The 72,089-nt window shown below is 37.7% G+C and overlaps 2 pseudogenes; one reads left to right on the top strand and one right to left on the bottom strand.

Moving 5' to 3' along the window:
• Positions 1–234: 234 nt before the first annotated feature.
• LOC102438477 lies at positions 235–805 on the bottom strand (annotated as a pseudogene).
• A 25,417-nt stretch (positions 806–26,222) lies between these two features.
• Positions 26,223–70,226, top strand: LOC102438168 (annotated as a pseudogene).
• Positions 70,227–72,089: the final 1,863 nt, after the last annotated feature.

Raw genomic sequence — 72,089 nt, 5'->3', positions numbered from 1 at the left:
TCAGTGAATGAAGAAAATGAATTCCCACCCCCACCCCCGTGATGAAATAGGTGTTGTTTTCCTTCCCACTTACTTTTTTATTTTATTTAAGAACCAATCACTTTATTTGAAGAAATAGTAAAACTTGAACATGAAAACTGAAGTGCCCGTTTTGCAAGGGCAATATGGCAATAGGCATGCTGGGCAGGGCGGCCAGGGGAAGTCACCCCATGGCTCTCAAAAGGCAGTCCAGGCTCAGTTCTCCTCGCTGGCACCCAGGGTGAGCTTGTCAAAGAGGTCCTCTGCCAGGCTGGATGTCGGGGCTCCCAGCTTGCGCAGCTGGGTGACACTGGCTCCCAATCTGTAGATGAACTTCACCTCCTGGCGCAGGTTGTGGTGCTCCAGGAAATCTCACTGGTGGGCGTCGTTCTTGCCGGTGGCCAGCTGGTGCAGATGGAGCAGACTCTGGTTCACCATCCTCTCCACGTGCAAGGCGCTTTTCATGGCTTTCAGGCCGCTCTCCCACTGGTTGCGGTCAGGCCTCCTGATATCTCGCAGGCGGCTCCGCCCCCCTCGCCGGTTCTGCAGCCTCATCCTGCTCCCACTCCTCCCTCGACTGCCACAGGAAGAAGGTAGCCAAGTGCTGCAGGGCCTCGTCCTGGCGGTCGAAATAGAAGGCAATGGACATGGACACGTAGGAGGCGTAGAGTTCCAAGTTGATCTGGTTGTTGATGGAGGCCTCGCAGTTGGCATGGTAATTCTGGCGCACTTGGGAGATGGGGCCCAGCACTGCCACTGGAGGCGCAGGAAGCATGGGTGGAGGCATAGTTAACAGGTTTTTCAGGGGTGCCCCCCCCAAACCCCCCCTCCCCCGGCCAAGTAGATCAACAGAGCCTCATGGCAAGGGCTGCGGGACGGGCTGCGGGGCGGGCGAAAGCGATGGCTTCTCAGGGACCAACCAGTCATTCCCACTGTGGTGGATGAGGGCAGCGGAAAGCTGAGTCAGCAGCCGTGGGTGGCGGTGGGGACCTCGAAATGTCCCTAAGGGACCCCCCCCAGGGTGGCCGGAGACAGGGGTTCTCAGGTGTGAGGCTGCAGGCAGCTGACAGCTGGCTCTGAGGTGGGACCGTCCCCCCTCACTTTTTTTTCCCCTTGATTTTTTAATATTTTTTTATTTTATTGTTTAAGGTATTACAAATAGTAGTACATATGTCTCCTTTTTTTTTCTCCATTGGTCTTCCCCTTGGCCTCCCTTACCCCCATCCCCCACCCCCCCATCCCCCGGCACTTGCCCTCACCCCAGAGAATCCAGCACGTGATAAAAAAAAATAACCACACGCAAAAAATTAGGGGTTGTGCTTCCCCCTACTTTTTGCGTGTGGTTATTTTGGATCACGTGCTGGATTTTCTATATGAAATACTAGAGAAGTCATTGAAGTCGCTGAGTGGTTTGATCTTTTCTTTAGTGAGCATTTGTTTTTGAGAGGCAATTAAGGTGGGGATAGTTCATCTCATCACACTCAGTGATTGAGTTTTTCTGGAAACCGGATCCCAGGTTTTGTGTTTTCTATTTTAGGTTCAGATGGCCATTAGGGCATAGCCACCTGGGGGTGCCTAACGAACCCCCGGTTTGTTTTTCAGAGTCTCTCTCCCTTGGTGCACAGTTAGGTACAACTTGTGGCCCTGCGTTGGTTGAGACGCCTGGAATCCTGTTCAGTTGCTTAGCTACAGCTTCCTGTTTGGTATCTTGGATCCGGAGTCTCATTTTTGGAATCAGCAAAACACTTCAAGAGCAACGAAGTAGCAAATTCAGGTGTATTTCACCGCTTAGGCTTCTCTTCTGAGATTCCACCTCTTTAAATGCTTGCTTCCTTGGGTCGTGATGCCTTCAAATAGTATCTTTACTATCTTCCAGCTTTCTTAATGTTTCTCAGCAGGATAGTTGGGCTAAATAGACTGCTGATATGCCATGAGTGGAAGTATTCGTCTCTGCAATCACTAGTTATTGAAATACTTTTGGATCTGTATTTTTTTATTTTATTGAGAATTAATACACTTTCTATGCCCATAAGACAAACTGTTTTTGTGAAGACACATGATCTTCCCAGGATTGGATTTTTTCTTATCATTCCACATAATGTATTTCAATTTAAATATTTCATTGATTCAATAAATTGTTCTTCAATTTCCAGTGTGTGTCAGGTATAAGCCATGTGATGGTGATATTAATGAGGTACAATCCAGTGGGAAACAAACAGTAAATAATGAGTATATTATAAAAGATAAATTTAGGAAGAATTCGTTATACAGCCATGGTAATGAGATTACTACCTATATGCCATGTTTAATTGCTGCTCTAGGGATTGGCATATAAATCTTTATCTTATTCTGGTCTATTTAGAGTTATGATAGTACCACTCAATTTGAATGTATCCTCCCAACACTTTATTTCCTTAAATTCATTTCCTTTCCTTTGTTATATTTCTAATATGACAAATATATTTTTGTCATGTATTTTATATATACAATAATATTTACCATTTTGCTTCATAGAGATGTATTTCCAAATAGAAAAAAATGTCATATTTATCCACATATTTTCTCTCTGCAATATACCTCGCTTTTTTCATATAGCTTTTCCTTTCCATGAGATGTCTTTTCCCTTCAGCTTAAAGACTTTGCTTTAGTATTACCTGCATTATAGTTTGTCTAGCAACACGTGATCTTAGATTTGATTGTGTTTTATTTCATTCTCAGTTTGGATGGATAATTTTGATGAACATAGAATTCTGAGTTGACAGCTATATTTTTTGCTTTCAGCATTGGAAAGAGGCTGCCCCATTTTCTCCGTGTCTCCATGGATAAATACTCCTGAGAATACAGGCGTTTATATCATCATTCCCAGGTAGGCAATTCATCTTTATTTCTCGGGCATTTTTAATGTTGTTGTTTTTTAATTTGTTGGCTCTTAGCAGTTTAAGTATGATGTACCCCCATGAATGTCTGTTTTAATCTAATCTGCTTTGGTTCTATTGATCTTGTGTCTTTAATTTGACATATTTCTAAAATTTGGGGAATTCTTTATTTCAGTTTTCACATTTTCATATTTAGTATATAGAAATACGATTGTTTTTTGTGTTTGATCATGTATCCTACAACCCTACTGAAATCATTTATTACTTTTAGAAGGATTTTTAGTAGATTGCTTCTAATTTTTGACAGACAATAGTATCTTCTGCAAATTGGGATAATTTTAATTCTTCTTTACAATATGCGTGTATAATATTTATTTTTTGACACATTGGCAAGACTTTCTAGTATAAATTTAATAGGAGTGGTGGGATCAGACTAGCTTGTCTTGTTCCTGACATTAGAGTGAAAACATTCAATCTTTCGCCATTAAATATGATGTTAAGAGGTGGAAGAGGGTATAGGGGGGATAAATGGTGAAGGATGGAGACTTGACTTGGAGTGGTAAACACATAATGCAGTGTACAGATGATGTGTTGTAGAATTGTGCACCTGAAATCTATATAATTTTGTTAACCAATGTCACCCTAATAAATTCAAGAAAAAGATGCTCTTTACCAAATTGTGGTAAATAGACTCTGTGGATGTGATTTTTTTTTTAATCATGAATGATTGTTGGGTTTTTTCCAAATGTCTTTTCCATATCAGTTGCTATAATCATATTTTTTCCTCTTTATTCTGGTTATATTGTGGTTTGTACTGATTGATTTTTTAAAAAATATATTTTATTGATTTTTTACAGAGAGGAAAGGAGAGGGATAGAGAGCTAGAAACATCGATGAGAGAGAAACATCAATCAGCTGCCTCCTGCACACTCCCTATTGGGGATGTGCCGCAACCAAGGTACATGCCCTTGACCGGAATCGAACCTGGGACCCTTGAGTCTGCAGGCCGACGCTCTATCCACTGAGCTAAACCGGCTAGAGCTACTGATTGATTTTTAAATATTGAACCAGCTTTACATACCTGGAATGAGTCCCATTTTGTCATGCTGTATAATTAATTTTAGGCATCACTGCAAAAAATTTGCTATTCAGGATTTTTGCATCTATGTTCATGTGAAAGATTGCTCTGTAGCTTTCTTTTTTAAAAATATATTTTTATTTACTTCAGTGAGCAAGGAGAGAGAGAGAGAGAGAGAGAGAGAGAGGGAGATCAATGATGGGAGAGAATCATTGATCTGCTGCAGTGGGGGTGAGTCTGCAACCCAGGCATGTACCCTGACCATAACTTCCTGGTTCATAGGTCAATGCTCAACTACTGAGCCATGCAAGTTGGGCTGTAGTTTTCTCTTATTGAACTGTCTTTGGTTTTGATATCAGGATACTACTGGTCTTATAACATGAGTTGAGAAACATTCCTTTCTTTTCTATTTTGTGAAAAATTTGTAAAATTGGTGTTAATTTTTTGGTAGATTACCAATGAAACCATCTGGACCTGGATATTTTTTAAATTTTTTAAAAATTGATTTCAGAGAGAGGAAAGGAGAGGGAGTAAGAGATAGAAACATCATTGATGAGTGACAGTCATTGATCAGCTGCCTCCTTCACTCCCCCTAATGGTGGTCGATCCCGCAACTCCGGCTTGTGACTTTCTGGTTCATGGATTGATGCTCAACCACTGGGCCACAACAGCTGGGCTGGACCTGGATTTTTTTTAACATCTTTTAAAATTACGAATTCAATTTCTTCAATAGTTTTAAAACTATTCAGATGATCTCTTTCAACTTGATTGTTTTGGTGTTTGTGGTTTTCGAGGAAGTGATCCATTTCTTCGAAATTGTCAAATCTGTGTAAAGGTTGCTGTATCATTCCTTTATAGTGATAGCCTCTCTTTCTTTTTTTTAAAAGATATTTTTATTGATTTCAGAGAGGAAGGGAAAGGGAGAGAGATATATAGAAACATCAATGATGGGAGAGAATCATTGGTTGGCCGCCTCCTGCATGCCCCCTACTTGGGGTCGAACCCTCAACCCGGGCATGTGCTCTTGACCAAAATCAAACCCGGGACCCTTCAGTCCGCAGGCTGACACTCTATCCACTGAGCCAAACCTTCATTTCTGATATTAGTAGTTTGCATCGTCTATTTTTTTTTGTCTTTGTCAGTGTTGCTATATGGGTTTACCCATTATTATTGATTTTTTTCAAAGACACAACTTTTTCTTTTTTAAATGTTTTCTTTCTTTATTTTCAATTTCATTGTTTCCTGCTTTTCTTTTATCATTCCCCTCTCACTTTAGAATGATTTTGCTCTTCTATTTTCTTGTTTTTAGCAGTGCAACTTACATATTGACTTGAGACATTTCTCTTTTTCAATGTAAGCACTCCTTACTAAAAATTTCCCTCTCAGCACTGTGTAGCTCTGTCTCACATATTCTGATGTGTTGTATTTTCATTTCATTTATTTCCATGTAATTTTCAAAATTTACATTCAGGCTTCCTCTTTGACCACAGAGTATTTAAACATATATTTATTAATTACTGAGTGTTTAGAGATTTTTCTATTGTTTTCATGTTACTGATTGATAGGTAGATTTCATTATGGTCAAATAACATATTTTGTATGACTTCCAGCTATTTTTCTTTTACTGATTTCTTGTTTAATTTCTCTGTGGTCTGAGAATAGAAACTTGTGATTTTTATTCTTTTAAATGTGTTAATGTGTGTTTTGTAGCTCAGAATGTTCTCTGTAAGTTTGAGAAGATGTGTATTTTGATGTTGTTGGAAATAGTTTATAAGTGTCAGTTATATTCAGTTGATCAATGATGCTGTTGGGTTCAACTATGTCCTTACTGATTTTCTGCCTCCTGGATCTGTCCATATTTGATAGAGGTGTGTTAAAGTCTCCAACTATAATAGTGGATTCATCTATTTCTCTTGCAGTTATATCAGCCTTATCCTCACATATTTTGATACTGTGTTAGGTGTATACACATTAAGGATCAATATGTGTTATTGGATGATTGACCCTTTTATCATATAATGCCCCTGTTTATCCCTGATAAATTTTCTTGATCTGAAGTTTCCTGTCTGTGAAATTAATATAGCTAATGCCACTTTCTTTTAATTGGTGTTAGCATGATATAACTTTCTTCATTCCTTTACTTTTAATCCATATGTTTCTGTATATTTTAAGTAGGTTTCTTGTAGACAACATATGCCAGGGGCTTATAAAAGACACTGTCTTTTAATTGGTAAAATTGGAGTGTTGATGTTAAAAGTGATGATTGATATATTTGGATTAATAGCTGCCATATTTATACTGTTTTCTATTTGCTGCCCTTGAAATTTATTTCTATTTTTAACCTCTAGATATTTTCTGCCTTTATTTTATTTTTTATTTACTTCTAGTTTTATTAAGGTATAATTGACAAATAAAAATTATATATATTTAAGGTGTACATGACTTTTTGATATATGCATAATTGTCAAATGATTACCAAAATATTTTTTTTTCTTTTCAGTGAGATACTTAAGATTCACACTGTTTTAAAATGTATTTACAATATTATTGAAATGATTTTTTAAAAATATTTATTTATTAAATTTATTGGGGTGATGTTGGTCAACATGAACATATGTTTCAGGTGTGGATTTCTATGTTACAAGATCTGTATATTGCACCATGTGCCTACTACCCAAAGTAAAATTTTCTCTTATCACCAAACCCTTCTCCCCGCCCCCCCAACCCCTTCCCTTTGACAGTCACCACACTGCTATTTGTGTTCAAGAGTTTCAGTTTTATACCCCACTAATGAGTGAACTCATATAGTTCTTAGCTTTTTCTGATGGACTTATTTCATTTAGCATAATATTCTCAAGATCCATGCATGTTGCTGCAAATGGCAGTATTTCATCCTTCCTTATGGCTGAGTGGTATTCCATTGTGTATATGTACCACATCTTTATCCAGTCCTCCATCGCAGGACACCTTGGTTATTTCCATGTCTTGGCCATCTTGAATGATGCTGCAGTGAACATAGGGGTGCATATACCTTTGTGAATACATGTTTTAATGTTGTTGTTTTTTTTTGTTTTGTTTTGTTTTTGGTGTATACCAAGGAGAGGGATTGCTGGGTCATATGGTAGCTCTATTCTTAATTTTTTCAGGAATCACCAGACCATTTTCCATAGTAGTTATACCAGTCTACATTCCAACCAGTAGTGAATGAGGATCCCCTATTCTCCACAACCTCTTCAACACTTATTACTTTTCTTATTGATAATGGCCACTCTAACAGGTGTGAGGTGGTTTTTATTTTCATTTCCCTAATTGCCAGTGAGGTTGAACATCTTTTCATATATCTATTGGCTGTTCGCATGTCTTCTTGGGAGACATGTATTTTCAGGTCTCTGCCCACTTTTTGATTGGGTTGTTTGCTTGGTGTTGAGTTTTATGAGTTCTTTATATATTTTGGAAATTAAAACTTTGTCAGAGCCACTGTTTGCAAATATCTCGCATCTGGTTGGCTGCTTCTTTGTTTTGTTGTCAGTTTCTTTTGCTGTGCAGAAGCTTTTTGGTTTGATATAGTCCCATTCATTTATTTTTGCCTTTACTTCCCTTGTCTTTGGGGTCAAGTTCATAAAATGTTCTCTACAAACAAGGTACATAAGTTTGGTACCTATGTTTTCTTCTGTGTAACTTATTGTTTCAGGTCTTATATTTAGGGCTTTGATCCATTTTGAATTAATGTTTGTACATGGGGACACACTGTAATCCAGTTTCATTCTTTTGCATGTGGCTTTCCGGTTTTCCCAGCACCATTTATTGAAGAGACTATCTTTCATCCATTGTGTGTTTCTGGTTCCTTTCTCAAAAATTATCTGCCCATGTACATGTGCATCTGGGCTCTCTGTTCTGTTCCACTGATCTGTGTTTCTGTTTCTCTGCCGAAACCATGCTGTTTTGATTATCGTAGCTCTGTGGTATAATTTGAAGTCAGGTAGTGTGATACCTCCAGATTCTTTCCTTTGTTCTCAGGGTTGCTTTGGTTATTCGGGGTCTTTTGTGGTTCCATACAAATCTGATAATTTCTTGTTTTATTACTTTAAAAACCGACATTGGGATTTTGAAGGGTATCACATTAAATCTGTATATTGCTTTGGGTAATAAATCCATTTTAACTATGTTGATTTTTCCAATCTACGAATGCAGGATCAGTTTCACATGTGGGTTGCACAAGGATCTGCCCAGGACTGACCCAACAGGGGAAGGTTGGGGGACATGCATGGTATTTGTTGGTGTCTGGCTATTTGCTAAAAGTGTTTCTGTCACTCTGGCTTTCCCGTGTGTTCTGGCTGAAAAATTGGCTTTTCTTTGAGCTTCTCAGGGTATGTGTCTGTTTGGTGTTCCAAATTAGAGATTAATCCACCACCCACTAAGAATACATAGAATACTTAAAAAAGAGAGAGAGAGAAACGAAAAGAAAAAAAATAGAGAACCCAATGTCACATAATTTCTCAAGACCTGAGATTCCCTAGCCAGTCTGTCCACTTCATGCTACCTTTCAGAGTACTCTTATGATTGTCTGTTACATCTGTTATAATTTGTCCAGGGTTTTTAGTTTTACTTATCAGGGAGGAACAGGGTGAAATGAGTCTATACCATCCTAACTGTAACCAGGAGCCCAATATATACCCTTTGAGTCATGTTTTTCAATTAGCATAATATTTTTAAGTTTCATTCATATTGTTGTATGTATCCAAGATCTTGCTGTTATGAAAAAAATTATTTTAGAGCTTTACCTTCAGGTTCAAAAATTAATTATTTAAACCTTCATGGGATAAGATCACTCTCTTATTATTATATTTTTGTTCCTTACTCTTTGCTGATACTTTGGGAGTAGATCTTTTTTTATATTGACTTAAAATATAAAAATATTTGCCTTTTTAATACATTTCATCCAACATTTCTATGTGCTTGTAATTGCTAGTGTTGGAAGTACATGGGGGTCAAAGATGGTAAGCTGCATCAATTCCTTTTATAATAAAAATATACATAAATTAGCAATTTAAAAAATTAAATGTTTTTTTTATTGATTTCAGAGATAGGAAGGAGAGGAAGAGAGATATAAACATCAATGAGAGAGAACCATTGATCAGCTGCCTCCTGTATGCCCTCTAGTGTGGATCGAGCCTGCAGCATGGCCATGTGTCCCAGTCAGGAATGGAACCAGCAACTTTCTGGTGCATGGGATGATGCTCAACCAACTGAGCCACACTGGCTGAGCAACAACTATTTTTTTATAAAGAAATGTATAATATGGGAAGTGTGTCACTTACTTTATTTCATTTAATCTATACCATAATGATGTGAGGTAAATTAGGGTAGATTTTTTTGTTGCTAATTTTATGGGAAGTAGACATCAAATATATCTAGGTAATTTTGATTAGACATTTTATTAGAATGTAAAAAAAGGCAGAACATAACCTAGGTCTTATGCTCCTTTCTTCATATTCTTTTTGCTTCAATTTACTGCTAAATAAAATACAGCTTTGTCAAATTAAGCTTTGAACACCATGCATAAAAGTAGACGTAAAATTTTAATATAAAAAGAACAAAAGAAGTTTAATTTAGCTGGAATACAATAGCTAGTTGAAATCTCTATTAAAATACTGTTGAAGATGTATATTATTACATTTTACTTTATAATTTCACTAATTAAAATTTCTCTAACTGCACTATACAATCAGCTCTGTATTAAAGCTATTTTTACAAGGATGCAAATTCCTCTTAGAGTAGCTTTAGCCTTGATTTTTCATGGCCTTTTGCTATATAAATGTCCTTGTAACGAGAATCAGTAAAATAGGGCAGTTAGTGCCTTGTTTTCAAGTAGAAATATGAGAGACCCAGAGAGAATGATCACCCAACAATTATCAAGTGGGTTTGGAAAATGTAGTTTCCAGAGTTCCAACTCCTGCAGTACACACTATAGTATGGAATGTCAATGAAACAACTAAAAGACAACAGACGTGATCTGTCACAGTTAGAAGGATGAAGACAATTTGTGAATGCTAAACTTGGTTCAGTAGCTTAGATAAAATATAATGGTAAAAATAGTTTTGTATACGAACATACATTGTTATAAACTAATAGTTGAGCCATTTAAATTCATTAGTTAATTTATTTTTCTTTAGGTTTATTTATTTGCTTATATCTTCTTTCTAAATTTATCAGGGCAACCTTGGTTAATAACATTATATAAATTCCAGGTGTACAACTTTATAATACTGAGCTATTTTGCAGAAAGATGATTCTTATTAATATACTCACATCCAGATGCTTGCATTTGGATATTCCAATGACATTAGTGGGGTTGGCGTATACTCAACACCCACATTTAGAAGAACTCAGTTTTTCAAGCCAAATAGTTTTGCTATTTTCCAATTGTTTATTTATAAAGATGATATAATACATGTGTATTTTCAAAAGCAACATCTTCGGTGTGGTTTGGATACATGTGAGTCTGTATATTTTTTACATGCCTATATTTTGCATGTTAAATTAAACAATATATTTAAAGTGCTTAGTACAGTGCTTTTGCTTCTAGATTATTCTTATGATAGTACCTTCCAATCTTATAAGACTAGTAATTCATCTACTTGGTTCAGTTTAGTTCTTCCTATCTTAGGTTTTGGACAAGAAATCCTCAAGTAATTATGTTTTCAGAATGATATCCTATGATTCCATGATCACTGATCAACAAAATGCTTCTTAATACAGGCCATCTCCAAGAGGTGGGTTTGAGGGTGTGGGAAAAGTACACGCGTTAGAGTTCTAGGGAACTATCTGATACATAACTCTCAGAGGGAGAAAGAAAAGGAAGGAGGAGGAGGAAGAGAAAGACATGGTAAGATGTAGCCTATAATCACATTACAGACCAGCCGTGGGCAAACTACGGCCCGCGGGCCGGATCCGGCCCGTTTGAAATGAATAAAACTAAAAAAAAAAAAAAAAAAGACCGTACCCTTTTATGTAATGATGTTTACTTTGAATTTATATTAGTTCACACAAACACTCCATCCATGCTTTTGTTCCGGCCCTCCGGTCCAGTTTAAGAACCCATTGTGGCCCTCGAGTCAAAAAGTTTGCCCACCCCTGATACAGACAGTAGTTGTCTCTAAGCAGCAACAATGCCTAAAGCCCTAGGATACATACTGCCCAAATCCTATATTCTAGAAGTTTTCATTACTTTCCTACCATCTTCTTATGCACCAGTGGCTATTGCATGTCATAACCTATTTCTAAAAAGTTATGTAAGCAATTCTCAATTTTATATTAACATCCTGAACAGGTGGTTTTTAAAAATAGTTTCTCATTGGCAACCAACATTTTATGGTATATATAAAATTTACAAAAGTATGATATGATCACACAAGTTTAAAATTTTTCTCATCACACACCCGCACCCATGTGAAGTCATGCTCCTGCCAAATACACAAAACCAGAATATGAAGAGAGGACAAAATTGAATTTAAAAAGTGCTCTATTAGAAAGTATTAGTTTTCCCCAGGTTTGCTCCCCCTCATTTTCCATATAGTACCAAATCAACACTTCGTACAACCATTAAAATAATTTTGCTAAATAAAAATGATCATTTTGTGAAACTATTTTGTGCTATATTTTGTATATTCTGATACAATAGTTGTTATAAATATGCATTATGAATAAATAAGTACTCTAAACATTTTAATTGCCTAAAATATAGTTTACTGTTTTTACCTATATGCTCTGATTTTTTTTTCTTCCTTGCTGCTGTTATTCATGATCACGCTGCTATGTACCTTTCCCTCCCCATTGAAAATGTGTAAATCCAGGTAAAAATAATTTCATTTATTAAGCTTTTCCTAATCACTTCTACAAGAATATGGCACTGTTTTTATAGTAATTTTTATTGCTACTGATTTTCTGATTGGCTGTCTCCCACTAGGCTGTGATTTGCTTGCTGGTAGGAACAATTTCTCTTCTATATCAGACCCTAACATAGTGCTACACATAGAGTAAATGTTCGATGAATGTTTTCTCAGTTGACTCAAATTAAAATTTCAATATTAATGCAATTCAAAAGTGCTAACATGCATATGCAGACATTATACATGATTAGAAAAAACAAAGTCCTCTATTTCATCTTCCCCAGTTCTTTATATGCAGCTTATGTCTGAATGGGAATATTTTTCTAGCCTTCTAAAGCCCAAATGAGTTTTTAATTATACATGATAGCAGACTATATTATGTGAACAGATTTTCATTTCACGGATACTGTTCTTCCTTATTTTAATGGGATATTTTTGAGAAAATTTTTTCCCTTTACTTATGACTAAAATGTTATTTTAAAGTCATATTAGCTCTACCTCAAACTTGGGTGTGTGAAAGAGGTTTATGAGTTGACTTTGAGGTGGTGCAAATTAGATGTATAATTTTAGAATACTCAAACTAATGATTTCAAAGTACTCTAAACCTGACACTAATATATCATTATTCTAAGTTTTAAATTTTACATGAAATTAGATTTTGTGAAATGAATGAAGGTAAGATAATTTGATGTTCTACTAATAGCCGTACAATAATGTTTCTCTTCCTTATAGCAGTCATTATGTTTAGAATGTAACTTTCATTTGAGTTGTACTTTCATATAGAGTTTTAAATGAAGTATACAAAGCATTGAGAAATTTGTTTGCGAATATTATATTAGATATTCTATGAACACCAGCTTTGATGCCCACAACTATTCTATAAAATAGACACCATTTTTCAGATGAGGAAACTGATGTCAGAAAGAATAAATAACTGGATAACTTTATCATAGAATGTCTTGACTCTAAGTCATCTTAACATTTCCACTTCCTTTACAGATTTTTCATTTTATTTTTTAATTTTTATTTTTATTTTTTATTTTATTTTATTTAGATTTTTCATTTTAAAGATAGTTTAAATGGCCTTTGCTTTCCCAATAAATAAGTTAATTTAATAAATAAGGATGCTTAACATTCCATTTGTTATGATTAATAGCACTATAGCAGTTATTAAAAGTCAGAACCTACTAAAGTACAAACTGAAGCAAGAAAACATAGTATATTAGATGCTTCTCTACAAGGCTGGAAAGAGTATAGCTGAAAATATCACCATGATCTCGTGAGCTAAATTCTGAAAACAATGGAACTAGTTTTTAAAATATTTTTATTGAATTTATTGGGGTTACATTGGTAAATAAAATTATATAGGTTTTAAGAGTACAATTCTATAATGTATCATCTGTATATTGAAGTGGTTCTTAACCGTCTGGCCCTTTAAATATAGTTCCTCATGTTGTGACCCAACCATAAAATTATTTTCGTTGCTTCTTCATAACTGTAATGTTGCTACTGTTATGAATCATAATGTAAATATCTGATATGCAGGATGGTCTTAGGCGACCCCTGTGAAAGGGTCGTTCGACTGCCAAAGGGGTCGCGACCCACAGGTTGAGAACCACTGGTATATGGTATTATGTACATACCACCCAGAGCCTAGTCTCCTCCTATCACCATTTATCCCCCATTTACCCTTTTCTACTTGCCCCCACCCCTCTTTGCCTCTGGTAATCACCACACAGTCTATGAGTTTGTGTGGGGTTTTTTGCTTAATCCCTTCACCTATTTCACCCAGCCTCCCAACACCCCTTCCCTTTGACAGATATCAGTCTGTTCTCTGTATCTATGAGTCTGTTTCTATTGTGTTTGTTTATTTTGTTCATTAGAGTCCACATGTAAATGAAATCATATGGTATTTGTATTTCTGTGAGTCACTTATTTCACTTAGCATAATACTCTCTAGGTCCATCTATGCTTTCACAAGGGGTAAGATTTTCTTCTCTTTTATGGCTCAGTGGTATTCCATTGTGTAAATGTACCACACTTTTTTATACACTCATCTACTGATGGACACTTTGGCTGTTTCCAAATCTTGCCTATTATAAATAGTGCTGCAATGAACATAGGGTTGCATATATTGGAATCAGTTTAAGCAGAGAGAGGCAATGACGGTTGAGAGCAGAGATTATGGAGCCAGACAACCTGGGTAAAAAAATTCTGCTCTTAAAAACAAATCCTTGTTTTAACTCTTACTAGCTTGGCAAGTTACTTAACCATTCTCTGTTCCCATTTTTTGTGAGAACTAAATGAAGATATGTAATATATATAATTTAGAACTATAATATATATAATTTAGAACTGTACCTGGCACATCTTGAGTCTGATAAACAAGCTGCTGGTTATCCTTTCCCTTTATTCTTTTATTTTTTGACAAGCTTAAGTAGCTCACCCTTTGTTATTATCCCCACCATTATGGTTTTTATAGCACTTTGTACTACTCCTTGCCAGTAATTTTCAGAACAGTAGTCAGTGGATTTTGCAGTGAGAGTTAGCTAAGGTTCCCATAACTGGTACAAATAGAAAGTCCTATATAATAAAAGGGTAATATGCAAATTGACCCTAAAAGCAGAAAGACCAGAACGACCACTGGACCAGTCACTGTGAGGCGCACTGACCACCTCTTGGTCCCTTTCCCTGGTCAGCAGGCTCCGGTCTCCTGATGATCACCCACTGCGGGGGTGGGGCTGGTAAGTGGGCAGGAATAGCCGACCTCTCGGACCCTTCCCCCCGCCGTCAGGCACTGATCATCCCATGGCGAACGGGTAACTAGGGTGGGTGGCAGTGGGGGCGGGGCTGGCTGCAGGCAGCTGGGGAAGGTAGTCCTGATCCCAGGCCAGGCCTAGGGACCATACCTGTGCATGAATTTCAAGCACCGGGCCTCTAGTAATAATATAGTTAACAGTCTTTGATGTCAACATTTGCCCACTATTTTCTCCACTTGTACAATTTTCCCTGGGGTATATTTTCCAGTCTCCACTATTCACCACCATCTTATGCAGATCACATTCAAATCCCTTTATCCAGCAACAAGCTATCCCCACAGCTTCAACTGAAATATCCAAATGTCTAATGGCCATATCCATCCAGATACACAAAACCCACTAAAACATGCTCTTCTTATTGCAGTCTCACTTATGGGATAATATCCAAACTTCTTAGCATAACATACAAGACATGTTATGATCTAGTTCTTGTCTCTCCCAGCCCTCCCTTCCTCATACTGAATTGCTGTGGTCCTCTGGCATAAAAAATGCTGATTTCTGCTCATATTATCCTAGAATGAACTTCTAATTTCAGAACCAACTGAGCTATTTTATTTTTCTGAAACCTTCAAACCTTAATTGGACATTATTAGTATGCACTTCCGTTTCCTCTGAACCTACATATATAAAAAGGTTAAACTTAACAAGGCATCAAGGTGGATCTATTAGATCCATCTTTTTTCTTATGGTGATGAAAGAAGATATAATAAGGAAAAAGCCCATGGTTTTTGAGGCACAATGGTACTGCTAATTCATTATTATTGCTCAACTAATGGGATGGACCATTAGCTTAACCATTCTCACTCAGCTAGTAAGTATATGGAAAGCTAAGAAATTGTGAATGATGGAAGTTACTTGCTATAATGCAAGAATTAAGGAAACCACCCACTCGCCCAACACATATGTCTACACCGTTGTTTTTAGTGGTAATGAAATGTCCTAAATACAAATGCAAACAGAAAAACTTCCAGGCTTTCACAAAAACCAGTTTATCATCAACTGTCAAGAATACTGGTGATCATCGAGGCACTTCCATATACCCTTAAAGTTGAATTTAGCCATGTGATTTGCTTTAGCCAATTAAAAACCAGGGGAAGATATGTATCTGTGGAATCTTTATAAGACACTTCTTGATTTCCCATAATCTCTCATTTTGAGAGATCAGAGAAACATTTCAGTTTGGAGTTTCCACCAGCCTGTGTCCCCAAATGACTGTGATGTGCAGATCCCCTGCTAAACGGCATTGACTCAGGCATAAGTTAGACATGAACTCTTGTGTTGAGCCTCTGAGATTCTAACTTGTCCTTCCTGATTTAATGTAACTACTATCTGTGGATATAATATGACATCACATATTGTTCATCTCATGAACTCTTTTTGATAGTGTTTAAAAAATAATACTTCTATAACAGTTTAGTTTACTTTGGGGGTTTATCTATCAGTGGTATTGACATGATTTTACAAATCAGTTTACATTTTTTATGAGTCTCCCTTATTTTGTGTACATTTATCAACTCCTACATGAATATCTCAAAACAGGGCATTTATATTGTCATTCGAATAGAAGAAATTTCATGAGAGATAAGAAAGATATTTGAAGATCTGTTTCCAATCTTTTCTTGATTCCTTAAATTAACAAAAATTGTTAGTATGATCAAAATTATCTATCCTTCCTTATTTTGTTCTTGAATTTGTGTGAATGTAGTGCATGGAGTAGTATAAAGGAGAAAAATATTCAAAACGGATGAAAGAAAATGAATAATTATGTAGATATGATACATTTTTAAAAAAATATATTTTATTGATTTTTTACAGAGAGGAAGGGAGAGGGATAGAGAGTTAGAAACATCAATGAGAGAGAAACATCGATCAGCTGCCTCCTGCACACCTCCCACTGGGGATGTGTCCGCAACCAAGGCACATGCCCCCGACCGGAATCGAACCTGGGACCCTTCAGTCCGCAGGCCGACGCTCTATCCACTGAGCCAAACCGGTTTGGCTAATACATTTTTAAAAAATATATTTTATTGATTTTTTACAGACAGGAAAGGAGAGGGATAGAGAGTTAGAAACATCGATGAGAGAGAGACATCGATCAGCTGCCTCCTGCATACCCCTCACTGGGGATGTGCCTGCAACCAAGGTACATGCCCTTGACTGGAATCAAACCCAGGACCCTTGAGTCCGCAGGCCGATGCTCTATCCACTGAGCCAAACCGGTCAAGGCAATATGATACATTTTTAAGATATTAGATTGATATTACTTTTTATATATAACCAATTCATCATGGTCTCTAAGATTTCTTTTTTATGAAATAGCACTATTTGCAACAACATAGATGGACCTTGAGAACATTATGCTAACTGAAATAAGTCAGTCAGAAAAAAGCTAAGAACCATATGATTTCACTCATATATGGGATATAAAACCTGAACCTCATGAATAGAGCAGTGTGGTAGTTGCCAGAGGGAAGGGGGTGGAGGGAGAAAGAGATCTTAATATATAGTGACAGGAGGTTTGACTTTGGGTGATGGACACACAGTGCAATATACAGATCTTGTAACATAGAATCACACACCTGAAACCTATATGTTCATGTTGACCAATGTCACCCCAATAAATTAAATACAAATAATTAAAAATCCTTTTTTTAATCTTGCTTAGAAAGAAATAGCTCAATTATATATTCTAAAAAGCAATCTACAGCATTTCAAATATGTGGGATTCTTTCTAATCTTTAATTTCTAAGAAAGAATTAGCATGTAAATAGGTAATTAAGAAAAAGCATAAAGGGCTATGATAAAAATGAACATATTTAGAATAAGAATAAAAGTTTATTTTTCCATTTTTTGCAGCACAGAGAAGTAACTAGGTTACAGTGTTTATATATCAGAGGGATAAATCCTAAGGTTGTGAATCTTGTAAGTTGTGTTTCCTTCTAATTTAAAATGTCCCTTTAAAACATAGTGAAATAATTAAGTGATGCCTTCAAAATCTTGGTGAGACTGAATGTATATTTGACCTATAACAAATGTCATTACATTGAGAGGCAGATGCATGGGGTCATTCACTTACTGTAGTACTTGCTTCCACACATCAATTTTACAGAACCTGTAATTCAAATCTGTCACTCAGCCCAGCTGGTTTGGCTCAGTGGTTGAGCATCCACCTATGAACCAGGAGGTCACAGTTCGATTCCCAGCAGGGCACATGCCCGCGTTGCGGGCTCAATCCCCAATGGGAGGCATGCAGGAGGCAGCCAGACAATGATTCTCTCTCATCATTGATGCTTCTATTTCCCTCTTCCTTCCTTTCTGAAATCAATAAAAATGTATTTTTTAAAAATCTGTTATTCAGCTGTATTTAAATTTACTATGCAATGGATATTCAGATAGCCCAAATCATGACTATTAAATATATTAAATGCTTGTTTATGACCCAAGATAATAGTGTAATATTTATGGGTTATTTAAGGAAACAGAGATTGGTGTAATTATAGGATTGATGGGGATTATGGGGGATGCCTTAAGCAATGCTTGAAAGAAGTTTGGGACCAACTTATAATGGATGTTGAATGTCATGGTGGTCTCACTGGTTAACGGGGAGATCAATTAGTTTTAGTTTATATTATTTTGTTTGTCTATTCTTTGTTTGATTTTCACTACATAAGTGGTATAATGTTCTAGCTCAGTGTGAAAATGAATTACTGGGATGTGGAGAAATGGGAAGCAAATATTAAGCTAAGTCCAAAGCTAAACTAAACTATGGGGAAAATCAGAACAGGGGTCACTTCTTAGGTACTGACTTCAGAAGGGCATTCAGGAATTCTTTGGGATGATGGAAAAGTTTCATATATATTTTTCAATATGTTTTTATTGATTTCAGAGAAAGGAAGGGAGAGAGAAAGGGAGAGAGATTAAACACCGATGAGAAAGAAACATCGATCAGCTGTCTCCTGCACACCCACTACTGGGGACTGAGCATGCAACCTGGGCATGTGCCCTGACTTGGAATCAAACCTCGACCTCCTGGTGCACGGGTTGATGCTCAACCATTGAGCCACACCGGCCAGGTGGATATGTTTCATATCTTGATAGGGATTTGCATCTATTTCATATCTTCAGGGGTTACACAGTATATTTTGTCAAAGCTCATGACACAGTACACTTAAGATTTGTTGATTTCCCTGAGTGTGAATTTTGCCTCTAAGAATATAAGGTCTGAAAATAAATATTGAACTCTAGATAAAGATATGCATGTTTATAAAATGCATCAGAAAGATGGATTTATGGATGGATGGATGGATGGATGGATACAGGGATGAAAAGATGTATGAAATAAAGCAAACATAAAGATGGTAGCAATTACAGGTAGTTATCTGGCTATTTAATGTGCAAGTATTTCAGATGTTTGATATGTTTGAAATTTTTCATACTCAAATTTTGAGAAAAAATAAGACAGATCACAGTGTGCAAAATACTTTGCAAGTGTTAAGAAGACCCACACTCTGCCCTGAAAATCATTTAAAAATTAATTAACGGAGACACAAGTCTGAAAAAGGTCATACTATTTTAATAAAAAACAGGTTCCATTACAGTCTTGGAAATTTCTGTGTGGTTAATATATCTTTTTTGGAAAAAAAACATAACAAGTAATATATACATTTCTGTATGATATATTTAATACACAAAGTAAAACTATTTTCTAGTTGAGCTAGACTAAATATTAATTTACTCACACTCTTGATAGGGTTGGGTTGGGGAATAGAACATAGTGGCTTCTAGAAGAACAAAATTATTCTAATGAAAAAATTAAAAAGTGCAGGTCTCATAGGTGAAATAAGATCATTCCTGTTAGGCCTGGCCAGTGTTGCTCAGTGGTTAAGCATTGACCTATGAACCAGGAGGCCACAGCTCGATTCCGGTCCATGTGCCTGGGTTGCAGGCTCGATGATTCTCCCTCCTCTTCATTCTTCTCTGAAATATATACACTGAGTTGCCAGATTATTATGATCACCCCATCAGTACTTCGTTGGGCCACATTTTGCCTTCAATACTGCAGCAATTCTTCTTGGCATTGACTCCACGAGATGTTGAAAGGTGATGCAGATATCTGACACCATGCCTGATGAATAGCACTGTCCAGTTTTGTGAGATTTGATGGTTGTGGAACCAGCTGCCTGATGGCTCTTTTAACTTCGTCCCACAAATGCTCAATTGGATTGAGATCTGGTGATTGTGGGGGCCACCTAAGCAAGGTAAAGTCTCCCTCATGTTCTTGAAACCACTCCTGCACAATACAAGCACCATGGCATGGCGCATTGTCTTGTTGGAAGAAGCCATCTGCATTGGGATATGCCATCAACATGATAGGATGAACTTGATCAGCAGCGATACTTAGGTATATTGTGCTATTCAGACGTTGTTCCACACGAATTAAAGGGCCCAAATCATGCCAGGAAAACATGCCCCAAACCATAACACCGCCCCCACCAGCTTGAAGGGTTGTACTCATGCATGTGGGGTGCATGCTTTCATGCTGTTTCCACCAAATTCTCACTCTGCCATCTGCATGATGCAACTGGAAACGTGATTCATCGGACCACCTGACTTTTTCCAATGCTTGACTGTCCAATCCTTATGTTCTTGTGCGAATTGGAGACGTTTTATCTTGATAACTACAGACAGCAAAGGTGTTCGAACAGGCCTTTGGCTTCCATATCCCATACGATGCAGTGTACGGCTAATTTGCCTACAAACACCAGGTGGTCATAATAATCTGGCCACTCAGTGTGTGTGTGTATCCCACAATCAAAGGCTGTTAAATCGCGTTGTTTACCCATATCTTCAGAAAAAAATCACTTCTACTGTCATGGTAAACAATCTGCTTCCCTATTTATAATGGTCTGGCCCTCTAGCAACTTCAGCGCGAAATTATAGCTAATTTGCCTACAAACGTCAGGTGGTCATAATAATCTGGCCACTCAGTGTGTGTGTGTGTGTGTGTGTGTGTGTGTGTAAATAATAACTCCATCAGAAACATAAAAGGAAAAAAAAATCAGGGGATTTCAATGTGGTATCAATGTCTTTGTTTTAAGCAATTCCTTTGGAATACTGTCATTTTCTTTATCTTGGCTGGGTAAGTAGAATGCCTTTAAAGATCCTCCCATGCCTTACAAAATATAATGTTTGTTCATCTGGTTTGCTCATCAAAGTATTCTTATAATTGTTTCCCTCAAAAATGTGTACATATGTTACTGCTTTTATTAGAATAATATTTTTGAAGCCAAACCAATTCAAATATTTAGAAACTGGTGTTATTTAGGGTTCATGCTCATTTTATGCAAACATGACAAAGACTAAATATTAAGCAGATCCTAACCACTGACTGTCATCCAAAATTAATTTATTTGGCAAGTATTAGGAATACTGCAGGGATTATTAAATGGTAATTATTGAAAAAAAACGTTACATTTGTAAATTGAGTCTCATCATGGTCTGGGCTTGTTTACATTTTAAAGTAGTGGCATTATGCTAACTTTTGGAAAACAAATTAACATCATATCTGTTTCTAATATTGAACATGTAGAATAGGTATGAATTATAGTGTAGTCACATATTTTGTATCATATTTCTGTAGTCCTAACAAGCATTACTGTAACACTCTACTTAGGTTTGTTCGGAATGGATTCCGACACTTCAGGTAGAATTTCAAAAAACATTAGCTTTGACCTTCCTCATTCTAGTCTCTGCAAGCTGACATGTTTCATCTGGTAATTTTAAACCGTTGATCCTCTTTCAAAAATCCCCAAAGAAACATATGGCAAAATTACATCGTACAAGCTTTCCACTTCATCACCTCATCAGAAATTGAAACAGAACATTAGGAATGCAGCCAAGAGTTGCCATCCAAAGGCTACACTTTCTGTATGCTGACTCAACTCCGGCATTAATTATGGGTGCCTGTGATAGTTACTGATATATCTTTGGAACATCCAGAAGTTGCTTGAGAAAATATAGTAAATTATCCTTGTCAAATTTAGAACAGGTACACAAATCTCTCTGAAAGGCAGTATGAAAGTGAATGACGAAGAAACATCCTCTAATCAGGCTCAGATTTGACTTTCAAGTATGCAGTGCAGTTAGATACTTAGAAAATTTGACTCTGAATGGTATTTGATAATCTTGTTTCATTGGAATTTTATCAAATACATACCGCATTTGATTTTTTAAGAAATGTGCTTAATAGTCAAAGTTATTTTAGTTCTTTTAAATAATCTCAGCAGTTAATTGTATTAGATATGAGTTTTAGAGGAAAGAATCATCTCCAGCAAGTGTGACTATAAATATATACCATAGAGAATGTTTCATTTAAATATGTCAAATAAGGCAAAATTAGCAGCAAAGCATTAACTATAACTCCTTCCTTATAACTGACAAGTCAAGGACAAGTGGGCTAGGGAGAGACAGAATGAATACAGTCACAGGATAATTTCCACGTTTATAAATTTTTTCTCGATTATATTCACATTTCCTTTATTTCCTTAATTATGTTTATAATAACGAATTAAAGTCTTTGTTAAATTTATCATCTCTGTCAATTCTAGGTCATTTTAACCGATTTGTTTCCTGGTTATCAGTCATATTTTCCTGCTACATGTGTATTTAGTAATTGAGAATTGGATACTGGACATTATGCATGTTAATATTGTCTTTTGTTGTTTTCCTTGAAAGAACATTGAGTTTGATTTTGGACATTTATGTACAGTACTTGCTTATCAGCATTTTCTTCCTGAGACTTTTTTTAAGCTTTGTTAGGATGGTTTTAGGTTAGCTTTTATTCTAGGGTTAGCATAACCTTCCTCCTATAATGTGGCCTTTTTGGGGTCACTACTGAATTCTCAGATGATCAATAGGCTACTTTACTTTGGTTATGTTCTCACCCCATATGAACTTCGAGAACTTTCCAGTTTATGTCTCTGATAGCTGTTCTTTTCCGGACCTTGGGAAGTCTCACCTTATGCATGTGACATTTATTCAGCCAAATGTTCAAGAGGACCCCAATTCAGATATATGGGACTCATTCAATACCTAATTTCTCTGTCCTGGTACTCTGCCCCACAAACTACAGCCATCTCAGCCTTCCAAACTTTTGTCTCTGTCTCTTAAGCCTGGAAATGCCTCTGTGCTCAGTTTGGAATCACTTTCCCTTTGCCAGAGTTTAGCAAATACATCCAGGCTGAAATATGGGGCTATCGAAGGGCTCACCTTTTTCTCCCAGGGATTCTGCAGTTGTTCAAGTCTGAAAAGAATTGTTTCACATATTCTGTCCATGCTTTCAGCTGTTCATGGCAGGGGGAGTGCAATTTTATTAATAGTTTTTCTGCCATGATAATAAATAGAAATGCTTCATCTGTGATTCTTAAAACTCTCAAGAAAATTCAGATGTGCAAAGTTGAGTCCTCTGTTCTACTTGACATTTATTTTATTTTAACATATATTTTATTGATTTCAGAGAGGAAAGAAGAAGGAGAGAGAGAGAGAAACATCAATGATGAGAGAGAATCATTGATCAGCCACCTCCTGCATGCCCTCCACTAGGGATTGAGCCCACAACCCGGGCATGTGCCCTGACTGGGAATTGAACCTGACCTCCTGGTTCATAGGCCAGTGCCAGCTGACCTATGAGATATGCCAGCTGAGATAGTTGACATTTATTAACTTAGGCTACATGTGAATGAATTTAATATAAAAAACACATGATCATTTTTTTTATTATTATTTTATTTGATATAAGTATTACAAAGGGTATTACATAAGTGTCCTTTTTTTCCCCCGCCCTTGACAATCCCCTGCCCTCCCTTACCCCCCAGTGTCTTATGTCCATTAGTTATGCTTATATGGATGCACACAAGTCCTTCGGTTGATCTCTTACTCCCCTCCCTCCTGTCCCCCAACCCTCCCTGAACACATGATCATCTTATAAAATGTATCTATAATAATACAGGGTGGGGAAAAAGCAGGTTGACAGTTGTTTGTATGGAAAATAATACAATAATTAATAAATGATGATACAAGAAAGTCCGACCAGCATTGCTTAGTGGGAGGCATTGACCTATGAACTAGGAGGTCACGGTTTGATTCCCAGTCAAGGCACATGCCCGGGCTGCGGGCTTCATCCCCAGTGTGGGGTGTGCAGGAGGCAGCCTATCAATGATTCTCTCTCATCATTGATCTTTCTATCTCTCTCTCCCTCTCCCTTCCTCTCTGAAATCAATAAAAATATGTATTAAAAGATAATAATACAAGAATAAACTGTGTTGCAGGTACTCACAACTGTAAGCCTACTTTTGCCCACCCTGTATTGTATGCCAATAATACTTGAATAAAAATTTTTAAATGTATCTATAACCTTTGAATTATTTATACTTTCATAAAGATATTACATATGTAGGCTTTTTCCACTTGAACCTCCAGTATTCCTTAGTCCATTATGTCCTTTGTTAAAGAAATTTATTATTTAACACACAAGTAACCTAGTTTCTATCTGACTGCCAATTTTCAGTTATAAAAATTTAATTTACATGCATTACTGAATAGTTTGGAAATAATTATTATGTAAAATGTTGTTGTGATTTTGCCAATGGAATTTGCCTTGGGAAATATGCACATGACTAGCTACCCTCTAAACCAGTGGGTTGACAGCTCAAAGACCAAACCAGGACCATTGCCTGATTTTGTAAGTAAAAGGTTTTTTTGGAGGGTAACTGGGCCATGCTCATTTGTTTCTGTGCAATCTATGGCCATTTTTATTGCTACCACAACAGAGCGAGTAGTTGACACACAGACCAGATGGTCCTCAAACAGTAGCAGTAAAATATTTATCTGTCCCTTTTCAGGAAAAATTTGCCAACCTGTGCTCTAAACTCATACATTTGAATACTGGTCCCATTCAATAGACTAAACTAAGACCCTAAAAATATCATACTTTCATTCATTTAGAATATACTAGCACAGTAAGCATGGGAAGAATATTCTTGGTTCCAGCTTCCTTTGCCTCCCTTTGTTTCATGGAAGCACTCTAGTAAGGGGATACAAATGTGAAAGAAGATAGAAGCTAACAATGAAACCCCTCACTGAGTGCTAAGAGCAGTCAGTCATTCAACTTCCTCCAGTATTCCTCCTGTAAACTACACTACCTCATCTGTAGGCACATCTGGTATTTATAAAGTTAACAAGTCTTATTTGTATGCATTTAAGAGAATACACACATATCATATTGTATAATATTTCTAAATGATGCTTGTAAAATGCCTCAAAATTAAGTACAAATAGAACAAAGATGAAGCATGCTAATTAAAAGGGCAATGATCAAGGAAAGCTAGAATGGTGATGTATAGTCCAATTATTGTACCTACTGGCTGCAAGTAGGGTTTAACTTAGAGGTAAAAGAGCTTCTGTAATTTGTAAACCCTACAAAATACTCAACAGGAACCAGATTGAAGGGCTTGACTCGAAAGCAATGTCTGAATATCAAAATCACAAAATCACCAATGGCCTATAATGAGTGTACCGGATTACCAAAATGTTTTTCTCTTTTACATGTTACCTTGCAAGAAATACTGAACTACTAAAAAAAAATTAAAGCAAAATTTATTTTAATTAAAATGAGTTTAAAATAAGCCCCAATTCTGCTGAGCATTTAAAAACTTCCACTAAATGCCATTTTCCTTTCTTCTTCCTCCTGGCATTAAAAAATCAATTTTCTATTTTCATTAGTATTAAAATGAAAACATATCTGACTGACAGCAAATTAAATCAAATGGTAACAGGCTTTCAAATATCCTTGCGATATTGAGCCTAATGAAGTAATCAGGTCACGGCTATGAATCTAAAATTACAATTTATAGTAAGAAATTGCAAATATATGTTCATTGTATATTTGCATTTTAATACAGTCAATTATTATTATATTCCTTTTATTTTAGTTGAGTAATTTAATGTACCAGGTACTATGCTCTTAGATGAATGGTCTTAGCACCATTCATAACTCGCTATTGATAGGTAGCTTCTTTCAGGTTTCGGAGCAATTGTTACCCGACTGACTGATAGAATCTACTGTGTGCCTGGCAGTGGGATCAGTGATGCAGATATAGCACTTTGCTAGTGTATTTCTAATCTCATGAAGCTTAGAGTCTATAACTTTATTGATCACAAGACAGCGGGGATCACTATTTACCACACTTTCTAAGGGTCCTGATAAGAAGGGTAGTGGAGGTAGCAGTAGAGAGTTCTTGTCTTTTCTGTCACCACACTTCATTGTGAGTCCTTCCCCTGGCATTGGTCTAAAGGTGTTGAAAACGAAAAGCAGTCCTCTTTTTTCATGGGATTTGATACATTGTACACCTTGAACTTACACAGTGTTATATGTCAATTATATCTCAACAAGGCTGGGGAAAAAGACTCGGGACTACTCTGAGTTAGTAAAAGGGAACTTCTCATTCAGTTTTACAGTTATGAATGCTAAACCGTGAAGTGTAATATGGGAAGACTGCAGAATGCTAATTTTTATGAAGTTATTTGGGAATATGAAAAGAAGGTAACATTTTGTCCTGCTAACCTCTTTCAGTGAAGTTATGTTGATAGGACAACAGTGAACTGATAACATCAATTCTTTCCGTCTAAGTATATTATTTCTCACAAACATAGATCTTCATTACAAACCATTTCTGCAACTTTCCTACATTTAAATGAAGGGTTAGTTCAATTCCAAATATCGCTGTCTCTCTAGGAAGCCCATTTAATACAGAACGATGGCAATAGGGGTTTTCTCAGTAAATAAACCAGTATATTTATTTATTTATTTATTTATTTATTTGCTTGTTTTTTAATGTTGTTTTATTGCTTAAAGTATTACAAAGAGTATTACCTATGTGTCCTTTTTTTCCCCCCTTGACCTTCCCCCGGCCTCCCCTATCCCTCAGTGTCTTGTGTCCATTTGCTTATTTATATGTTGTTGTTGTTTTTTTTTATTTTAGAGTGGGTGGAAGAAAGGAGAGAGAGAGAGAGAGAGAGAGAGAGAGAGAGAGAGGAAGAGGTGAGAGAGATGCATTGATCTGTTGCCTCCCATACCTTCCTTGAACAGGGATTGACTAGGGCGGCGGTTGCCAACCTTTCAGACCTCCGGGACCACCAGTGGTCCACAGACCACTGGTTGGCGACTGCTGGACTAGGGATCAAACCTGCAACCTAAGTATATGCCCTGACTGGAATCAACACTCCAACCAACTAAAGCGCACAGGCCAAGACTGTTTTGATTTATTTTATGGTTAAAAATACTTCTTCACACGAACTCTGTTTCTTGGAAATTTTCTTTTGGTCACTGCATTTTCTATTATGATGGGCCTACAAACACGTATACTTTTCTTTCTCTTTTTCTTTAAATTAGGTTTTCTAACATTACAGTTCACAAAATTCTCAGAAATAAAAATAAATTGAAATTGTACACCGACTGCTACCTCCAACTGAAGTTGAAGTAGTTGGGAACAATTTCTGCTGAAGGACTCACTGCTGACCTAGAAAACATTGACATAACCATTATTTCTATGACTCCCTCAATTTTAAGAAAACAGAAGTTTCATCATCTATTATCAGCTGTCGATATAAGGTTTTTCCCTGAAACCTTTTCCACTATATTTTCTTCCAAGGGAAAGACAATTGAAAAAAAAAAAAAAGATGATTGCTTGTAGTTTTTAAAAAATATAATGCACAGCTAGTCTTTCATATTACTGTAATAGAATCAAATACAACTATCCAGCAATAAATAAATGACTGGAATTTTTCCTAGTGAAATACAACATATCATCATTGCCAATAATCTAGTTTAAGAAGCTATATTTTCATTAGCAAAGAGTAAATTAAATTATTTCCCATATTACATATTGCTTATTGCCTGATGCAAGGGTATAAACTTAATAATAATGGAGTTAGGATTATATCTGTTGAATTGGAACAATAGGGGAAAGGAAATCAGGCTATTGTACTAGCTTCAAAAAGTTTTCTGACTGATGATGAGTTTTTAAATGATAAAATGTGAGGGTAAAACTTGAACATAATTTATCAAATGGTATTTCACATAGAACTTACATTCCTTAAAATTTTGCTGCTCATCTAAAGAGGTCAATCCAGTTTTAGCCTTTCTTTCCACCCATGCCCTTGGAAAGAAAAATTTTTTAACTGGCTTTTATTGCTTTTTCATATATAATATTTTAAATACTACTTGACTTTAGAGTTTAAAATCATGGTGTTTTTGTATTTTCAAATTTTATTCTCTGTTATATTAAACTAGAGGCCTGGTGCACAGATCCGTGCACCAGTGGGGTTCCTTGGCCTAGCCTGCGGGGATTGGGCCGAAATCAGCTCTCTGACATCCCCAAGGGGACCCATATTGTGAGAGGGTGGTTCTCAGGTGACACACCCTGGAATCGGACTCCCTTCTCTCTGGTTCCAGGTGTGTCACCCAAGAACTGCAGCTGCCAAGTCACTGCAGCTTGGCAGCTCCTGCATTGAGCACCTGCCCTCTGGTGGTCATTGTGCATCATAGCTACTGGTCAGATGGTCAAATGGTCAGATGGTCGCTTAGGCTTTTATATATATAGATGGGCACTTAGAAAAATACCTGAAGAAGCAGTACATTGACTGAGTACCATCAAGTATTTCTTGAATAACTAAAAGAAATTGTAGGCCCACACCTGTGCTGCAAAGTCCACCAGACACTGAAGGTCGTGAATAATACGAGCGATTTTGAGGAAACCTAATCTGCTACATTCTACAAATTGCTTCATATCTTTCCTAAGGGACATGCACTTAGTTCTCAATTCATATCCTAATCACATGTTAGACAGTGATTCCAAGCCAGCCTGACTGAAGTAAACACAGGACAACTTACAATGAAGTTAACCAATGTCCCCCATTACAAAATTGGAACCATGACTATCTTCAAACCCATGTCATTAGTGACAGTTTTATTAACATACACATCACTTGCTAGAAATTTCCTACATGGCCTAATAGGCATAACACAGAGAAAAAAATCTTGAAAACCAACAACTGACATGCTAAGCTTCACCCACTTACCGTCATCAAGATGTGTGGCATCAACATTGCTTGTGTTTCTAACCTATTGAATAACTGGATGAATGAACAACCATCTCTGAGTGGGTAAATCTAAGGGAAGTAGTTCTCAGCTATATATCATCCAATGAATTTCACCAGACTCCATCATTTCCATCTTGCAGGTGGCAAGCTATGAAAATTTAAAATGAGTGCAAAGGAAACGCTTTGAGAGGAAGGAAATCACCTCTGTGACCATGACATATTTTCAGTAACATTAGGAACAACTGGACAAACTACATTAAATAACAGAAAAGATAATCTTGTCTAGTCTGAAGAGTTACATGAACACATGGTGAAATCTTCTGGCAGGAACCTATATTATTCTACATGAGGCACCTACACTGTCGTCATAGGAGGAAGAGAATTCATCTCGCAATATTAGTACAGAAATTAATTCCAGGGCATAGGAATTTTTGAGACTATAAGCCAGAGGTTCTCAATCTGTGGGTCTCGACCCCTTTGGCGGTCGAACGACCCTTTCACAGGGGTCGCCTAAGACCATCCTGCATATCAGATATTTACATGACGATTCATAACAGTAGCAACATTACAGTTATGAAGTAGCACGAAAATAATTTTATGGTTGGGTCACAACATGAGGAACTGTATTTAAAGGGCCAAAAGGTTGAGAACCACTGCTGTAAGCAAACATATAAATTGTTCATACCTTGACCTGATAAACTTGCTCGTGAAAAAAAAAAATGAAGTCTATGCCTATTACTGGCAAGTTCAACAGAAAGTGAGTGTAGGTGAAACAGGGTCAGGAGTTTAGGGAAAACCAATGCCCAGCACTCATAAAATGCCAACCTCATTTTCCTTATTCAGAGGGTATCCTGTAGGATGAGTGTCCACATACAACATAAGATCCTGGGGTAATGACTGCAAAGGCTTGTGAGTGGGGTGAATACAGGGAAAGTCCTTAAGTTGAACCAAAGCTAATGGATTTTAAGCCCAACAACTTAATTGCCGTACTCGTTAATCGCTTGCAATGGGACTTAGAGGAGAGCACATCAGTCTCCATGAGGAAAAGAGTAGGAGTTTCATGAGCATATACTCTTTCAGGTTCATGGAAAACCCCTGATGTACCAATAAAGATGAAATCAAGCCCCTATTCCAAACTTAGAAAGTAATTATAATAAGTGAAATTTGGTACAAAGTTCAGTAGAAACTGACTGTGGTCAAAAATTGGCAAGTGTTTCTCAGGAAACCACTGCCTGGCCTTTATAAAATGGCATTTTTCTTTTCCTAACACAGAAGATATTCTGCTGGGTGTGTTAGTAACCCTACAACACATGCAGAATCGTGACTGCAAATGGCCTTGAGTAGGGTGAACACAAGGCAAGTAATTCAAGTGGCAACAAATTCAATGGCTTCTAAGGCCAGCAATTTAAGTATCATTCAGTAAAGGGTCAGGCCATGAGAACCTAGAGAAGAAGTCATAAAACACCTTGAAAAGAAGAATAGGAGTCTCATATACTTTAGGCACTCGAGAAACCCTTGAAGCAGAAGTACATTGAGAATAAACCAGCTATTACTTCTGACCAGAAAAGCAATTGTACAAGGATGTGGGTTACAAAGTTCACTATAAAGCGAAGCAGGTGAATATGAGGAGTCATTTTGAGGATAACCATTCTACTTCATTCTACAGCTCCAAATTATCCCCACCAGAAATCATCCACTTGGCCTTGTGTTCAAAATCTGCAGCACATGCTAAACAATGACTATAAACAACCTTGAACGGGGTAAATACAGGGTGAGTTAATCTATGGTTAAGAAATAAGCTGCAATATAATGCTGACACTATCACTGTCATCAAACCTGTATCACCCACTGGGTGATGAGTTTACACTTAACACTTGGCCAATGCTTGCTGGAACATCATTACACTGGTCTTATTAGGAATTAACAAATAAAAAGTAAATATTGGAAACATGACTGATATGCTAAGCCAGCCATCTACTTTCATCAAATAGTATGGCATTCAATAAATTTGTGTTCATATCCTACAGCACAACAGGACAATAGAACAGCATGTACTAAGTGGAATATAATTCTCAGTAAGACTCATCCAGTGGTTTTAGACCACACTCTCTAAATTCTACCATGCTGTTGGCAAGCACTGAACATGTTAAGGAATAGAGATACAAACACTTTTAAGAGAAATAAATCATCTACATGCTTATGTCAACCGTTTACAATGTATAGAACTAATGAAGCACTATTACATTGAATTGAAATACAAGATAGTGTTGATGGGCAGAAAGCGGAGTGAAAACAAGCTGAAAAATTTAGAAAAAAACATGTCTATGTTATTCTAATCAAAGTATCTTCATTATCCCTCAAGGAAAACATCATACTATGAAAACATACCAGAGAGTTCATAATGTAGTATTTATTTTTTACTTTTTAAAAATCTTTGTTGTTCACAGTATTACAGATATCCCTCTTTTCCCCCATTACCCCAATTCACCCAGTTCCAGGCTTGCACCAGGCCTTCACCATCCTATTGTTTGTGTCCATAGGTAATGCATGTATGAATATGTTCTTTGGTTAATCTCTTCCTACCCCTCTTCCCTCTGAGATTCATCAGTTTGTTCCATGTTTCAATGCCTCTGGTTCTATTTTATTCATCAGTTTATTTTGTTCATTAGATTCCTTGTTCATTTATTTTGATTTTTATATTCAATTGTTGATAGCTATGTATTTATTGCCACTTTATCATTCATTTTTTTATCTCTCCCCCCTCTTCTTCCTCTTCTTAAAGAATACCCTCCAACATTTAATATAATACTTGTTTTGTGGTGATGAACTCCTTTAGCTTGTTCTTGTCTGCGAAGCTCTTTATCTGACCTTCAGTTCTAAATGATAGCTTTGCTGGGTAGATTAATTTTGGTTGTAGGTCCTTGCTATTCAACACTTTGAATATTTCTTGTCACTCCCTTCTGGCCTGCAAAGTTTCTCTTGAGAAATCAGCTGATAGTCATATGGATGGCCATTTGCTTTTCTCTTGCTGCTTTTAAGAGTCTCTCTTGCCCTAACCTGTTTTGCTCAGTGGATAGAGTGTCGGCCTACAGACTGAAAGGTCCCAGGTTCAATTCCGGTCAAGGGCATGTACCTTGGTTGTGGTCACATCCCCAGTTGGGGGTGTGCAGGAGGCAGCTGATTGATGTTTCTCTCTCATCAATATTTCTAACTCTCTATCCCTTTCCCTTCCTCCCTGTGAAAAATCAATAAAATATATTTTTTTAAAAAGAGTCTCTCTTGCCCTAGCCAGTTTGGCTCAGTGGATAGAGCATTGGCATGTCAACTGAAGGGTCCTGGGTTCGATTCCCACCAAGGACACATACCTTGGTTGCAGGTTCCTGGCCCTGATTGGGGGCATGTGGGAGGAAACCAATCAGTGTGCCTCTCTCATATAGGTGTTTCTCTCTGTCTCTCCCTCTCCCTTCCATTCTCTCGAAAAATCAATGGAAAAAATATCCTCGGGTGAGGATTTAAAAAAAAAAGCTCTTTTTGTCTTTAACGTTTGGCATTTTAATTATGGTGTGTCTTGGTGTGGGTCTCTTTGGTGAAATGGCCACCAGAAACTGAAGTGTGTGCAGGCAGAGAATAGTTCTTAGTGAAACCAATCCACTGAATTCTATGACTTGCACCCAGCGGACAGAAACCTAGTCCTCTGTTCATATCTTATATCAAAGGTTAGAAAAGAACTCCAAAGGGCTCTGAGTCAGGAAAATGCAGGATAAGATATCCAGGAGAGTAACAATCTAAGACCTTCGATATAAAATTCACACCAACACTGTCAACAAACCTGCGTCATCAGTAGTTATACCCATAACTTTCAACACTTGCTGGACAATTGCTATAATGGCCCACTTAGGGATCCCAATAGAAAATATAAATCTAGGAAATCAATCAATGATGTAGTAAGACTGACACCTTCACTGTCATCAAGTCATGTGGCAGCCATTTGGTTGTGAACAGTGAAAATATGGGGCTCTTGGAGGTTGGCTAAATGCAAGTAAATAATTCTCATAAGAATCATTCCATAGGTTTGACTCAGAATCTCTGATTTTCATCCTGCTGTTGGAAAGTAATAAAAATGTAAAGCAGCAGAGATCAATTATTTTATAGGAAGTGAATAACCTCCATGACTGTGTCATCCTTTCTTAATATAAAGAGCCAAAGAAGCACCAACACATTGCACCGCATTGCAAGACATTCTTGACTGGCTGGGAAGTAAAGTGAACACAAACTGAAAACTTCTAGCACTAACTTATCCCTAGTATTCTAAGCAAGACATTTTAATTATCCTTCAATGAAGGTGTCATGCTATGGAAACATATATGAGAGTTCCTAAACAATATTAAATGAAGATAATTAATCTCAGAGGCATACTATTTTTTAATCCTGAAACCAGTCACACAAACAGATAGATCTTAATCTGATACATGAGATGTGACAAATGGTTGTGATGTTACTTTAGAGGTGTGGTCAGAGATTACTTTTATGAGCAGGTGCCGTTAAAGCCAAGAGCAAAATAACAAAAAAATCAAGAACAAAGCAAAACATTTTAGGTAAGAATTCATTCACTAAAATTATATAGGAATTATAATAAAGCACATACACAAAATGATGTTGTAATTGAATTAACTCTAAAAGCATGAATTAAAATTTTCTTTTAAAATAACAAAAAGTGAGCCCGGCCAGCGTGGCTCAGTGGTTGAGCATCGACCTATGACTCAGGAGGTTATGGTTCGATTCCTGGTCAGGGCACATGCCTGGGTTGTGGGCTCCATCCCCAGTGTGGGGCGTGCAGGAGGCAGCCGATCAATGATCCTCTCTCATCATTGATGTTTCTACCTCTCTCTCCCTCTCCCTTCCTCTGTGAAATCAATAAAAAAAATTTAAAGAATATAATAAAATAATAATTATAATATGATAAGTGCTACAATTGAAGATGCATGGAAATTGTTGTGAAAGCACAGAGAAAAATATTGTCTATGCAGGTTCCTCAAACTTGGCCTGCATCTGAACCACCTCAGGGTCTTGTTAAAATACAAACTCCCAGAGATCTGATTCAGTAGTTTTGAGGCGTGGTTTGAGATTTGCATTTCTAACATTTTCCCAACTATTTATGCTCCTTGTCTGGGAATCACAATGTGAAAATCACTGACATATACTAATGAAGGATACTTCTAATGAGATCAAAGCTGGGCTGGGTCTTCAAGAACATATAGATTTTCTGAGTAGGATTTTAGCAGGATATCTGAGACAACTAAAGGACATATTCTCTATGCAGGTAATAGAATGTATGGGGAGGAAAGCTCAGGAAAGACATCCCAGAAGCCTGATTTGATAGTTGGAGATTAAATGTGTTAACAAGAGGCAAATGAATGAGGACATTCCAGGGATAAGAAAGAGATAACTTACGTAGAACAGAAGCTAGGGAAGGGAGCTTGTTTTATTCAAAAAAATTTCTAGTACTGAGGTCATTTGTGAGGGTGGGGTAGAGGTGATGAGGACTGAATGAGAGAAGTTCAGGAGCAAAAAACCTGAGGTTGCAGTAGTGAGGAAGGAGAAAAAGAAATGAAGGTATAAGACATCTAGAAGGTAGAATCATGAGAATTTCATGAACAAGTAAGAGAGAATGAAAAATCGAGGTACAGAGAGGAGTCTATGATATATATATATATATATATATATATATATATATATATATAACATTTTAATGCATATATATATAAAACTTACACATTCAATATAGAGAGGCTACCTTGAATTTTCATAGTGCTACATTTTTAAATAATAGTAATTATAAAGGGAAATATTTTCTGCTTTTTCTTGTCATACAGTTTATCATGGTTTCTTTTTTTCAAACTTAAAGAGAAAAAGTAAAATTTTCTTCCAAAAAGAATTCTGCATTGCCTTTAAGTCATAAATCTCTCTCTTAGACAGTCAAAGAGAATGAAGCTATAACTGACATAATAGTATAGCAGGTAGACAATTCTACTTGAGTTTTAATTCTTTCCATTTTATTGTGTAGGCAAACCTCAGTTTTTTAGGGAAAAATCATGCTCCAACATTCATATATAATGACTATGATGATGTAATTAAAAGGGCACGAAGAAGAGATAAGAAGACAGAAAAGGATAAAAGGGTGAAGGAAGAAAAGGGAGAACAAAATCTTATGCAATTATCAGGATATTTTAGTCACAGTATCCTTACAAAAATTGCTGTTCACACTCACACACATACACACACACACACACAAACACACATACATACATACATACATACATACATATATCTGTGAATTGTGTCTGAAATGAAGGTATAAAGAGAGAAACTTCTGGAATTTATAGAGTCTAGACCTAATTCTCAGCTTCATCAGTTTCCATAGCCAAATTATGTTCTTAAATCCCAGTAGCATCACTAAGACATATATTAATATCTATATGTTAGTGTTTATGGAATTAAATGCAATAATTCAAGTTCTTTGTACAGTGCATAACAAACTATGCACTCAAAAAGTAATACCTATTATTATTGGTTCCATTCTCCTTTTAAATAATACCTTTTTTTCTTAAGTGTAACTCTCAATATTGCCAGTTTTTAGGCATTTTGATTCCATTGCTTCATTCGAATGTCCACTTAAACAAAGCTAAAACACAGTTAACATTTTTTAAGCCTGTACTATGTGCACTTAGATCACATAATTGTTTATTAATTAATGTAAGTGCCCTTTAATACTGGGAGTAGGTCATGTTTATTTCCTAATGGAACACACAAAAATATTATATTCTTTTGATAACCTTGCTTTCTGTGACTGCCACTGTTTTCATTGTTTTGCTTCTATAAATGATAGAATCTGGCACCAAAACCAAATGGTAGGTGATAATAACGCACACTTTTATAAATCTAAGGCCAGTACAGAAAATGGTATCATACAAAACGTGCATTGCCTTATTCCTGGGAGTCCAGAAAACTGTTTCCATGCACTAGACGGCATCCACTCAGGAGCTATTAGAGTAGGATGTGAAGGAAGACTTGAAAGCTTTCAGAAATCACAAACAGATCCATCAGTGAAGAGCACAACCTGAATGACTCAAGGTGCTTAAGCATAACTTCTGACCAATCGCTGGCTAAACAATAAGCTATCTGACACAGGACAGCTACTCGGACGCCACACTTAAAAATAAAATCACACGCAGTCGATTCTTTCCAATGCTGGAAGATAAGATAAAACTTTGAAACCAGAACTATGAAAGCAGTCTCCAAGCCACAAATAGATCCACTGGTGAAGGTTAAACATCTGCTTCAGTTGCAGTCTGTGATTAACAAGTGTCTTAGGCTGACCAAAGGTGGACCCCTAGGTTGATAGCTAAAAGATAAAAACATGGAGAAAATCTGAGCAAGGATTGCAGAAGCTGCACACAGCAGCACAAACAGACTTCAAGTAATTAGTTCAGTCAACTCACTGAACAAACAACAAAAGCCTGTGGGGGATCAGGATCCAGATTTGCTACATTATATTATCTAACGGGTCTAGTTTTCACAACAAACGGCTGTGAAATATACAAAAAGAAAAATACACAGGGGAAAAAAACAAGCAAACAGGAAAGTCTGACACATACAGACCAAAGGCTAACTAAAGACTGAATTTGGGGGCACCAAGATGTTGGACTATCAGATCGAGACTTCAGAACAGCTATTCTAAATATGTTGAACGAAGTAAAGGAAACTATGTTGAAAGAATTAAAGGAATATATGATTATAATGATTCATTAAATAGAGAATATGAAATAAAAACAAATTTGGATTTAGATAGGGAGAGCTTTAATTAGAAAGACTTGTAATCTGGAGAAAGCCGCAATCTCATAAACATGTAAATGTCTCCAAATCAAACAGAAAAAGATTTCTCCATCAAAGGGGAAAGGAGGCAAGCACACATAAACAGGAACTTCAGAGGGAAGTAGGACAAATAATGAGAAATGACATTCAAGTGAAATTTGACAAGAAAAGGGTCATTCTCTGGTCAGCCAGTTAATAAGCTGATAAAGGGTAACATTCTGTTTTTTTCTTTGGGTACTTGCTCAGGCTTGGGGCACGCAGAGTTCAGGGGTTGGTAAAAAAGAGAGAAGCCTGAATAAGTATGGTGAAGACACAGCAGAGGTTAAGAAATGGACAATTGTGAACACTTGGTCATGAGCATCAATAAAGATCTAAAAAATTACTTTTTCAAAAAAAGCAATTTGAAAAGCTGGAGCAGAAAACTATGATAAACAAAATGAAGCCCTAGCCCGTTTTGCTCAGTGGATAGAGCATCGGTCTGCAGACGAAATGGTCCCAGGTTGGATTCTGGTCAAGGGCACATGCCTGGGTTGCTGGCTCGATGCCTGGTGGGGGGCGTGCAGGAGGCAGCCGATCAATGATTCTCTCTCATCATTGATGTTTCTCTCTCTCTCTCTCTCTCTCTCTCTTTCTCTCTCTCTCTCTCTTCATCTCTGAAATCAATAAAAATATATTTAAAAAAACATGGATAGGTGAAGGTAAAATAAAAACGTTTACATATGCTTATATATAAATAACATGAATGACAGCAATGATACAAGAGTTGGGAAGAAGCATGTAGAAATATATTGTTATTATAAGGTATCTGCTTTACCCAAGAAGCAGTATAGTGTTATTTGAAAGTAAACTTGGATTATATGTAAATGTATATTGCAAACTTTAGGGCAATCACATGCTAAGAAAAGAAAGAAGTAGTTACCCCTTTTTCCAGTAGGTCTAAAAACAAAGCCAAAAAGATCACAATGTTATGAAATTCATAAAGCTCCATCTTGATCAGATTAAAATAATGAGAAGGCCCACAGACTAAAAAGTCGATGGTATACCATCAATATGTAATAACATTTTTGAAAGCACATTAAACTACAAAACAAATATAGGCAAGTATAAGAGTTCTGGTTTTTCCTTTGATGACAAAGTGGGTGTTTTATTGAAAATTCTTAGCAAAACACTAACTGAAATCAGTATTTATATTGCAATTTTCCCAGTTAGACATATTTTCTGATACATGATGACATATTCTCTGTTTTTTAACTCCAAGTTAAAACTGTTTTCCTATTTTGAATATTTCATATTAACTCAAATGTCAGTTTTAATTTGTACATCTTTAATGTAGTTTTAATATATTATCAGGGTTTTTGTTTACCAATGTCATTGGAGAAAAAGTCGAAAGTATAATCTCATTAAAAATAATTTCAGTTGATGAATTTATGAAAAAGAGGATGATGTATAAATGCATAAGTAGACTGTCTCATAATAATAGTTGGTATATAAAGTTCTGAAATGGACAATGCATTCTATATTTAGCCAAGTTATTGCAAATACATTAGTCTATACATTCATAATGTTATACTTTTAATGAAGGTCACATAAATTGACTTTTCAAAAAAATATTTTTATTGTGGAATGCATGGTAAATCTCATAGTGATTGCAAATAAAATCTAGACAAAATAAAAACATCTTACCCCACTATTTTAAGATTTTTTTCTCTTAATGCTCACCCAAGGATATGTTTTTATTGATTTCAGAGAGGAAGGGAGAAGGGAGAGAGAGATAGAAACATCAATGATGAGAGAGAATCACTGACTGGCTGCCTCCTGCACATCCCTCACTGGGGATCGAGCCCGCAACCCAGACATGTGCCCGACCGGGAATTGAACCTGGGACCCTTCAGTCCGCAGGCCGACGCTCCATCCACTGAACCAAATAAGCCAGGGCTGTTTGTCTTATCTTGTTATGTCCAGCACTTTATCCTATGCAGATATAAGGAAAGTATCCATTATATGTTGGTCTGCATTTGGTTCATAAAATGTAGTGGAAAAATACAAGACTAGTTCAGATAGCTGTAGATAAGTTTAGAGATGCTGATTAACTGAACTCATATCCATTAATCCACAATTACCATGATATTTTAAGCCAACCCAAATATATCTAAATATATATCTTCTTTATTTTGTTGTCCTAGATACTTTGAATATAAGCACATTTGTAACCCTGAGTTACTAATGTAATTATGGTTGTACACTGACCTGGCTAGATAAGTAGTGATTTTGGGCTCCATTACCTTGGCATCTGTTCTGAGTTAATGAAAATAAATTCAGCATGTTTTTCGTTTGTTTGGTTTGGTTTTCTAATTTTGTCCTTGCACCCCTGCACACCTGACCATAGGAAAATCTTATTCAGAGTTGTGAAATAGTTTATGAGAAATCAATAAGCACTAGTGACATTTATCAGTTTATCAGCCTCCTGAAAGTTGATAAAAAAAATGACAATGACAGAATAATGACCAAGTAACACTTGAAGTGAGAGTTTTGTCTAAAAATGTGTGTATATATATATATATGAACTTATAAATTTATATATACAAAATATTACACATTATGTTTATTATATTGTCTAAAATTTATATATAAAACATATATATAAATTTATATATATATAAAACATTACACATTATAAGTATATTATATGTACAATATAATAACATTGTCAAGCTTTAGGAAAACTTAATGGTACCCACATACTATGAAGCAAAATATGACCTTTATGAGTAGAAAAAAATCAATTTAAATTGTGTTTCTGTTCAAGGAGTCTTTAAATATTTTGATTACATCTCAAAGCCTGAGTTTTCCTTATGTATTACTGTATAGCAAGCCATCCTAAACATAATGGTGCAAAATGATAGCTATTTTATCATGCTCTTGGATTCTGTGGTGCAGGAATTTAGAAAGGACACATCAGGGTCGACATGTCACTGTTCCATAATAGCAGAGGCCTCAGCTTGCAAAATGAATCCACATCTGGAGGCTGCAAATCATCTAAAAGTTTATTCATTCACAGTCTAGTGCAGTGATGGCAAACCTATGACACGTGTGTCAGAAGTGACACGCGAACTCATTTTTTTTGGTTAATTTTTCTTTGTTAAATGGCATTTAAATATATAAAATAAATATCAAAAATATAAATCTTTGTTTTACTATGGTTGCAAATATCAAAAAAATTCTATATGTGACATGGCACCAGAGTTAAGTTAGGGTTTTTCAAAATTCTGACACGCTGAGCTCAAAAGGTTCGCCATCACTGGTCTAATGGTTTGTGGGAAACTGTTTATTGCCTTCACTATCTGATAAGCATAGACAGAGACCCCCCCCCCAAGGCTGGGTGCCTTTGAAGCCCTAACAAAGGTCGGAGCTAGGCCCACCTCTGTTGGTCCAGACAGTGGTAGCTGAAACTACTCCCCCATTTATTATTATGTAAATCCTTGCTGATGGGCTAGTCTGCCTGTTAATGGGGGGGTCGCCTGCCTAAGGGCTATGCTACTGGTGCATCCCAGATCAATAAAAGCTTGGTGAGGCCTAAGCACGGGTGGAAGTCCTTCCCCTTGAGTTGGACTTGCCTCCCTGTCTCTTCATTTTCATTTGTGTGCGGCTCTGCTTCCAGGTCCTGAACCCTGACCCACGCAGTACGTGGGAAGGAAACACCCAACAGTGGTTAATGCTAGCTTTTGTCTAGGACTTTAGGCCCTTGGCCAGAACACCTACACATGGCTTTTCCGTGTGATTCCTTGTGTTTCCTCACTGCATGGTGCCTGAATTCCAAGAGCAAGCATCCCTTTTATGACTTAATGGCATATCCTCAGAAGTTATCCAAATTCAAAGAGGGACATAGACCCTACCTTTGGATGGTCGGTGTGTTATAATTACATTGTTAGAAAAAGCATATCATTGTGGTTGTCTATGGAAAATGAAGTCTGGCACAGCAGAGTGAATCGACATTTTACCAAAATAGATATACAAATGGACCAATAATAAGAAAAGACCATCAATATGATTAGTCATCAAGGAAATACAAATGAAAACCACAAAAGTTATTAATACATACCCACTAGAATTAGGCTAATTAAAAAGATCGAATATACCTAGTATGTGGAGCAGTCCTTACCATATAATCCAGCAAGGGCACTTCATGTTGTTTATCCAAGAAAAATTAAGACATATATCCATATAGCACTGGCTGGCATGGCTCAGTAGTTAGAGCATCGACCCATGCACCAGAGGGTCATGGGTTTGATTCCCAGTCAAGGACATGTACCTGGGTTGCAGGTTTGATCCCCGGCCCTGAACAGAGCACGTACAGGAAGCAGCCAATTGATGTGTTCTCTCACATCTCCACCTCTCTCTCTCTCTCTCTCTCTCTCTCTCTCTCTCTCTCCCCCTCCCAATGGAAAAAATATCCTTGGGTGAGAATTTAAAAAAAAGACATGTCCATGTCCATATAAACGTATATGAATGTTTATAGCAGCCTTTTTCATATTAGCAAAAATCTGAAAACAACTCAAAGCGCATCAAAAGGTGAATAGATAACCAAGCTTTGGCATGTCATGGAATTCTATGCAGCAATAAAAGGGAACAAATTACTAATACATGAAACAATGTGGAATTTTTTCAAAAAATTATGCTGTGCAAAAGGAGCCAGATGGAAATGAATGCATATGATTCCATTTATGTGAAATTCTAGAAAACATAAAAATAATCTATAATTACCAAAAACAGACCAGTGGTTGTCTGAGGCTGAGAATGAGTGGGAGGAAAACCACCTTCTGGAAGCTCAAGTGTAAACCTGCTTTAGCTTTGGCCTATCACATACTAACCCTCAGGAATTGGAATCTAAGGACATGATATTGTGATAGCAGGGTAGTTGAGAAATCAGTCATGCCTGTGATGATATGCTGACAGCATGTAAGTCCAGCAAAATGATGCCAAATCAATACTGTATTTGGTAGTTTCTATAGCATGCCATTGGTGTGTCACCATTGCCCACAGTCCCTTTGTTTTCTACACATCTCCTGAGCTTGATTCTTAAGCCTTCCTACTGAAGGTACAGCTATTCTTCCAATAAATTTACTTTCTGCTAAAGTTACTTGGAGTCAGCTTCTGTTGCCTAAACAAAAAGAACCCTGACTAAAACAGACTCCTAGGTGCTGAATAATGGCTATTTTTCTTATTATGCAGCAGGAAAACTCTTCAGAAGGGAATTCGGTAGGAAAATACCATTGTGTGCAATATGCCTAATGATACCATTGTTTTCAATACACAATGGCTTACATTACAATCATATTAGAACCATCATACTTCATCATAATTGCGCAGATGATTGTAATAAATTGCCTCATTCCTTGATCTTTCATCTATCAAGTTTCCTCATTTGGTGCTGCTTAATTTTTAAATTCAGGCTCAAGCCAATATTCTCTGTAATAATCTTTCTATTGGAGAGTTTCTTACTGTCTCAGTTGGTAATTCTACTGACCAGCTTCAAGCTCAGCTTTGGTGCTGATTCTGTTCTTTTTTCTAATAACTGGCTCCTGGCTATATTCTGTGCAAAGACCTTTCCTTCTTGCTCCAGTTAATTCACTAGATCCTTGGTGTTTCTCCATCTCTGAGCAGACATCTTAGTACTCAGTTCCTTTAACTGTCTTGGTAGTACCTTAAGCTAAGCCTCCATCATGTTGAGCATTGCCTTTAGTAATGCTATAGATTACCAGTCAACAGATTTTCCTTACACCATTTTCTTCCCAGAACATCCACTGGCTGCCCTCCAATGGACATTGCTGATTACGTAGCAGGGTGTCTGCTTATCTTTCTGCCAACTGCCTACTGTCAAATTCCCCTAACAGATAGCCAGAAACTTCTCAGACCATGTTTCTTATCTATCTATCTATCTATCTATATATATATATATATATAAAAGGCTAAGTGTCCGTTCGTCCAACCAGTAGCTATGATGCGTACTGACCACCAGGGAGCAGATGCTCAACACAGGAGCTGCCATGATGCGCACTGGCCATTTAAAAAATAAACGGCACCACGGACCTGGCACCGACAAACCAACACTTGCCTTCCCCTAAGTGGGACACAGGCCCTGCCACCACCCCAGAGTGACACCCCACCAAATCACAGCCAACACTGCCAAGACCCCATGGCCCAAAATGCGGCCCACAGCCCAGCCCAGCCTGGAAACAATCCAGTCTTTGTGGGCACTGGGTAATGACATCATGTAGCAATGCCCAGCTTCCTCTCCCTAGCGACTAGCCTCCTTGCAGTTTCTTCAGCCCAGGCACCTGACTTGCTTTATAGCCAGGTGCAAACATTTTACAGTTTAACCAAATGTCTGTGAAGCGTTTTCTGATGCCTCATCTCATTTGATCCTCACAGAAGTCCTGGAGTAGGTAGATAGGAGACTCAGTGGAATCTTATTTTCTTTTTATTAGACAACAGAGATTTGGAAAGCTTAGAAACTTGACCCGACTGAAAAGAAGTAAGAAATGGTGGAACTTGAAAATGACTTCAGGTTGTCTCACTGCGCAGAATATAGTCAAACACTACTGCAGTTAAATATTTTACCCTTTGTTCTCCCTGCATGATCTATAATAATAATCTGCTTTGTGTTGATATTTACTGCTGTGTTGCTGACAATTAACCTGAAAGAGAAGTTGGGGTGCTTCACTGGGCTGGATAAAGTTTAGCTAAATCAGAAAGCAGGTCTAATTAAGCAAGTTTATTCTATATCTATAAAAGGCTAAGTTGACTCGTGCATGCACGATACATATAAACCTCCCACTGGCGCCAATCACACGCTTGTGTTTTGATCTGTCATTGTCAATCGTTAATTTGGGTGACACTTCTATTATAGAGAAAATGCGGATAGCGATATTAAAATATTTCTTCTAATTAATTTCCTTTCAATGTGCATGAATCCGTGCAATGGGACACTAGTAGTTTGATACAGTCTCTGGTTTCTAAGCCTCTTGGTGTTTCTACTCAGTTCTGATGAATGATTTGCTAAAATCATAACTTTTGTTTTCTTTTTTAGTGTAGTTAAAATTCATTATTATTCTTATACAGGGTGTCCGAAAAGTGTATACATATTTTAGCAGCTAATAGCTCAATTTTGAAAATGAAATGCATTTTAATAAACACTGCCTTTATAATTATTCAAAGTGTGTGTGTACATTTTTCGGTTCACCCTATATTTGGCCTACCTAGATTAGATTGTTTCTCATGTTCCACACCCCTCCCCACAATGTAGTTAAACTTTCATCATTATTGAAATCACTCAGAATTTTCTGGAAACATTCTCCAAATTTCAATTTACACAAGAAGATAGTCTAAGTAGAGGCTTTGTAATCCTGTGAGTTTACTTCCTCTGTCTCACAAAAGGTACATAACAGAGGCTGAATTTCAATAGGAGAAATTAGATTTTCTCTGTGTCCTACATATTTTCATTTCATTCCATTTTCATTAGGCTTTAGATTAGATTTATTCTTTTATAAGATCAATATAATAATAAAGGGTTGTTAATCAAAACATGTAACATCAATATTTGGAGATGATGTTTTTTCCCTCCTATTTCCTCACAAAATAAATGTTTAAAGACCATCTTTTTAATGTACATAAGTATAGAAGTAAAATCTACCTAAACATTTTATGTTTTTAATAATTTAAAACCACTTGGAACTGGGACTCTGCCAGGCTTATAAATTCATGTGTGCTGTTTACCCGGACTGGTACCTCAGAATGTTTATCAGAACAGATGTACACTCTGTATGTGCTAATGAAGCTAAGCAGGTGTGGGAATAGGTCATAAAATTTTTATATTGGGATTAATATAATGCATGTTTAAAGTTATCGGAGGCAAGTTTCATTATATTCCATTTCAAAGGACATTTCATTCTGTTTATTTGGAATTTTATTCATGAGAAAACTATATTAATATTATACATACAGTTATGATTAGCCCTTCTTTCACATAAATAATTTATCATTTATCATTCCTGTACATAACATAAAAAAACTATCTACAACTACATATATTAAGTCCAAACTTCAGGTCTATTGATATGATAGCTAATGATCCCCAAAGTCCCATTCATTTGGGTTGTCTCTTAATATCCCAAAACAGTAATAAATGACCTAAGGAAAAAATTTCAGTTCACTTTTACCTAAATTTGTTACAAAAGAATATATCAACAATAGCTATGTTTATATTAAAATCAATATACTGGGCCAGCATTCTTAAGCATTGAAATGTGGACTGTGAACAGCTCCATCATTCAGGTATTTAGGGCTTTAGTTTGCTGCCCATTCATTCTGATTGGGGCATTATTCTTTCCTTTTATTTTCTACCTTCCAACATCAAGTCAGATGTTTTTGATTCTCTATTATTTTATTCTCAATTAAGTGAATTTGTTCACTATTTAAAATTAGGAAGGCTAAATTGACTTTTTCTTGTTTTTTTTTTCTTTCCTTCTGTCTTATGCTGTGTCGTCACCTGCATGGATGGAGATCCAAATTTATTTTTAAGGATGTGGTTATCTTTACCTATAATCATATTTGTGGCATTTTTCTGTGTAAGGATATGGTAAATTTGGGGATGAAAGACACTATTTTTTCCTAAAACCCTTAGACTGAAAATTGAAGGGCGTCTTATACACAGAAGTCAGCCTAGGAGGGAGCCCTGCAGGTGTGTAGCTGCCCATACCTTGTCAAACAGGCTTCGTCCAATCAGGAGCCTTATTGTTACTGACGTCAGCTGATGCCATAATTGGAGGTGGAGGTGGAGGTGGAGGGTGCGCAGATGCAACAGGGATCTGAGCATTCTGAGCCCATAAAGATGTCAAAAAATAAAAAGATAAATACGGGTTAGCGATTGTCTTATTCAAACTGAATGTAATCAGCTGTGCAAAAGAGCATGGACATAGAGCTGCAGAGAGACAATTTGGACCTCCACCCACTGAGTATATGATCAGACAGCGGAGAAAACAGGAAGAACAACTCCTTAAAATGCCAAAAAAGAAGAAGGCCTTAAGAAGAAAACCAGAAAAATGGGCAAACTTGGAGCAGAGGCTTAAGACTTGGATTATGGAGCAGCGCCAGAGTGGCTTAATGTGTGTCATTTGCAAGCTAAATGAACATTGTTGATTTTACAGGAAATGCAAAATGGTGCTTCAATTTCATGAGGAGAGAAGGGTTGGCCATGAGAACACAAACACAGTTAGCTCAGAAAATGCCACCAGCTTATGAAGATGATCTCACATATATAGACAGTGACTCAGAAGACAGCAGTGATATAATAGAAGTTGAAATTGGTACATCTGGAACTAATAGTGATGAAGAAGAGAGCAGTGATGCAACAGAAGCTGAATAAAGTGATATGCTGCATATATCATAGTACTGATATATGAACATTACCTGTGGTAGTTACTAAATAAAAATGTGTTCTGTTTTATGTTGAAAATATTGAATTCTTAATTTTGGATTGGAAAAGTGACGGGGCATCTTATACATGAGGGCGTCTTACACATGGAAAAATACGGTATATTTATTATCTACTTATCTGGAGAGCTAAAATATTTGCAGTAAGTAATTGTTTATTTGCATTTTAGGCACATGTTTAGCTTTTAATTGATGTCCTTAAGGACTTGAGAAAAGCACTGCTCACAAAATCCACATTATAATGACAGTTTAAGAGATAATTGGTTATTCTGGGTGTTCCAGTTTAAGATTCCCCCAAGAGCAATGTACTTGGACTGTATTAACTCAGTTGCTTGAAGAAATGCTTTTGTTTTCATTGAGAACTAGGTAAACATATTCATCTGTTAATATTTCTTTGTACTTTCTTCTCATAATCCTAAATAGATTCTGATCTTATTTTCATCTTTATTTTACTTGATTAATTCTAATATCCTAAAATTTTTCAAACATTTCTAGATACAGATATAAAACATCTGGCCAATACTATCTTCTCCCTGGTTGGAGGATTATTTTGTCTTATCCTAAGCTCTTTAGTGTATCAACTGATTCAATTCAGTATAAGCTTAGTTGCTTTTGTATTTTCTCATTAGCTTCATTATTTTGGCTATAATTTATTGAACACCTAGAGTAGTAAGTGTTGTATATCTTTTTATCTCATTAAATCCTCACAACTGCATATTTGGAGGCAAAATATAGATTTAGAAATTAAATGACTGATCTTTAATAGACAATTAAGAACAAGTGCCTTTTTGTGGTATGATCTTGAAAAAAATAAGTTTTCTAACATCCTTTCTAAACAGGCCCTCCATTGTTTCCCCTGCACTAGTATAGTGGCAAAAATCAAAGTTCTGAACTTACTTTAAAATAGATTTAAAATAAGATGGATTGATGGACTGATGGATAGAGAGAAATGTGATGAAGCAAAATGTGATTTGTAAGATCTAAGTGGTGAACGTTTCTAGCTTTATGAATAAAGAATCATTGTATGATTCTTTAAAATCTTTTGTATGCTTAAGACTTTTATAATTAAATACTGAAAAATGTAAATGGTTGGTTGTCATATGCTTATGTAAAGGTTTCTCATATCATGTTGGTCCTTGCCTGCTCAGCCAGTGTGTATTTGTTGTTCGGATTTGTAGGTACCACCTTGCTGATACTTAAAGAAATATTGCATAGTGGCCAAAACCAGTGTCTAGAGCAGTGGTTCTCAACCTTGGCTGCACATTAGAATCACCTGGGAATCTTTTTAAAAGCCTGATTTCTGGGCCTCATCCTCCGGGAAATTCTGTTTCTTTGTTATGGGGTGGGGCCACAACATTAGTAACAAAGAAACAGAATTTCCGGAGAATGAGGCCCAGAAATCAGGATTTTAAAAAGATTCCCAGGTGATTCTAATGTGCAGCCAAGGTTGAGAACCACTGGTCTAGAGTTACCTATTTTTACTTTTACTTTCGTGTTCCTCCATCTACTAGCATTTGAACTTTGTGATTCCTCATTTACCTATTAGGAAAAACAGTACCTACCCCATATGATCATAGATTATGGAAGTCACTTAGAAAAATGAGTGGTGCAAGTTAAGAGCTCAATAAGTAATAGCCATTATTATTACTTATCTGATTATGCAGGTATGGGTATTGCTGATTTTATCTGCTGTTCTCTTCTTAGTCAAAAGTAGCCTTCAAAAGCTAACAGACTATGATATTTTGATTTAAACCTCTGACCTTACACAAAATAGGAAATGTTGGTATAGTCCAAATATGTCATGTTGTTGTATATTTTAACTTTTCTAGTTTTAAAAGAATATTATAATCAATGTGAATCATTAACTGGTGGTGTTTATACTGTACTGAAGACTTAAAGAAATATTAAAATATACATTAAAATTTTTGATCCACTCTCTCCACTTCCAGTTGTTAGATATGAGTTGGCAATCATTTATTTAAAGTACAGTGAGGGAAGTTAATTGCTAATGACTTATAAAACTAAAATTATTAGTTAGCATATGTTGCCTAGTAACACAATTATCCATTTTCCTTTACCAATACCAGTTCGGCTCAAAAGTAGATGAATTACAACATACTTGAAACAAAAACTATTACAAATATCTCCTTTGCAAAAATGAAATTAAAACACTTTCCTTTTTTTGTATAAGAATCACATCAGTTAAAAATAATATATACTTAATAAATAAGTTTGTGAGATCTAAACCATCGCAGAACTGAGTACTGATTCAGGAAATGTTTATAATTTAAGTGCCCAGAGGAAAACCAACAAGCATTTTCCTTTACATGTCTACTCAAACAGCATGCTATATCTGGCAAGATCTTTAAGTGAAAATATCTCTTATATTTCTCTCCATTTTTCCCAAATGCAAAACAGTGATGATCACAAATCTAATGCCTGAATGATCAACCATTTAAGTCAGATTTTAAAACCTCACCTTGTTTGCAAAAGAATCATGACTTTGGGATATTTTGAACTCAATATAAAGTATAACAGGGAGTGCCCGGCCAGAGTTGCTCAGTGGTTGGTGTCAACCTATGAACCAGGAGGTCACGGTTCGATTCCAGGTCGGGCACATGCCCAGAGTTGCTGAGTCATCGGCCCTAGTAAGGAGGGTGAAAGAGGCAGCTGATCAATGATTGTCTCTCATCATTGATATTTCTATCTATCTCTCCCCTCTCCCTTTCTCTCTGAAATCAAATACACACACACACACACACACACACACACACACATATGTACATCAGGGAGCAAAAAGGTATTTTCAGTTTTTTTAATTATCAGATTTATGATGGGTAAGTATATTTTCTCAACATTCAGTTCTTAGAAACATTACATATGGCAGAAAAGGAAAGAAAGGGGAAACACAGGATGGTTTCTCCATGCCATATAATAAATTCCCGTTGCAACTTCTGAAACCAGCTCAAACACAGTGAGCATTCCGTAAATATTTGTTGATGATGATGATAGATTGCACATTTTGTATGCACTAATGTCAGTGCATGAGCACATTGCTTGTGTATCTAAAACCAAAATAAGCAGTAATGTTGACAAATGACCACATTCGCAGGTGCTTCTAAGTATACTGGTAGTTCAAAGTCAGGGACCCTCATCCATTTATCAAGGCTGTAACTGAAATTCAGCTGCAATGCATTTGTCCAGCTTGAGCATTTAAGCATAAACACCATTTATCTGGAGTTACTTCTGTTCTCTTTCGATAGGTCTTGGCATCAAACTTTTTTCTCAAAGTATGCTGGCCACATTCAGAAGCACTGGCTTCCATGTGACGTAGGAGGTTGCTGCTCCCTAAAAAAAAAAAAAAGAAAGAAAGAAAGAAAAGAAAATGATGATTTAGGAAAAACCCCTCCATTCCACTTAGTGAAGTTAAACTTTTTGAAGCCAGAAGAGGTTGTCTTTGAATCTTATTCCATCTGTTTCTAGTTTTATGTCCTCGGACACATAACTGAACCTTGCTGAGGCTCAGTAAAGTCAACTGTAAAATGCTGCTACTAAGAATTTCTATCTCACAGTTTTGTGAGAATCAAATGAAATATATGTTATGCATTTAGCAGAATACCTGGTATATATCAAGTACTAAAAATTAGCTAAAATACCAATTTGCAGGTGTTTTAATTTTAAAACATTCACATCATAAAATTACTTTCTCGTTTTCTAATCGTCTCATTAGTATGTAAGGAGTTTCTTATTATTCCTGATATTTATCCAGTCCCTTTCTTGTCCAATTCTTTGTAGAAAATTCTTTCTTTAGTTTTTTAAATGTGTATCTGTAACTGAGTGGCTTCCTTAGATTTTGTGAAAGAAGAGGACCCCAACATTACTGCTCCTTTTAAAAGGTTTCCATTATGGCAATTTTCAAATTAATATATAACTATAGAAAAAGTAAAATCAACTGACTCTTTATACTCGTCGGTAGTCTCAACAGTTAACATTTTCCAAATCTTATTCATTTCCTGATAACTAAGATAATCAATATCAGCATGACTTAGTTGCTTTGTTTTCTTTCTGGGAAACAATTGCTCTGAAAACATAAGGCTATAAATTAGTAAATAACTTTATTATTTGCTTCAGGAAATTCCTACAAATCAGCTTATCAAAGATCATAATCTGTTCATCAAGGCAAAGAGCTTACTTATTAAATAATGATTTACTTATAAAACTTTGCTTTAAGGCCCTTGCTACTTTCCTGTGTCCACTAGCCCTAAATTAGTACATTATGAATTTTGTCCAATCCCACTCAGTTCCCCGCCTCAAACCACTTGAGCTTGAGACACTGCTAAGACTATATCAGTGGTGTTCTCCTTACTGAAATGATTTTGAGCAAACTTAGTGTTGTTCTGTTAACAATTGTCTGGTGATACTCTGTGGAAATCAATGCCCATATATCTGATGTATGTGTGTATGTGTGTAAGCAAAAATTTTTTGGAGAAGTTAAAAATAAAATAAAGATAGGTCATTTCAACTGTGAATTTTTCACTTGGTCTCTAAGAGATCTGGGTCTTTGTGATAACACATTTACCATGCCATCATCACACAGCATAATTAACAGTTACTCCTTAATATCAACTAATACTTAATCCATATTCAGGTTTTCCAGATGATCTCAAACGTGATTTTAAAATACTTTTCTTTTAAATTGGAATTCAAATAAATTCCATACATTATATTTGGTTACTAGGTCTCTAAAGTCTCTTTTAGTCGGTAATGATAACCTCACTTTTTTTAATGCCATTGATTTGTTGGATAAACCAGGTCACTTGTTCTGTAAAAAGACCTATATTCTAAATTTGACTTATCTCATTGTATGCCTTCACTTTCTGTTCTACATATCACCCTTTGTATTTCCTGTAAACTTCAGATAGATCTATGAGCTTTATTATATTCAGGAACAATATTTTGACAAGATATCTTATAGGCGGTACTGTATATTTCTTATTGTATCATATCAGTTGACACATAATGTAGGATAGTCCATCTACCAGTTTTACTAAGACTAGTCACTTAATCACTAAGTTCATGTGGTATCAGTGTTATCCCCTCCATTATAAATGTTTCCATCACAACCTTACCTGAAAGATTGAGCATCCACTGAAGTTTATTAGCTACTTTCATCATTTTATTAGATTTTAAAATTCCAATTTTATAATATTATCCTTCTTTCTGTGTTTGTTAGCTGAAATTCTCTTATGAAGAAGAACTTCCTTCATCAAGTATTTGATTACTCTGGCATAGAGTTTGTATGGGAAATGGGGGATAAATTTGAATTATTTCCTTTAATTTATTCGTTTTCAGAGCAATGAAATTGTTCCCTTGCATGCAATGATGATTATAGGATTTTTTTTAGCAACATTATGAACTCATTGATTTTTAAAATTATATTTGATGTATTTGCAACTGTAACGAAGTATTCCTTATAGGCCAGTCGAAGCCCCCTTTGTTTAATTTGGGGAGGCTTGACACATTTATAATACTGGATATTCCAATACATGGCCAATTCTGAGTTAGCATAAACTCTCACAATCTACTTTGTATGCAATCTTCCTTGTTAATGACTAATTTAAGTATTTCTATCTGCTAGAAGGATTTTGGGGGGAATTTTTCTTTTTACAAATGACATTGTGTCAATTGTTTATTTTTTTTTATTTTTTTTTTCTTCTTCTCTACCCGCCCCCCTCCCCGCTCCGTGCCCGCCCGCCCGGGGCCCTGACTCCCACCGCGGGTCCCGCACGCGTTGCCGCCGCACCTGTCTATTGTTTATTTTTTTTGTGTGTGTCTCTGGTTATATTTATACTAGAGGCCCGGTGCATAAATATTCATGCACTGGAGGGGGGGTCCCTCAGCCCGGCCTGCCCGCTCTCAGAGTCCGGGAGCCCTCAGGGACAGGAGGCGACCTAGCGGTCAGGGGAAGGCAATGCCCCCATCACACCTCTGCTGCTGCCACTGCCTGCCGTGCAAGCCTCGGCCAGCCCTGGTTACCTGAACCTCAGGCGGCCCTGGGCGGCTGGGCAGCCAGCATCAGAGGCTTACCTGCGTCTCAGGCCAGCCCTGGGCAGCTGGGCAGCTGCCATCCAAGGCTTGCCTATGCCTCGGACATTGGCTGAGCAGCCACCATTCAAGGATTGCTTGTGCCTTAGGCCAGCCCTGGGCAGCTAGGGGGGTGAGGGGACTGAGGGACTCTGGAGGCAGGTGCATGGCAAAGCCGGGCCCGGCCTTGCCGCACACCTGCTGCCCCAATGGAGCTGAGGGGACTGGGCGCCGCCATCTTGTGGCTGTGGGCACTGCCATCTTTGAGGGTGGGGCAGTCAATTAGCATATTCCCTCCTTATTGCTGTGGGCTCTGCCATCTTTGCGACAGCATGAGGGTCAATTGGCATATTCCCTCTTTATTAAATAGGATGATTCCAGTATTTATTTTATTTTACTAAATTACTTGTCTCTAAAGCCATGTAAATTCTGACATCATAGCCTTACACTTTCCTCATGTTTTTCTTCTTTTCTTCTCTCCCTCTGGGCTTGCTTTGCTTAAATTAATACCAAATCATTCTAACTAATGTTTGAGCAAATAAGGAAGAAGATTTTTTTTTAAAGCAGAAATTATTTTGACTTGCCTCAAATGATTTCAGTAAATCTATTTTATTTATCAGTTAATAGTTTTACTTGTTTTGTCTCTTCATCACTTGGTTAAAAAGCTTTTTTATCTTTTTAGCAGATAAAAGTCAAGCTATTTTTTACACTTCAGCTGTTCAAAAAGAACAAGTTCAGAGAAGATTTTACTTTTTTCCTCAGGTTAGCATGTCTGAGCTCAGATGTTATTTGTCACTTTTGAAGTGTTTTCTCCAGCCAAACTGGCATTTCAGTTCTTTGAGAATTCCCTGCCTAATTTTCTGATACTTCACAGAAATTTTATTTAAAATAAAATGAACTTGGATCTCTCAAACCCTGTCTGTTGAAGATTTCAATAAAGTATTTGATCCAAAGGTTTTGACAGTTTGAAATGGACTGAATTGTTGTCAGAATCTGCACAATCAGGCTGAAAATTTCCTAAGGAAAAAATAATCTATGTGGATTCATAGTTCCTGCTCATATACAAGTATCTGAACTCCTAAAATTTCCCCTTAAAATAATTAAGGTAGGAGAGAATAATGTCCTCAAGAGCAGGGTTTTTCATCCTCAGCATCACTCACATTTGAGGCCAGATAATTATTTGTTGTGGGGTGTTGTAGGAAGTGTAGTACTATCTCTTGCCCTTACTGACTAAATGACAGTACCACCCACCTCCACCCAGTTGAAACAGCAATAAATGTCTTCAGACATTGCTAAATGATCCATGGTAGGGAGTGGGGGGTAGGGGTGGCAAAATCACCACTGATTAAGAACCACTAGTCTAGAATGTAATAGTCATGACTATTTAAAGAATAATATTTTTTTAAATATATTTTTATTGATTTCATAGAGGAAGGGAGAGAGAGTTAGAAACATCAATGATGATGTTTGATCGACTGCCTCCTGCACACCCCTCACTGGGGTTCGAGCCCACAACCCAGGCATATGACCCAACCGGAAATTGAAGTGTGACCTCCTGGTTCATAGGTTGACATTCAACCCATGAGCCATGCTGGTTGGGCAAATAATAATAATTTTTTTGTTAACTTGACTCCCTGACTCCCTGTTCCTGTTAGAAAAGGAGCTATAAAATTGAGCTGAGGAGTAAACAGCTTAGTCTATCTGGAAGGCGAGTTTCTGGACGAATTAAGTATAAATTCCTTGCCTCTAATGTAACCCATCTCAAAGATAAGTGGTCCTTATATAAGTATAGTCTTATGAAGAAGGAAAACAATCCTGAAAGTTCAAAGATATAACATACATTTGGAAATAACAGCCCACATTAATTCAACCAACATTTTAGAAATACTTGGAATTCAGAAAGAATACAAGAAAACAAATGCTATGTGCTAAAGTATGAGAAAGCCAGAATTTACCAGGCTCAAATGAAAAGACAGCAAAATTAACTAAAAGTAGAGGTAGATAAAATTAGATGAAAAAAACAAAGTTAAAAATAAGAAATGATTACAGGGCAAGTAAAATTGAATAGCATTTCACAAATCTATTTTAGAAAAAAATAAGAACAGAATATACAATATTGTACCTATTCACATACATTTATTCAATGATAAGCACCTTTGCTGTATATTTATTGTATTATTTAATTTCCACAACAATTTTTGAATTAGGCAATATGAACCAAGTCAGTGCTGATGAGCAGTAATGCCAGGTTTTTCAATGTAATACTCTATTATTCCTGAGGTGCTTGAGAATTTCTAAAAGGTTGAGAAAAAGACAAAGATTGCTATATACAGAGATGTTTGTGCTGACAACGTTGGGTAATGTAAATACAAACTACAGTGGGGCCTTGACTTAGGAGTGTCCCGACTAAAGAGTTTTTCGAGATACGAGCCGTCTCTCGGCCGATTTTTTGCTTTGAGTTGCGAGCTAAAATTCGGGTTACGAGCCAGCTTCAGATACCCCACCGCTAGTTGGTGCAGCGAACGTCACAGTGAACGCCACAACATCAGCCCAGCATCACGTGTCTCACTCGTTCACTTTATGATTTGACATATGAGTAATTTGAGTTACGAGCTCCGTCACGGAACGAATTAAACTCGTAAGTCAAGGCCCCACTGTATAGAAATAGTGAAGAGACAAATAAAGAAATAGTAAACAATTAATCAATGTTATAATTGATATAAAGTTTCTTGAACAAAACAACAACAAAATATGGCATGGGGTGAAGATCAAAACAGTCACTGAACACCAGTAAAATCAATGTAAGGAAAGCTACATCTAGATACTTTGTCAAATGGGATACATTACAAAGTTGAATGTAAAAGTCTATAACATCCAGGAAGACAGAGGGAAAAGATTACCTAGAAAAGAATGAAAACAAGACTGCCTTTAGACTTTTCTTTTCCCGATATGAGGTACTAGAAGACAACGAATTGATACATTTTAGACGTCCTAGAAGAAAAATGTGGTGACCTGAGAATCTCATAACTGAGATAAATTAATTTTCATTCATAGAGACAAATAATTTAACCCCTAGCCCTAGCCCAGTGGTTCTCAACCTTGGCTGCACATTAGAATCACCTGGGAATCTTTTTAAAATCTTGATTTCTGGGCCTCATCCTCTGGAAATTCTGTTTCTTTGTTATGGGTTGGGGCCACAGCATTAGTAACAAAGAAACAGAATTTCCAGAGAATGAGGCCCAGAAATCAGGATTTTAAAAAGATTCCCAGGTGATTCTAATGTGCAGCCAAGGTTGAGAACCACTGCCCTAGCCAGTTTTGCTCAGTGGATAGAGCATCATTCAGCCCACAGACTGAAGAGTCCTGGGTTAGATTCCAGTCAAGGGCACATAACCTTGGTTGCAGGCTCAATCCCCTGCCCTGATTGGGCACATGTGGAAGGCAACCAATCAATGTGTCTCTCTCACATCAATGTGTCTCTCTCACATCAATGTTTCTCTCTCTCTGTCCCTCCCCCTCCATTCCACTCTCTAAAAATCAATGGAAAAATATCCTCTGGTGAGGATTAACAACAACAAAATAATAATAATAATTTATTAAAAATTTAAAAGTTTAGAAAATACACTATCCATACATCTTTCTTCAAAATATTACTTGAAGACTTTCCCCAAAATTAATTAATACTAAATTCTAGACTAGTTAATTCATGACATCAATTGACTTTCCTTAACAGACTGAATGCCCTGAATGCAATGTGTCTCTGGATGATTTATTGCAGCTCAAAGTGAATGTCTCTCAATGCTTGCTGAAGTTATCTCCCCACAATAATTACAGGATTGCTCTAGTACTAGAAGGCTTTTTGTTTCTTCTGTTCAATTTCTCATGTGTCTCCCATCTCACAGTTTAGTGGAAAAATCTTGTCCTTTTTTTAGGATGACATAAACTAATTACTCTTGCTGTCCTAAATCAGTAATTGGTAATAATGACTAAACTGTTTTTGGAGACTTTGCTGGATGAAATTGTACTCCAAATGAGTTTGCTCTATCTCCACAAAAGCATGCTTGCATATAAAATTATAATAGTCTCACTCTTGTTAGAGATATGTAATGATTTTCTGCAACTTTAAATATTGTATTGGATGAGTTGAGCCATTTTTGTTATTTAATTAATTATTGTACCTACCACTTAAAAATCTTCAATATAGGGCAGTGATGGCGAACCTTTTGAACTCGGCGTGTCAGCATATTGAAAAACCCTAACTTAACTCTGGTGCCGTGTCACATATAGAAATTTTTTGATATTTGCAACCATAGTAAAACATATTTTAAATCTGGCCGGTGTTGCTTAGTTGGGTGAACATCATCCTGTGCACCAAAAGGTCTCTGGTTCGATTCCTGGTCTGGTTGTAGGTTGGATCCCAGGTAGGTGCAGGTATGGGAGGCAACCCATTGACGTTTCTCTCTCACATCCATGTTCCAATCTCTCTCTCTACCTCTCTCTCTCAAAACAATAAAAAACATATTTTAAAAATAAATAAAATAGAAATCTTCAATATAGGATTTATGAATATTCCCAAGTTAACTCTTTTGAAAAATCTAATATATTTTCAATGATGTAAACTCTATAAAAATCTATACTAATAAAAGGGTAATATGCTAGTTAGACTGGGAGACCTTCCAGGAGGCCTTCCAGACGTTCTTCTGGACAAAGCCATGGTGTCAGGGCAGAGGTAGAGGTGGTTAGAGGCCAAGAGGGGAGGTCAGTTGGTGTTCTGGCCAGGATGGGACGGCAGTTGTGGGTGATCAAGCTGGTGGGGGGGCAGTTGGGGGTGAGCAGGCTGGCAGGCAGGGCCAGTTGGGGGCGAGCAGGCCATCAGTGGGGGCCAGTTGGGGTTGGGGGTGATCAGGTTGGCGGGGAGCAGCAGTTGGGGGCAAGCAGGCCGGTGTAGGGGCAGTTGGGGGTGAGCAGGCCGACGGGGGGCGGGGGAGTTGGAGGTGATCAGGCTGGCTGGGGAGTGGAAGTTGGCGGCAAGCAGGCTGGCGGGGGGCGGGCAGTTGAGGGCAAGCAGGCCGGCAGGCAGAGTGTTTAAGGGCAATCAGGCAGGCAGGCACGTGAGTGGTTAGAAGCCAGCAGTCCCGGATTTCGAGAGGGATGTCTGACTTCCGGTTTAGGCCCATTCCCACAGGGATTGGGGTCCCAGATTGGAGAGGGTGCAGGCCCGGCTGAGGGACCCCCCCCCCCACGCATGAATTTCATGCACCAGGCCACTAGTATGCAATATAAGGATAGTAAAGAAATATACTAAAATGATGAGTGCATTTATTGTTATGCCCAGATTTCAAGATTCCCAAGAAACCACATCAGGGAGCCAGCCAATCCGATGCAAAAGCATAAGAATCTGTATTTCAAGCTAGCTTGTGCTCCCCATCCACCAGACTCACCGACACCACGGCAAACCGAGTGGCTGAGAGAGAGAACCCCGCCTAGAGACCGGTTATATAGGGGGGGTTGGAGTAAGGGGAGGAGAAAGGACTGTGCTCTGCCGATTGGCCAGGCGCAAGCCGGGTCTTGTTACACAGGATGTGGTCATATCTATGGCGCGCACTTCCCTTGATTGTCATTGGTTAGTTTAAAATCCCGGGCATGGCCAGCAGAGGCCTGGGCTTCCGGGAAGAAGGCCGCACGTGGCCCCAACATGGAGGATACAGGCAAGATGGAGGGCATAGCCCTCGCCCTTTCATTTATAAATGGTTATATCTGGGTGATAGAATTTTGTGTGATGGTTTTTCATCATTATAATTTTTCGTATTTTAGAAATAACTTGTATAATAAAAAATAAGAATTATATACCCAATTGACCACAAATGGTATTCATTAGAAGTACAGATAAAAATGTATCAAGGTAGAAATACTTTTTCAAGATAGTAAAATTATTGATAATTTTTGTCATCTGATTTTCTGTATTTTACAGTCATCTCAAGAATCAGCTTCCATCCTTCACATACTAAACACAGAAAATCACTGCCTTTCTCCATCAGAGTTGTGAAAAATCTCAAATTGTCTCCCAGGCAGTGTGATTTACCTTCTCTGCACCTGTTTTTATTCCCTCACCTACACCAATAAATCTTTATATATTAAGATGCTCTTCTTCCCATACAAGCCAGTAAGAGACTAACTCTGAGGAACATCATAGTAGTCTGTACTGGTCTTTCAAGATCTCTAAGAAACAAAGCGGACCTACCTCCTCATGGTGATTAGGGTCAGTTATCCTTGTGATGACTCCTTTCCTAGCCTGCCAGAAGTTACCAAGAATCAGCCATGACTTAATGATAAATGGGATCAAGAGATCCCAAAATGGTGAGGGGGACAGGAGGGAAGAGTACTCCTTTTTAAAACAAACAAACAAACAAAAAAAAACCTCTTCCACCCCTACTACTCCCCCACCATGGTGGTATTAAAGAAAAAAAGACAACAGAACCAAAAAGGAGTCACTTGTACTAAGCACCATGTCAGCAAACCAAGACTTAATATCTAACCTAATTTCAGTTCCAATCTCTTCCAGGAATGTTAACATTAGCCAGTCAATCTGGAATTACCTGATCAGTACTAGTGAGGCAATCTGCATAAAAACCCCAGCCCTTGTCCAAAGGAAGGCTACCTTGCCTGAAATAATCTACTGTTTGCTGGGAAGTTCCTTTTTCTGCCCCCTTCTGCCTATAAATGTTAGGACAAGAAAAAGAGCTCTTTTTCTTGCTGGAACCAACCACAATTTTATGAGAAACACCTGGTAATTAAACCCCAATATTGTTAGCTCCTCTGATTCAAACAGCTCCTCTTTTCAAACTGCAAGACAAGCTAAACTACTTTCAAGGCTACATTCTTGAATACCCCTCCTCCCTGCTATTTTTACAACTCAGAGATAATTTGCACCAAGGAGTCTCTAGTTAGTTGAAAGTTCCCTTCCCCATCCACTTCAAACAGGCCTCTTTTGAACTCTTCATAACGTTTGTCCTAAGCATGTTTTACAGGCTTGGAAAAAAGTACTGATAAGACACCTCTCTAGGATATCTGCCTGGATTGTCTCCTGAAGAGAAAACAAATTAAAACCTCCCTGATATCTGCTCAACCCTAGCCCCAAATTCCCCTCCCTTCCTTGTCATCCAGCAACACCAGCCATTATCCTTTAAAAGGGGAAGCTGCCCTTTGTTTCTTGCCCTTGCACAGGCCCTTTCTCTTTGGGAAAGTAAAATAAACCTCCTCTCTACAGCTCTTGTTCTTCTTTTTTTTTCATAGTTTTATTGATTTCAGAGAGGAAAGGAGAGGACGGAGAGAGATAGAAACATGGGTGATGAGAGTGAATCATTGATCAGCTGCCAGTTATACCCCCCTCCCCGGGGATCAAGTCCACAACCCAGGCATGTGACCTGACCAGGAATCATACCTTGACCTCATGACCTCCAGGCTACAACTCTTCTTTTAGTTGTGAGTTCTTTCACAGTCCAAGTCACCAGCCAAACCCTCACAATAAATCCTTCCATTTTATACTTTCTTGGAGTTCCATTCTACTTGCAAGATGGGATGCTGCCCAATTCATAAATTGTTGAAAAGATTGATAACAGCAAATTGATCTTTATTCTTTATATTTACGCAGTTGAATTTGTGTGTGTGTGTGTGTTTTAACTGTGTTAAACAATAAACTAAAACTATATTATCTGATACAAAGTTTATGCATATAATAATAATACCCTTAGGAAAATTTACGTTTTCAATGACTAAAAAGTAATATGTAGAAACAACTAATATCCAATCACTCCTTACTTCCAACTTACTCTGGTTCTCCTATAATTTTTATTGGGGAGGATAGTGAACTTGAGATAATGAAAAACTTTAAACTGGGCTTGCCAGTATATTAATTAGCATATTGTAAGTTTTAGTTTAGGTTCGTCTAGTTTCGCTTCTTTTCTTTGATTAAGCTCGTTTGATTAGGCTAGCTTATGCATTTTTCTTAGAAATGGTTTATTAATGCTACTGTTTTGTATGTTGTAAAGAGAAAATTTCCACTTTTATATGTGTTAAGTCTGTATAAATACTTTTCCTCTGATTTCTTTATATTCATTTTGTTTATTTTCTAAGACTTAAAATGAAGTCATTGATTTTTATTGTTTATTATTATTGGAAGTGCTTAGTGGTTTAGTATTCTATTTTATTAAGAACAACATCCAAGGAGAAACCAAGATGGCGGCATAGGTAAACACCTGAAATTGCTGCCTCGCACAACAACTTCAAAAATACAACTAAAAGACAAAACGGACATCATCCAAAACCACAGGAAGGCTGGCTGAGTGGAAATTCTACAACTAGAAGGAAAGAGAAAAGCACACTGAGACTCAGAGGAGGTACGATGTGGAAGTAAACTGCAGAGGTACGGAGGCGCACGTGGAAAGGGCTAGCAGCTGAGGACTCGGCACATGTGGAAAAGGCTGGAAACTGAGGACACGGTTGTCTTTTTCAATCAGGAGGGAGACTCAAGCTCCCGACTGCTCTGAACTCCAGTTCCAGACGAGTCTCTGGGAACCCAGACTCATACGGGGAGAAACTGGACTGTCTGGCATGGGTCGGAACTCGAGGGCGGCTTTCTCTCAGAGGTACTTGCAGCGATTACCGGGACACTGAGAAGCGGGGCCTCTTAGGGTAGAACTGAGGAGGAGCCATAGCTGCTTGCTCCGCCCTGTTGATCCCCAGAGACCCCGCCCCACCCAAGCTGTGCACAGAGGCTTTTGCATATGAAAGGCCTGGCCCTTTGCAATCTGAACATTACCTAACAAATTGCAGCTGGGTCAGAGAAACCCAGAACTTCCAAAAGAAGGCCCAAGGCCCCACAGCAGCTTGCATTGCTTCACAGCTGGGCTCCTGCTGGGTAGCCTCAGGCAGAGGCTAAATTAGCACCTCCTTAGAGATCCAAGAGCCAGTGTACCCAGTGGTCAGAGTGGGACCATCCAGATTACAACTCCTCAGATCCATAAGGGACACACTCACGGGGCAGACTCAGTGAGCACCAAAGCCCCACTGAAGCAAGTCTTTCCTCAGAAGGGTGTCTCCAGCACAGAAGTTCTCCCACTGCAGACACAGCTGAATCTCACAGCCAATTGGCCTGGAGGTCAATTCCTCCCAGTGATACCTACAACAATCAAGGCTTAACTACAACAAGACTGTGCACAAAGCCCACAAAGGGGTGCACCAAGAGTGTCCACCTCAGGTAATTGGGGAGGCTGAGCCACTGGGCCCTATAGGACAGCTAGCACAGAAAGCCACTCTATCAACACAGGGAAGCATAAAAATGCGGAGACAAAGAAACAGGTCACAAATGACAGAAATGGAGGAAAGCAAACTACTGGATATAGAGTTCAAAACCACACTTATAAGGTTTTTCAAGAATTTTTTAGAAACCGCCAATAAATTTAGTAAGACCCTCAATAAGTCTAGTGAGACCACCGATAAATTTAGTGAGACCCTCAAGAAATCTAGTGAGACCCTCGAGGTTATGAAAAAAGACCAACTAGAAATTAAGCATACACTGACTGAAATAAAGAATATTATACAGAGTTCCAACAGCAGACTAGAAGATCGCAAGAATCAAGTCAAAGTTTTGAAATAAGAAGAAGCAAAAAACACCCAACCGGAAAAACAAAAAGAAAAAAGAATCCAAAAATATGAAGATAGTGTAAGGAGCCTCTGGGACAACTTCAAACGTACGAACATCCGAATTATGGGGGTGTCAGAAGAAGAGAGAGAGCAAGATATTGAAAACCTATTTGAAGAAATAATGACAGAAAACTTCCCCTACCTGGTGAAAGAAATAGACTTACAAGTCCAGGAAGCGCAGAGAACCCCAAACAAAAGGAATCCAAAGAGGACCACACCAAGACACATCATAATTAAAATGCCAAGACCAAAAGACAAAGAGAGAATCCTAAGAGCAACAAGAGAAAAACAGTCAGTTACCTACAAGGGAGTACCCATACAATTGTCAGCTGATTTCTCAACAGAAACTATGCAGGCCAGAAGGGAGTGGCAAGAAATATTCAAAGTGATGAATAGCAAGAACCTCCAACCAAGAGTACTTTACCCAGCAAAGCTATCAGTCAGAATTGAAGGTCAGATAAAGAGCTTCACAGATAAGAAAAAGCTAAAGGAGTTCATCACCACCAAACCAGTATTATACAAAATGCTGAAAGGTATCCTTTAAGAAGAGGAAGAAGAAGAAAAAGGTAAAGATACAAATCATGAACAACAAATACACGTCTATCAACAAGTAAATCTAAAAATCAAGTGAATAAATAATCTGATGAACAGAATAAACTGGTGAATATAATAGAATCAGGGGCATAGAAAGAGAGTGGACTGACAATTTTTGGGGGGGAAAGGAGTGTGGGGGGGTGTGGGAAGAGACTGGACAAAAATCGTACACCTATGGATGAGGACAGTGGGGGGAAGGGGGGGAAGGGCAGAGGTGGTGTGGGAACCGGGTGGAGGGGAGCTATGGGGGGGAAAAAAGAGGAACAACTGTAATAATCTGAACAATAAAGATTTAATTAAAAAAAAAGAACATCCTCTTAAATATTAATATGTGTGTCTTTATTCCCACTACTTTTTCTATATTCCTCAATGGAAGTTTTGACATTTTCTTAACTTACTACTTTAGGAACCTGTTTCTTAGGTTTGTTTCTTCTCATGATTGTTGATTTTTTTAAATTCATTGTGATCACAGAGTTTTTATCTGTATCATATTTACATTTTGGAATTCATTGCAGTTGTGTTTGGAGATATGATATGGTCTTTTATTTCTGTATATATTTCTTTGTTGTCTGAAAAAGAATTTATTACACTTTTCAAGGGCATTGATTTTAAACATAAATCTTATGTATAAAGTTACTTTTAAGATTACTTAGATTTTATATTCTTGTTTTATGTGGCCTATGATCTATCAAGAATTGAGACATTGGTATAAAAATTTAATGTTTCTGTAAATTTCTTTTTGTATTGATAGGCACTTTATTTTATAAATGTAACAATAAATGCATATAGTATCCTTTGTCATCATCATCATAAAATGAGTTCATTTTCCCACTTAATAAATTCTACCTTGAAATCTTTGTTGATATTAATAGTATATCTTATTACATTGGCATGGTGTGTCTTTATTGTTTTCATTTATAGTCATACTTCAGCACAATTACTGAGACAATATATGTTTGCCTTTTTAGTTTTTGCATTATTTATTTTCCTAGACCTTGAAAGACCTTCTTATCTATACAATCGGTAGTCATTTTAATTCTGAGTGATTCTTTAAAAATTTGTTCTCGAAGAATCTTTGCAATTCAAGATGATTTTTTTAAATCTCCTTAACTTGTTGAATATGAGTTAGAGTTGAATTTCCTGATAAGAGCTTTCTTGTTTTGACTCTGCTGTAAAAACTACTCTACTGGCATTTAGCAGTTCAGTTGCAGACAGAATTAGAGTTGTTGGGGAGGAAAAATTTCCTTCTGTGCGTCTAAATTCTTTGGCTGGTCTAATAATCTAATTAACACAAAACAGATTAACAGGAGAAAAATAAATTCAATTATGCACCTATAGGGGCTCCATAAGAATAGGAAACCTCCATGCATTCAGACAATTGAGGCTTATATGCCATTTGAGCGAAGGAGAAAAGGGGGTACGGGTCTTGGGCTTCCAAAGGGAGAGAGACGTTTTCAGGAAGATGGGAAGAGCAAAGGTTTGCTAAATAAATGTCTTTCATGCTCTGCAGAGACAATGGGACACAGACAGCAATTTGATCTCCAGGCTCCATGGAATCTCGCCCACCACCCCCCCCACCACCACCACAACCAATACCACCAGCAGCTTATCACATTGAGCCCATATTCTTTATAGTAAATTTCTGGTGTGAGTTCTCTTCCTTGACCAGGCCCTCTATCTAAATTCTTTTAGGCAATTAAGGGGGATATAAAAGCTTGTTCTGAATCAGTTTGGACCTTGATTGTTTTCACCTCAACATAGTCTGCATGTCCAAGTAGCACATTGTGGGGAGACTTATTGTGAACCCCTTCACAGTTAATGCTACCTTTTTCCTATCCCTCCCTTGGTTAACATGATTCTCTCTGGGTGATTACGGCATTCACTTTTTAATATTGGAGTTGCATAACTTCACAATATAAGTTTGGAGTATAGTTAATGTTTATTAAATAATCTTTCTAAGTGTTGAGACTCAGTTGTGCATGTTTATGTTTTTCTTCATTTTAAGAACGTTTTTTCATTATATCTGTGTAATTAAAAGAAAAATTCCATTTGTCCTAGTCTCTGCTTTAGGAATACTAATTTTCATTTCATTTTCTCCCTAGGAGTATTCTCATTTTTGTCCTTCTGTACTGAATTCATGTTTTCTCTAGTTTACCTTAAATATGACTGATTTTTCAATTTTTAATATAATATTTGATACTACTGATTTATGCTTTTAATTTCATTTTAAGCTTTGCGATGTTATTAGCTTTCTTCTTAAATTTATTTTCATAATTGACCAATTGTTTTTGAAAGGGAGCAGAATCTGCCAATCCCAAAAATATGCCAGTTTGGCATAAAGGTTGTTTTGAGCTGGTTACACACATGAATGTGTGTAATAGAATCTCATCTATTTTTAAAAGAAAACTCAGTTAGGAGCAAAGTCATTTTGTTTCCAGAATTCAAAAACTAATACTGATCAGCCTTGTTTTTTACCTGCTCTGCTGCTCTCACTGTTGATATGTGGTTGGGAAAGAAGCGCTACAAGCCAAAGAACTTCAGTCTCTCCAATACAAAAGCTGCCCAGCAGAGTCCTTCACAACAAATTCCGCTGGATATTCTCAACACAGTTATGTGCCAGCTCCCAATATCCTTTTCAACTGGGACCAAATTGCATTGTATTTGGTGTATGTGCTCCCAACATGGTGATTGTAGACTTTCGCTCTTAGTTAGAAATGTTTTAGTCTTAATTTCCTCCTAAAGTTATTGTCACTAATTTGGGGGGCAAGTGAAAATTGTACGTGGGCAACTACTCCATCATTTTCCCATTTTCTCATATGGAAATGTTTAAAAGGAAAAAATAAATAAAACGGTTATATACTGTTTTTACTATGAAGCAACATTGCAAAAAGGTCCATTAATTCCTAAATCCATATTTATCATCATATTCTAATAGTGAGACTGGAACTATCTGCAATCCATTTTTCATCCCTATATTAATGAGTTTTTGGATGATTTTGTTTTATTTTAATCTCTAATTAAAATTTCACCACAAGCAGGGTTTTCTTATTGAAAATTATAATAAGGAAATTTTCCATGTACTTGGTAAATTTGTTTTGAGGCTTTGTAATTTTTTTTTCAAACAGGAACAATCAGTTTCTGAGATGTGACATAAGAAAAACTTTTACCAATTCTGATGTACTGAAAATACAATTGCAGTAACTTGCCAGCCTAGGGAAAAAGAAAACCTAAATAAATGTGCATTATGATATTAACTTTTCATTTTTCAAGGCAGATATTAGAGTTTATATCTAAAAGTTAATGTTCTGTGACTAAAAAATTCTGATATATAGGCAGTTTTCTAATTCGAAAAGCCAACTGGTTGTCAGTGCTTGTACTATGTAAAACACCATCCAAGGCTCAACAAAACTCCTTTCTCCCTCTATTCCTATCCCCCCTTCCACTCTCCCTCCTTCTCTTCCTCCCTCTGTCTCTTACAGATTTTCTTCTTGCTTTCTTCCTATTTTCCTATCTCCCTTTACTTTTACTGGCTCATTTCCACATGTAGGATCCTGAGAAACTCTAATGTATATCCTATATAATAAAAGGCTAATATGCAAATTGACCAAATGGTGGAATGACTGGTCACTATGACACACACTGACCACCAGGGGGCAGGTGCTCAATGCAGGAGCTGCCCCCTGGTGGCCAGTGTGCTCCCATAGGGGCAGCACTGCTCAGCCAGAAGCTGGGCTCATGGCTGGCAGCACTAAGGATGTCCGTCAGGTGGACATCCCCCAAGGGCTCCCAGACTGTGAGAGGGCACTGGCTGGGCTGATGGATCCCTCCCCCACGTGCACGAGTTTCGTGTACCGGGCCTCTAGTTTGAAGATAACATCTTGATTAAGAAATAATAATCTGGTGGTGGATGGGCTATCCTGAGCCTAGTGGCAGGTGAAGGTACACTGCATACCACTTTTATGAACAGGTTTAAATATACTGGTCCTTATAAATCTTGTCTTAGAGCAGCTATTTAACCCATTTAAACTGGAAACGAAATACCAACCAAATGGAAACATTCAAAAGCTTTTTATTCAGAGCTTGCTATAGCAAAGGAGTCTGCCACTGTCACTTGAGTTTTGGCAGAGACTCAAAAACAGGCAGAGGAGTAGGAAAGCTTTATAGGGGAAAACAGGGAAGGCTTCACGTAGGCCCTTCCTGATTGGATAGAGATAGTGGTTTGAATTCCCATACGTGTGGGAACATAGGCAGGGGCAGCACAGGCTGGCTTTCTGGGCAGCTTACTATAGACAAAGAGTTGATTTCCTGGGCGGGTTCCTGTAGGTTGTGGGTCAGAGCTCTATTCTTATGTATGATCTGGCCATTGCCCATTTGTATATTCAGTCTCTCAAATCTGAAGGTTGAAAACTCTGTATAATAGGTACAGAGCTTCAGTTTTACAAGGTAAAAAAAATTCTGGAGATGGATGGAGGTGATGATTGTACAACAACATGAATGGCCTGGCCTGCATAGCTCAGTGGTTGAGCGTTGCCCTATGAACCAGGAGGCCAGGGTTTGATTCCCAGTCAGGGCACATGCCTGGGTGGCAGGCTCAATCCCCTGTGTGGGGTGTTTAGGAGGCAGCTGATCAATGTTGTTTCTTATCTCATCATTGATGTTTCTATCTCTCCCTCTTCCTTCCTCTCTGAAATCAATAAAAATATATTTTCAAAAACAATATGAATGTACTTAATACTACTGAGCTATACACTTAAAATTAGTTAAAATGGTAAATTTTATATTATGTGGATTTTATCAAAATATAAAAAATTGGGAAAAAATAAAACCTCTTCTTAGGAAATGGTATGAGTGGAACATTCCTATCATTATGCAAACAATGCATAGCTTTGAATAGACATTTCAAACAGCCCTCATCTAAAAGAATCCAGTGCTGCCGAAACCGGTTTGGCTCAGTGGATAGAGCGTCGGCCTGCGGACTGGGGGGTCCCAGGTTCGATTCCAGTCAGGGGCATGTACCTGGGTTGCGGGCACATCCCTAGTGGGGGATGTGCAGGAGGCAGCTGATCGATGTTTCTCGCTCATCGATGTTTCTAACTCTCTATCCCTCTCCCTTCCTCTCTGTAAAAAATCAATAAAATATATTAAAAAAAAAAAGAATCCAGTGCTTATATTGCATATAAGAACTTAGATAGTAGGGAACCATTGATGAACAAAGACTTGCAGCCAGAGAGTAATCTCTTTGGCCAAATTACCTTGTATTCACAATCAGATTTGATTATGTTCCACTAGAGGCCCAGTGCACAAAATCATGCACAGGTGGGGTCCCTAGTCCTGGCTGGTGATCAGGGCCAATCGGGGCCTTCCAACTGCCTGCCAGGACCTTCCTCCCAGCTGCCGGTCGGGGCATTCCTGCTGGCTGCCAGCTGCTTGGCCAGGGACTGTGGATGGGGCAAGGGACCATGGGAAGTTGGCCGGCATGAGGAGGGACCAGGGGAGGTTGGCTGGCCATGGGAGGTTGGCTGTAGGAGTGCACTGACCACCAGGAGGCAGCTCCTGCATTGAGCATCTGCCCCCTGGTGGTCAGTGTGCATCATAGCGACCAGTCAGACTGGTCATTCCAGTCATTCCAGCATTCTGGCCACTTAGGCTTTTATATGTATAGATTATGAGAACCCCTCCCAAAGACTTTGAACAGTCTACCAATAATCTCTTTGAAGAAAGGTAATATTTATATATAGTCCATTAGAACTCTATGGGACACCAGGATTATTGGAGAAGAATATATTTAACTAGAGGCCTGGTACACAAATTTGTGCATGGGTGGGGTGCCTTGGCCTGCCCAGTGATTGAGGCTTATAGGGGAACCGGCCCGCAGTGGGTAGGGACCGCTGGCCAGCCGGTTAGTGGGAGCCAGCCAGGTGGAGGCACCGTGGGAGGTTGGCCGGACAGGGGGAAGGACAGCAGGAGATTGGCCAGCTGGCCCCCTGATCGGGGTCATGGGGGGGGGCGGCTGTCTGGGAGAAGGGGCCGCAGGAAGTTGGCCAGCCAGTGGGGGGTGGGCCGCAGGAGGTTGGCCAGCTGGGGGGAGGGGCTGTGGGAGGTTGGTGGCTGGCCCCCCCATTGGGGCCAATCGGGGGAGCCAACCAGGGGGAGGGGCCCCAGAAGGTTGGCTGTAGGAGCGCACTGACCACCAGTGGGAAGCTCCTGTGTTGAGCGTCTACCCCCTGGTGGTCAGTGCGCATCATAGCGACTGGTCGACCGGTCATTCTGGTCATTCCGGTCATTTGGTTGTAGTGGTCGCTTAAGCTTTTATATATAGATATATATATATATAGATAAATAGATAGCTCAAGGGCTACCATGAAGCCTTTTTATGTGGCCTAATAGTAAAACTTCTAGAACAGTTTCCTGTTTATATAACTTAATGTTCATATAGACTCAGTGACAACACATGAAAGCTACACATTCATATAGGGGGGAATCCTTAAGTTTATAAAAACAAAGAAATCTGCAAATGTCTTCTGTATCCTTGATGACAGGAACAGTGAGCAGAGGTGTTTTCCCGGGGTCATGTCTCACAATGCTTAAGAATGAGCTCTGCAGACCAGAAGATTTAAGCAAAAGTTTAGAAAATTTAATACAAGCAGGTTCAGACTCCTGTCACGGGGAGGGGGACCCAATAATGAGCTGCCCGTTAAAGCCTTGTAGTCCAGGGTTATATATTTGCTACAAGCCTGCTCTATGTCTATCTGTGTTGTCACCTGATTATCTCCCTCATTGTTCTTGCCCAGCAACAGACCTGAACTTTCCCTGTTTCTATGTATTGTTTTTCTGTACCTATGCTGAACTTTTTCTGTTTCTATACATTCATACACCTTGTATACTGCAGGCCCTCCCTTGTTTTCCCATGCCTCCCACTTTGAGTCCAGAAACATTTTATTATTTCTGTTTGGTTGGTTCCTGTGGTTAGGCTACTCAAACTGCCATGTCTGCCACTGCCTATGTTCCTCCTGCCTTTGTTTTCCACTGGACCCCTGCCCTACCTGCCTGCATTTCAAGTTATCCCTCTCACCATGAGTATAACAATGATTGGTCTTTACCCAAGAGACTCTTAGAATTTTGTCTTTGGACAGGGCTCTTTGGTAGATAGCCCAAGAATATTCAGCTTTGCCAGTGATTTTTATTTCCATACTATGATTGCAAAGTTAAGAAACTTGTGAAAATATCTTTAAGTGCCTACTCAATTTTTATAGCTATTATTTTCCTGAAGTCACATGTATTTTGCCTCTTTGATCCTTTAAGTGATTAACCTATGAAATTTGATACAAATTTGAGCTTTGACATTGCCACTGGCTGGCCAGGCTAATTCAAGGCTCCAGCCACCTGGAAGAATGAGACTATGGGCCTTTAAGACCTTTGCCCCATCTGCTTAGGTAATTTACAGTGTGCTATTGACTTCAATATTGTAAAAGATTCAAAGCACAAGTGAGCTAAATTGATGATGAATCTCCAAATACACCTGGATCTACAAATACACCTAGAGTAACTCTGAAACATGAATTTGATGAAATCTGTGGAAGCCTTTGAGAAATGGAATGAATATATAATGAAATGGCTTTCTGTTCTCCAAATAAGAACTCTGAAATAAGATAATTAAAATAAAATGCTTACACATTAAAAAAAATCTGGTTACTGAAATAAGAACTCAGAATTCAATGTTTTTCGGTCCTTATATTTAATAGTCTCTTTTTGCTTTGTAATATACCATCACTAGAAAAACTGTCTGACGTGCATATTCTAATCTAAATGGTGTTATGCAAGTCTCAGACAAGGGATGTCTAACTTGAAGAGTGTACACAGTAGGAATATAAATAATAATTGAAAAGTATACATAATGGATAAGTATACGTAATCTTATCAATCACATACACCTTTTAATAACTGTTAATCTTATCAGTTACATATACTTTTCAATAGCTGTGTTAATGATGGCAGTCAAACAAGTTTAGAATGTTAAAGAAGGTTCACAGAACCCAAAATGACAAGGTTTACAAATCTGCTTGCTGCTATGCATCACAGCAAGGGACTGGAAAGGTTGGAAGCAGGCTCCAACTATCTTCCCTTAATGGTCCTGCTTTATCACTTAGATTGTGAGCAAATAAAGGGGTAAGTTGGAGGGCTAGAAAGCTGAGTCTGTGCCCAGGTAACCAGTATTCTGACGCACATTCTTGCTGGTCTATAATTAAGCCCCGTTTCTATTGTTAATCCTTGTCTAGCCTTGCAAAACCTGTTTCCCTGAATACTACCATTTTACAGAGGCCATAAACCATGAACCATACTCAACCCCTGGAGGGGGTTGGCAGCACTGGCACCAGCCAGGTCAGGCCTTTGGGTGTAATCTCACTTCCCCCATTCCAACCATGGGGGCTGCAAAGCCCGCCACAGAGCCCAGAAGTTAAGAAACAAAGAACTCAGGGCTATTTAACGTGAGAACACACTACAGTCAATGCTCAGGCTTTGGAGACTGATTGCCCTGAGTCACCACACTAGTGCTTCTGCAATAAAGGCGTTCTTTCTGAATCCTCTGAGAGCCCGGCTGTTCGTTCTCCTGTGCAGTCTGGCAGCTTAGCTGTAATAGGATCAGGGAACACCAACATTTGCATGGGTCCAGAGATGAAGCCTTGGCCAGAGCTTCTTACACCTTTCTGGTCATATTATTGCTATATGACCAACCCCAGTGGTGAAACCCTTATGCAAACCATAAACATTGCTGCTGTTATCAGGTGTAACCATCATTCAGATGCAAACCATCAATCTCACTTGACAAACAATGCTGACAAGGTGGCACAAAATGTGCTGAAACTTGCCTTGGGCCCATGGTTACAAAATAGTACTATGCATCATTATATTTCATTGACCCAGGGTCAGTACTATGGAAATACATCTCATACTTCAGCAACACACCTGAGCCAATTCTAGGCCTATTGGAATGAACCCTTAGAGCAAAATAACCAGAAATCCTCCTTTTGTTTTTAATCCGTCATTTGATTTCCCCTTGGTGTCCATTAACACCAAGCTTCAGTCCTCCATACTAGTATTTCAGGGCAGCCTCCTGTACCGCCACCATTTCATATTATAATTGTGATCCTGTGATTTATAAGAAAAATATATTTGGTCTGCCACCAATTGCTGGCACAGAGCTCCCAAAACCCTTGAATTTCCTGTGATTAGAGCCATAAAAGTGTCTTTTGTTATGTTAATGAAGTGACTTTTGGAAAGCCATTAGGTAACCTAAGGATGGGGGCTGGTTGTCAAAGGAACCAACCCTGTGATTAGAAGGTTGGAACTTTCAGTACTACCCCTGCCTCCCAACCTCCAGGTAGGAGGAGAGGGGCTGTGGGTTGAATCAGTTGTCAAAGGCCAATGCTTTAATTACTCATCACTATTTAATGAAGCTTCTATAAAAACCCAAAAGGACAGGATTCAGAAAGCTTCCAAGTTGGTGAACACT

The sequence above is a fragment of the Myotis lucifugus genome, unplaced genomic scaffold (genome assembly GCF_000147115.1).
Source record: "Myotis lucifugus unplaced genomic scaffold, Myoluc2.0 scaffold_20, whole genome shotgun sequence".
Classification (NCBI taxonomy): domain Eukaryota; kingdom Metazoa; phylum Chordata; class Mammalia; order Chiroptera; family Vespertilionidae; genus Myotis; species Myotis lucifugus.
This window is presented reverse-complemented; position numbering and strand designations above follow the sequence as displayed.